General features: G+C 33.5%; 1 protein-coding gene across 1 annotated transcript; it reads left to right on the top strand.

Moving 5' to 3' along the window:
• The first annotated feature begins 34,412 nt into the window (after nt 1-34,412).
• On the top strand, nt 34,413-71,889 carry LOC129222149 (homeobox protein SIX2-like). The gene is made up of 2 exons (XM_054856605.1): nt 34,413-35,338; nt 71,315-71,889. Exons 1-2 carry the CDS (start codon nt 34,413-34,415, stop codon nt 71,658-71,660), a joined length of 1,272 nt encoding a protein of 423 aa, XP_054712580.1. The 3' UTR covers nt 71,661-71,889.
• The last annotated feature ends 200 nt before the right edge of the window (nt 71,890-72,089 follow it).

Genomic DNA, 72,089 nt, shown 5'->3' with positions numbered 1-72,089 from the left:
TAAACTACAAGGGGCGCTGCAGCCACTGTCTAATAGCGAATGAAAAAGGTAAAACAAAACAAAAGCCGTAACTTATAACTTGCTTTGACGCTTTGTGAATGACAGTAATTTTTTATCATGTTTGTGGGAAGCTTTCTTTTCTATCTTCTGAAATTACATTGCACCAAAAACTGTCTGAAGCCTGTAATTTACCCCCAAAAAAACACGTGGAATGGACTGTTTTACCTTTTTCAGTAGTATTGTTAATCACCGCAAGGTAGCGTATTCAAGCTCTGGAGTTTGCGAATTGACGCTATCTACTGGAGTTTAGGGTTAATCCACCGGTGTTAGGGTTAGAATTTCAACTATCAAAATACCACCAAACAGGCAATTGCTATATAGCTCATCTTACGAAGTTTTTCAATTGCGGGCATCATCTTTCCAAAATTCTTAATATACTAGAAAGTCGCCCATCATGGTATGACGGGTGAAAATTGTTTCTGCATTTGAACGAAGCAATTGCCTGTTTGGTGGTATTTTGATAGTTGAAATTCTAACCCTAACACCGGTGGATTAACCCTAAACTCCAGTAGATAGCGTCAATTCGCAAACTCCAGAGCTTGAATACGCTACCTTGCGGTGATTAACAATACTACTGAAAAAGGTAAAACAGTCCATTCCACGTGTTTTTTTGGGGGTAAATTACAGGCTTCAGACAGTTTTTGGTGCAATGTAATTCATTTTAAAATTATTTTCTGGAAGATTCTGTTTCGGGAAGATCTTTGGGAATATTTGTGCGGGGTTGAATGAATTCTGAGAGTAATGTTGATTTACTGACCATTTTTTTAAACAAAAAACATCCTTAATTATGAGTTTAAACAATTTGTACCAGCAGGATAATGCCTAATTACATATTTCTCAAACCTCAAAATGATTTCTTTGTGCTTATTTCATGAAATCACTGTACTGGCCGGACAAAAGGCTCGATCTAAGTGTAATGAAAACTTTGTGAGGCATTCTGGCACCCGAAGTATATGAAAACATTGTATTCAATTACTGGGGGCTTTCAGGGAGAAACCCTAGTCGTCCTTGTAATTTTGTCCAGCTTTAACAATGACATTTTTTATTAACCACAGTAATACATTTATATTTTGTTTTTTCAAATATTTTGCGTTCCCCAATGATTTCTAGTATAAAAAGACATTTTGTGTATGGATTTCACTGAATTATTTAAGATTTATTATTTACTGTGCAATTTTGTATGGCCTTATAATTCTGACCACCCCTGTCCCTGTAGCTAACATGAAGTGAGTCTTTTCGCTCGTTTCGTGAACAAACGGAAGCGAGGTTAAATAAATCTTTTCTGGTTTTATACTAATAATAGAGTAGACCGGTGAACGTTTGCACGGATTTTTTTCAATGAATTTTCAAATTTTTATATTTTAACCTAGGAAATTTTAAACATTGTGGTTGTATGAAGAAGTTAATGGAGTCAAAATTCGTATATTCAGTTGATGCGCAGCTTGTGTTAAACGTAAAAAAAATATTTCCAAGTCAGTTGCGTAAACTTGCCCCGAACACGGGGCAAGTTTATTATATTACTATGCATATTAAAAATCCTAGCAAGGAGTAAGTGAAACAAATTTAAATGTTTTATTTATCTTAAAAATCTTTAGTAATTAGAAAATTACAAACAATTAATTAAAGAACATTTTATAGGCATGAAGACAACACTATATGATTGTAAGCTATAAGATACGAATTAATTACTTAATTAGAAATGAATGGTGATTTTCAAAACTAAATAACATGAAAATACTAAGGTTTGAAACAGTACAGAGCGAAAAAAGTGTCCGGGGCCCGTTTAGATGAAAGACAGAGTAATAAGACACAGTAAGAACGTGCGTAAATGTGCACCGATGAAAATACGTATACGTACCCCGTCGACAAGTTTGGATTTTTTTGCAAAAAAATTTAATGCAATAAACCTAGAACTTTTCCTATTTTGTGAATACTTTGAATCCGGTTTTTGAATTTAATGTTATTCCTCTATTAACTGTTGTTAGTTTCTAGGTATTGTGTGATTTTTACATTAGTTGAGGTATAATACATTAATCTTTTGATCAAGTTAAAATTTTGTTTTCACCGCTCAAATTTTTAGATCTGATGTGACTTTCACTAAGATATATTAAAACACAGAGGATTTTACATATTTTCCGCGTATATATATATATATATATATATATACAGTATACTCCCGATTATCCGTGCTTATCACCAGGCGGCGTAGCACGGATAATCGAAAAACACGGATAATCCGAAAAATCATTTAAGGAATATGCAGGGTAAATATTTAAGGGGAAATTAGAAAAAACTAAGTATATACTCACACAAACCAGGAACTTTTCTTCGAAATGTATTTGCTTAAAAAAAAATCGGTGATACATTTTTGTTTTCTTTGTTTGTTTAAATTGTTGCGTATGTCCGTACAAATTTTTCTTACTGCGATTATTTCTCCGTAATCGTAACTTCTTTCACTCATGTAATCCAATAAATGTTCCTCAGATTGTAGAGCAGCAGAATGTGAAATTGTATTTACTCTTCATGTTCTTCATCTTCGTTTTCGGTATCATCACTTGCGTTTGATTCAGTAACAAGTTCAATTATATTTTCGTCAGTTAGACATTGAAATATTCAATGTCTAACTGACGAAATGTCATCCTGATTCACATTCGTCGCATTTAACCACTCTTCGACATTTTCAGCGTCAACTGATTCGAAACCTTCGATTTATTTAACTTCCTCAATGATGTTATCGATATTATCGATAGAAAAGTGTGATTCCGAAATAATGCACGGATAATCCGGGAGTATACTGTATATATATATATATATATATATATATATATATATATATATATATATATATATATATATATATACAGTCGAGCCCCGATTTAATGAACCTCTGTTTAACGAATTTCGTGATTTAGCGAATTTTAGTTTTCCCCGACTAAAATAAAAGCAAAAATCCGTATTTAACGAATAATAAACCCCAATCTAATGAATTATTTGAACATCAGAAAAAAAAATTTTTTTTGTTAATTTAAGTTAGGAAACGTGGGATTATTTTCCAAATAACCTATCCATATTGTCTGAAGCAGGCATTTTTTTTTTTTTTTTTGTTTTTTGGAACCTGCAATTTCTGAAGGGCGAAGAGGCAACCAATGAATAGCGATTCTGATACAGAAAGCAATAATGAAACTCCCATTAAAACTTGCTTTTCCAAATGGCTTACATGGCCTAAAAATTAAAAACTTATCTCATGCTTAATGCAGCAGTCTGTAAATGGCACAGTATTTTCTTCTCTCCATAAAGTCGAAAGAGAACAATTTCGAGTCAACTATCAAGGAAATTGTCAGTCATCTATTACTCAGTATTAAAATTTGAAATTGAAATAGTGTGTAATAATTCGTGGAATGCTGAACAAAAAGTGTAAACTTTCTTCTTTTGGATATTTGTGCGCAGTTGCTTATTTGGGCTTTTAGATAAAGTCCGTGCATTTTTTTTTCACACCCCGATATTACGAATAACCGAGATTTAATGTATATAAGTTTCGGTCCCGTTGAATCTGCTAAATCGGGTTCCGACTGGCAATATTTTTTTCTATTTAAAAAATTTACTTTAACTTCAAAGTGTGGTTTCTCCTGGTAAGTTATTTTATGCCAAAAAAAGCAATAAATGTTCAGTCACAGCACCCTTCGTTTTAAAGCCAAACATGCGAGCAAAAAGATTCCCCATAACGCACGCGCTCTCTGTTGTCTCGTTGCTCCTGGACGATTTTTTCCCCTCCATTGCATTTTCCATTGTAGGGAGAGTCTTTTAAAGTTTGGATTGTGGGAGCCCCCGACCGTAAAAGCCTTCGCACCTCTTTGTACATCCGTACAATAGGTACAAGATCTATTCAAGAGTTCATAACATCGCACTGAAAAAGTACAATGGGGCAAAAAAGACTCAAAATTGCTTTCTTTTTTATGGACTTGTAACCGGAATATTATTGATGTTCTGTTTACGAGCCCTCTCTGGCCCTTGTCGTTGTGATAACATTATTTTGCTGTTTGTGGATTTCTTATCTTTCCGTTTCTTAACTAGTGATCACTATTATATTCTCATGTATTGTTTTTTTCGAAATAAAACGAGCTTTGCCTAGCTTTTAAAACAATTTTTAACATTATCAATTATTAACCTTTAATTGGTGAGGTGATTGTTTTGTAACGTAAGTGGTACGTGGGGGTGTACGCATATACATGGTGCTCATAATTAAACGATCCCAACTTTAAAGTTATCTAGAGACGAAAATATTCTCTAGAAATTTACGAAATTTTATGTACAACATAGAGAAGAAATGGGAATTTGTTCGAGCGAATTATAATGAGCAGAATATAGTTCAAAATTTCACCGCCAGATGGCGTTTTCAATGAAATTTATTACTTTACGATCATCACACCTGGATCCATGTGACTTTTAGCTTTGGAGGCATTTGAAACATCTCGCAAATCGCGATAATCCTAGAATTTTACCTGGTCGCAAATACAGCATATCACGACGTGTTTGTAGCATTTCCCACAGCATACTGCGCACTGCGGAACTGTAGAACATGATATCTCTCGATTCTAGAAGGTCGACGAAAATGATAGCTGTCATGTTGAACATGTTCTAATGAAAGAGTTGTTTCCAAACCATCAATATATGTAGAGCAAATGTGTAGCCCATAAAAAAAAGTGCCTTCTGGTGGCTAAAATTTGAACTCTTTAAAAATTCGCTTGAACAAATTCCCATGTTTTCATTATTTTTTTCACTAAATTTCGTTAATTTCAGAACAAAAGTTTCGCTTCCAGACAACCAGGGCTCATTTTCGTCCTACTTTTCTTACTGTTTCCTTCTTAAGTAGGAAATGTCCTACTTTTCCGCAAAAGTTCCTACTTTTCCAAATTTCAGCAAAAAAAAAAATCTTACTTTTCCTCATTTTTAGCTTGATTTTCCTTCAGAAGACTTCGAAATTGCATTCAGAAAATGAAAATTTGTTTATTAGAAATAGTTTATATTTATTATTGAATTTTTTTCACGAAGTTATCCATGCTTGCAATTTTTCTCAATTCTACTACTTGTATTAAGAAGCAACTTTAGTTTTTAAAAAGTATATAATAAAAGAATCCATCAATATAATTACAAACTTTTGATAATTATATGTACTTGGTTATATAAGGTTTTCTTTTATTTTTTTACTGTTAGGTAATGTAGTTATTCTATTTGAATTTCAATTTGAACTATAGTTTAAAAACTGAATCCTCCTCCCCTCCTTTTTTGTTTCTGTTACATTTTCTTAAAATTTAAGAGTTTTGTAAAATAGATATAAATTTCAGTATGGCAGAATGAAGTTCCAGTTTAATTAGAGAAATAAAACTTTTTTTTTAAATAAAAAAATTTTAATTAGAAATTTCATGTTATTTCTAACCTAAAATATTTTGCTGCATACAAAGCACATTTAGTTCACACGTTTTTCCTTCTTTAAATAACTAGGGTTTTAGATGTAGTAGCACTTAAAGCACAATAATGCCTCTTATCATGTAACTCCTGTGCCTGAAACCAAAAAAACTTCTATTTCCTCAATCAACATTGATTTTGAAGCTGGCCCTAAGATAATAATTCTGCAATGTTTAATATTGTTTGAACTCTATTTTGGTTGTCCTAAAAATGCTCTAAATTTTTATCTAAATTGTATCACAATTTCTTTAAATGCTCTTGCCGCTGACAATAGCATGGCTCAAAGGCGCCCCGAGCTTTAATTTTTGGGAGGGCAGAAATTCTCAATTTGGTAAATGATAAAATACGGGTATCAACACATAAATATAACTAATAAAAAAAGACATTTGGGTATCAAAGAATTGCAGTTATTTCCCAAATTTGCCGAATTGTCAAACAAAATTTGCCGAATAAAGAAATTTTTGGAAAGCCACAGCCACTTCCCACTGGGGCACAAATTTCAATAAATTATCAAGTGTTTGAACCGTTTTGTTGGAAAAAAAAGTTAAAAAAAAAAAATGGTTAAGCTGCTATGGTGTCAGAATGCGCATATTTATTACAACTTGAATTATCTAATGCCCACTGAGCAGTTGTTTTATTAACTATTTTTTCTCCCCTACTTGATGGTTTGTTCCTTCAGCCATGTGAAAAAGATAGAACAAAACAATCGAAAGGATATCGTTTAAAAAAATGATAAAGGTAAAAACAGTTCTCTGAATAAGCGAATCCCCCCCTCCCGATGTAAAATTAACACATTCTTCAACTAAAATGACTAAACGCTCTTTAAAAACGAAAAACAATTCTTTGCAATTTGAAATATTTCGCCAAATAAACAAAAAATACAATAAATTACGTTGACAGTAGCTTTTAAATGTAAACAAGTGATTACGCAACTCTATTGTTTATATCCAAAGTCGCCGCAAGCCACCACGTTACTGTTATCCGGCCGATCAGTGAACGAAGCTAACTCCGACCGATTAGCGGTCCGATCTTTTAAACGAAAACTTTTAAAACTTCATGTATTGCATCATTTGTTCTTTCCACCAAAGATAAAGATCTTCCACTGCACTGATCTTTTGTGTACAGAGCTATCCTGTTGTAACTTATCTCGACGAAAAAAAAAATTGTTTCGTCTTTAAATTCCATCCTCTTTTCCTTTAATAATGTACTGATTAGTTTGATAATCCTTAAAGTAATCTTGACATTGGGGCCAAAACTCAGATGGATTTGAGCCGAGAAATAAATGTTGCTAGGTACGGTACTTTCTGATCATTTGGTTAGGAAAAGCCGGCGCATCAGCTTAAGTTTAGCCACTCTGGATCGGATTTTTCATTGTTGCGGAACTAGGGTTACCAGAGAAAAGTTTCGGGTTTTGCTAAATTAACCAAAGATAATATTTATTTAATAAATAATTCACGTGCCGCTAATAATTGTTCCCAGTGAAACGCAACAAACGCGATGACTTGCCAGAAAAGACAACCATTCAAACACGCGCTCCGATCCAAAATGGCTAATCTTAAGCTGATGCGTCGACTCGTATATATAGGGAGGGGCCTTAGGAAAATCTAAAGCACTGATCCGGTCACATGGTTCAACTACGACGACAGAACACACGTTTTGTGTGAACCTTACAGATATATCACGTTACTTAAAATCGTTGCTTTCAAGAAATGAAGGCTTCACTATCTCTACGTTTTGTCTATTCTCAATTGACACATCACAATAGTAAATTTCATTACAAAAAGCAGAACTGGCTTTCTTATTGTCGTTTGGCAACGGGTTAAATATTTATTTCAGTTCTCGCTCAACAATAAGTTAAAGTAAATATTAAACATTTGAGAGGTATAAAAATCCAATGTTTAAATTAATTAATTAACGAAAACGTTTCCGATTCGATGCATCGCGCTTCGAAACCATATTCGCCACAACTTAATTACACACAAAAAATTTGATCAAAATCGGTCCAGCCGTTCGCACAGACGATTTTTATATATTAAGATGAAAGCATCTGTTCTCCGTAATAAATCTCTTCCTTACCTCTGGGAATGAAGAAATGTTGGAGCTCTTTATTAGTCATACTTTCTTTTATTTGTTAACAGCAGAAAGTTTTTATTTCCAAAAATTAAAACTTTTGAGCAAAAATTTTCTTAGCCTCCTCTAAAGTTGGCATTTTACAAATCCCTGAGCATTGCTGCAAGTGATGTTTAAAATGCGTACAAAAATGGCGCCTCTCAATTAAGAAGGGCTAATGAAGTCACGATGAACCGTGAGACACCCCGGGTAAAAACCAACAAAATTGACCTCCCATGATTTTCCAGTCTTTAGTATCTATAATGACCGGAAGAAACTATAGATCACGTCAAAAAGAAGCCCTTCAAGGAGTGTCCAGCGCTGGCTACCGTGAGAAAAACAGAAACCCTTTCCCTTTCCTTCCCTCAAGACCCCCAAGTGCGCAGATAATGTGACAAAAGGACATTCGATCCAGCTTCAAGCCGCAGAAGAAAGGGAAGATGGCCCCTCCCCCAACATCGTTTTGTATCGGGATCACTGGTGATCTGTCTATTTCCGGAAGAGTCATTTACGTATTCGCTAGCAATTTATTGCTAGCACAATCTTTTTGGAGATTGTGCTAGCAATAAATCTGTCAAAGTAATGAGACTGCTACTTGCTATTTTTGTGAAAAAACGAAAAACCAAAAACTTTTTTTTTTCGAACGGACTATTGAATGTGTTTAGAAAAAGCCCAAGAGCAGCTGTGGCCATTATTATCTAAGAAAATAAAGTGTTTTTAAGGAAAAAAATAGCATTAATATGGAAGCTGTGCACTTTGTTAAATCATACCATTGTTGCTTTTCGTCTACTAGAGGTGTCCCAAAAGTTTGGAAACACTTGTAAACAATTGAAATTTTACATGCCAAGCAATAACAAAAGCAGCAAAATTTTTCTAAAATGATAAAAATTCCATTTTTAGCAAGTGTTTACGAACTTTTGGGAGAAACTAATGCTTCTTTACAAGCTATTATAACTTCAAAATATATACATACGTATACAAATATTTTATTTTTCATTTTAATATTGTCATTATGTATTTATAATTATTATTAATATTTTTTTTGACAATTGTTGAAAAATATTAAAAGAAATAGTTGATGAAAAACATAAACCCGGTGTACATATGCACAGAATTTCAACTGAACAAATTTTATTTTGTTAGTTACTGGTGTTTGAAAACATGACCATTCATTAGGTATCAGTAAAATGCGTAGTATGAATATACTAAAAGAAATAAATAGACGAAAAACATAAACCCGGCATGCATCGTCGCCTCAGAGCAACAGTAAAATATCTAATCCCAGAAATAACACTAAAATATCCTACTGTTGCTCTGAGGCATATGTATAAAATATACATAGAATTACAAATAAACAAATTATATTTTGTTAGTTACACAGACATTTGAAAACATTGTCACTCATTAAGTATTAGTAAAATGTGTAGAGTGAAAATAAAACTCTTTTTTAAACCAATTTTTAATTTATTTATCAATTTTTTAATGTTGTTTTCAAAAAACTTTCCATAGATTTTTTTTTAAAAAATGTAAAATGATATGAACACGAAGACTTATGGCACAAAATCGATGTCAGTGTGTGGGAAATTAATCTCGTTTATTTCTGTTTTAATCAAACTTTTTGCTCTGCTTGAGAATTACAAGTTTAGTTTCATAATAATAAGTGTAACTAAACTTGACATTGTTCAATCAAATTAAATTTATGTTCAATGTATTAAGACTTGCTGTAAAAACCCATTACCTCTGTTCTTCTGGAACGTGGTGCTTCAAAGATTGATCCAAGAAAAAGAAAAAAAGAGAGAGATATATAGAGTTTTTTTTTTTTTTTGAGGGAAACGTAATAAAATACCCTTTCCTCTCCCCTTTAAATGTTTATACAAAATCTGATTGTTCGAAAAGTATTCTACTCAGAAGTGAAAATTTTTAGGACAGCTCCAGTGAAAAATGTATGGATGTTAACGGAAGGGAGCTGTATCACGCTGCAGTTCAGAAAAAGAACAATAATTCAATACTTTATTTTGAAACTTAAGGGGCTGTCAAGAAAGGATGTCACGCTTTTAGGGGAAGGGGTGTCGTGAAATTGTGGTTGTTTGTGACAAGGGGAAGGGAGGGGATAACAAGATGTGCGACATCACGCATTTTTATAAGATTGTGTTAATGAAAAATAGTGTGACATGTGACAAAGGGAGGGCGGAGACAAGGATCAAAAATGCTGAACAAAAAACGTGACACCATTTATGAACAACCCCTAAGTGTTTTTATCAGAGGATTAGCATAGTTTTCGTATTTGAATCAAATATTATTTGGATTGATCTTAAAAGTCTAAAATGTAGTATTTCGATTGTTTTTTCAGGGGTGCCCACCTAGGAGAGAGGGGGGAGAGTGTCAGCGCAGATTGCGCCTTTGAAATTTTAAGGGAAGATGTGTTTTGAGGGGTATTTTTATCCTTTTTGAGAGTGAGGTCTCGCTCTTGGGGAGGTTTTTATGGTATTTATGGGGTGCGCCCTTGCTCTTGAGGGGAAGCGGACCCCAGGTTACTATGTATTTGAAGCAAGAACGGGAAAGCTCCAATACATTACAAACAAATACGTATTGGTAACACTATGTTTTATTAATATGTCATTGAAATTGGTTTCGTAAAGAAAAATTCCAACATATTATTAAATATACAGAACAAAATCTTCAAAAATAAATTTTTAGAACTTTAGTGGTTTTTTTTTTTTTTTTTTTTTTTGTGTGATTCCTGAAAGTTTTTAAAAAGTGGAGTTGCCCCCTTTTGGAGCCGCAGTATTTTCAGGGGCTGAGTAAAACACGAACAGTTTTCAGTCAAATTTTAAGGCTAAAATTTGACAATTAAAAAGTAAAACTTAAAACTTAGATTCCTTACCTTTCTTCGATATGTTTTTATACTTACGTATATTATAGCTCTGATTGTGGAAAAAAAAATGATTTTTTGGTTGATAAAAAATTAAATTGAAAAAATAAATAAATACAATAGCAAAGAAATTTACTTAAAAACTACATTGTTCAAATTAATATATGAGTTAAAAATCTCATCGCAGTAAAAATTACTCTCCAACAATCCTCAAGTCATTATGTTTGCTTCTTATTTTACGAAAAAATTAGCCATTGAATAAATGCTGCATAATAATCAAAACGATAAAAAACATATTAAACTATTTATCAATATCGCTTTCTCGACATCCAAATAAGAAACAAAATGCTATTATTAGAAAACATTGCATCAAACACACGTGCATTTTAATCACATGTTAACATCCGTTCCTTTCCCATAAAATGATCTAAATTGGTGAAAAGCATGACGTTTTCGTCACATGCGAACACTTAAGCTATTCCTTTTTGTTCTAAAACGGAATACATCCCTCCAATTATATTTCCTACTCCCAATTCGAGTAAAAATTCCTCCCTTTTAAGGTAAGCGCAAAATAAAACACAGGAGCTTCCTCAGCTTAAGCTTCTTATTATTATTGCGAAAACTCCGAATTAACTTCATAAAGACGATTTCCCATGTCAAAGCATCATCTTCCATTCTGGGGGGCAGAACAAAGCGGATAAAACGTGACAAACGACCCCCCACGCTATTGGGTGAATTATTGAATTTCCTCGCCAATAGGAGCTCTTTATGTTGGCGGAAGATGCTGAGGATTTGGGGTTTCTCTTGTTGGCTTCTTTATCTCCGTTTCCATCTGATACGAAAACTCTGACTTTTAAAGCCCGTTCCTAAAACTCGGTGAACGCGTGACTTTTTTTTTTTTCTTTTTCAAACTGCAATGGCTGCTACAACTTCTGTCCTTTGTGTTTCAAGGAAAAATAAAATCACATTTTAATAAAAATAGTGATATCAGCAATCAACTATTTATTTATTATCAAATATTCAATCGACTATTTATCAATAATTTATTTTTTGTTATACATCTGCAGTACAATCAATATTTGCTTTCTGATATCCTACAATGTGTGATTAATTTTCTTTTCCATTCTTTGTTTCTTTTTTTTTCTTTTATTAATATTTCAAATTTTAACAGCTTTTAGCAATTCTTTCCTTGTTTGTGTTTCAGGACAAAAAAAAATCCTATTCGAATAACAATAATGAGATCAACTAAAACTTTACGTAATTAAAAAAAGTTTCAATTTCGTTCCAGAGAACTGTTCTGCAGTAGAATTATTATTTGCTTTCTAATGTCCTACAGCATGTGAATTTATTTATTTTTATTTCCCCCTTTTTCTTTTCCTTTTTTTTAAATATAAATTTAACTAACACAGCTTTTACAACCTCTTTTGTTTTAGTACAAAGGGTAAAAACCCGTTTTTATAACAACATAGCAGTAATCCAGTAATTGGTATCAACGAGGTCCGACGAGAGGCCATGACAGCCTAGTCGGAAACTAAGGGCCCGAGTTTTGAGGGGGCCCGGCGCAACCGACGCGAAGAAAGAAAAAGAGAAAAAGAAATAAAGAGAGAAAAAGAAAGAAAATAGAAAATAAGAAAAGGGGGGGGGGACAAAAAAAAGGCTGAGAGTAAATAATAAAATTTTCTTTTCGCCTAGGTAATCGCAAATAAACAAATGTTCTGTTCTCACTAATGATTGGGAGGGTGAAAATGTGTGGTGAAATGAACGTCGATAGTTCCGTGTATGCAATCTTTTGTATATACATGTATAATGGATTCGTCCCCACCCCCTCCCCACAAAAGAACGATTATAAGACATCATGAGAGCGTGTACCGTGTTGAAGTTAATTGTGAATAGTATTACTTACGTCAGGGGCATGTTTGACACTAATGAAATTTTTGCCCATAAAATAAACTGCAATACTTTTAAAAATGATTTTTCACAAACTGAGCAACAACTGAATATACCAATTTTGACTCCTTTAACAGCTTCATAAACTCGCCATGTCTAAAATTTTCTAAGTTAAAACATAAAAATTAGAAAATTCATTGGAAAAAATACGCGTAAACGTGCCCCGGTCTACCCTGTGCAGTTTTTATATTATTCCCCTTTGTTGCTCCTCTCTTTTTTTTCTTTTTCTTCTTTTTTTCTTTTTCTTTTATTTTTTTTACAGGGGGCCCGCGGTTACGAAACTGGCTAGGGGATCGCCTTGGCTCTCTGCGGCCCTTTATCAACAACTAAAACTTAAGTAATTAATAAAATTTCATTTTCGATTTATTTTCCGTTAAATATGTACGAGTAATTGCAGCACGATTATTATCAGCTGTCCAATCTACCAGTGGAAGAGCACTTACCCCAATTCCACAATCAGAAATTTTTAATATGATTAAACACTTTATGCGTAATTATTAAGTAAAAAACTGAGAGAAATTATATGATTCTGCTTCAAGTTTTCTGGGAGGGGGGGGGGGGTGAATGAAAAAAAAAGAAAAGAAGAGAAAAAAGTGCAACTGTGAAATAAATGAACATCTCCCAACGAGTTATCAAATGCAACATTTTTTGTCTTTTCCTCTTCGGAATTGCATTGAAGAAACTTACTGAGTTGCCAACTTATCAAAGAAAGAACGTGTAAAATATAATTTTTAAAATTAAATTACGAACTGTTTATTCACTGGTCAGTATTCGCAACTCCAACGAACTATAGGGGGCACTGCAGTCACTGTCTAATGACGGACGAAAAAACTAAAACAAACGCACGTGGTAACGAAGAAAATGCTAAAAGTGTTGTGATTTTTGTTCGTATGTATGATTTTTTCGCTTTATTCTTTTTAAATTAATTTTCAAAGTCTTGTTGATATTCTGACAAACGTAGAAAGAAATAAGAATTCAAGAAGCATTACTAAACGTCAAACATTAATGCAAACTACGTAGTTCATAGTTCTAAGCAGCCGTTTTCACGATGTTGAATTCGATATTTATCAATTCTTGATAAAACTAAATAATAATTGTGGCCTGACAAGAATAACAATTAATGCTAGAAAATTTAATATGACATTACAAATTATTACCAAAAGAAGATGATACTTCTTTGCTTTGCTTGGCTAGCGCTTATTGTTTTGCATTTGTAGCTGAGTTATTTCTCTCGAATTCCCGAATCGGTTAATTAAAAATTTTTCTGTTTCGATGTTTCTAATTTCTGAGTTTCGATTTAATTATGTCATGTTATGCAAATCATCTACAAAATTCTTACAGATATATGGTGGTAGTTTTCTTTTCAGTTGATTGACCATTATTTCGTTTTACTTATCGAATTCTGTAATCTTACTACCATTTTATTCTACTCATGATAAAAATTAAAAATGGTTTAACTAAAAACGCGAAATCTCGCCAAGGCTTCTTTGCTTGCACGATGCTAAAACTATAACCCTAAACAAATTTGGCGAAACCTTTCAGCTGAGAATAAAAGGAATAAAGTAAATTCTTTCTCGGTTAAACATTTTTCATTTTGTTCTACGATAATATATTCAAGAAAATATTTTGCATACTGTCCATTCCAACTAAATGCTGCTGTAAAATATGGTTAGTTAAATTAATTTAAGATTAAAAAAAACTCATATTCTTACAAATTCATACAAAACAATAAAACTTTTTATTTTGTATAACGTTATCCAAGTTTGTTAATCCAGAGTTTTCGCTTTCACCATTGTTCAATCAACCATATTTTAGAAGGAAATAAGGAAAACTAACATTATTTTGAGAAGCTCGAGAATACTACTGAGGGACGAATTAATTTCTGTAGCTGAAAGCAAATTAAGACACATCGATTGCGTTAATAAATACTCAGAACAAACTGCCTGTGTTTACGTCAACAGACACACGTGGAACGCAACTTGGCAATGTTTTAGTTTCTTTTTCAGTTTTGTAAATCACCGCAAGGTAGCGTATTCGAGCGCTGGAGTTGCGAATAATCTATTATTTTTACAGATGTAAGCAATTTATATCATTAAAAGCTAGTAACAATAGTTAAAATGATTAATATTCACATGAATGAAGTGAAAAATGCGAAACTTTTAGCAATAAATATTAAACATTAAAATTATGTTAATTATTAATTTATTTTAGTTATTCTGACTCAGTTTTTGCAACACTTACTTGATTCTCAATATTCTACAATTCAAATATATATTTTTTCATGCATAAGATTTTATTCCAAAAAAAGCAGCACACTAGCAATAATAATATTAAAATTGAAATGAAAAAATGTTTTGACAAATCAATCCTGCATTTTTTTTTTTTTTTTTTTGCATTTGTTTAAAGTTTTTGTGTATTTCGTATTCATCATCACAAAATTTCCGTAATCATATTGCTTGTTCATACACATTTACAGCACTGAAAATTTTCAAAAAAATGTTTAAAGCTTTCATTTTACATTTTTAAAAACATCTGTTTAACTATAATATGTACATGCAGTACTATATTTTTTGAGGCTTACTTGAAGTTGTTTCTTGTACATTTTTAAATACGTCTATTTAACTATAATATGCACATGCAGTACTATATTGTTTGGGGCTTACTTAAAGTTGTTTCTTGTGCCGAAGCTATCGCTCAACTGAAAGCTGTGTTTTACAGTAACCTATTGAATTTGTAGTGCTTGATGATAGTATAACTTTATGCCTGAATTCTGGAGAGAAATTTTTCCTTTCTCAGACAAAATACATTATAGATGATGCAAATTTTCGAAAATAATTCATAAGCTTTAATTGCTACACTTTTTAAAAAATCTATTTAACGACAATCCATGCAGTATTATATATTTGTGGGCTAACTTAAAGTTGCTTCTTGTGCCGAAGCTATCGCTCGACTGGAAGTTGTATTTTACAGTAAACTAGTGAATTTCTAGTGCTTGATGAAAATATACAACTTTATAACCTCATTCTTGCGAGAAATTCAACCTCTTTGAGATAAAATGTATTATAGGTGATGTTAACTTTCAAAAATATTTTTTAAACTTCGGTATTTACATTTTTTAAAACATCTTTTTAAACCATAATGCATTAAGGATGTGTCTTCATGAAGAACAGATCAAAAAGAACGAATCCTTAAAATGAACGCATCCGTTCGTTCACTTAAAAAATGAACGACCGTTCTTTTGAACGGTGAGCAGTTTGAAACATTGTATTGATGCACTTGTGATAAAGTCACTTTTTTTTTTTTGAAACTACATTCATTCTTAAATTTTTAACTCTCAATCAATCTCATATTTCCTTTTTCTCAGTGCAGTACAATATACAGTAGTAGTAGAACTTCCAACTGTCACTCAATCAGGGATACTAATGGGAGCGGGCATTTTGTCCCTTAAACGGAGGTGTCCCTTCTTCGGAGGTATTTTAGTTGATGTATGCAATGTGTTAACTCAATATAAGTTTATAATGAATGTAAACTATTAATATTTAAGATTAAATACCGAAATTGCTTCATATCCCCGAGTTAATTACAACGAGTTTTCTCGTGACGTTCGTATGTACGTATGTTTGTGCGTATGTGTGTATGTATGTATGTGTGTATGTATCTCGCATAACTCTAAAACCGCATGTCCTAGAAAGTTGAACTTTAGTACGTAGATTCCTAGTGGGGTCTAGTTGTGCACCTTCCATTTTTGTTGCATTCGAATGTTCCTAAGGGGATCTTTTACACTTTTTTTGGGGGGGGGGGGGAATCACCGTAATTTCAATGCTAACACAAGTGGTGTTATAATTTGTCAAACACTTGACGATATATCACCAAGCTTTTGGCCGCCAAGTTTTGTTGCCAACTTGGCGAAAAAAATGGCATTTTTTTTTTTTAATTTTTAATTTTTAAATCTGGTTTTAATTCGGTCAATGTTGTTGATATTTAAAGAGTTAAACACTGAATCACATTAAAATTGCCAATAATGGGGGAATAAATCTGTGTAAAACGTTGTTTTGCTTCGATTCGCAAGAAACTAGGGGTGAAAATGGTATGTATGGGTCATTTTTTAAAAAGTGGAACTTTTCTGTCACATGCTTTTTATTGTAAAAACTTTAAGGAACAGTTTATTTAGCAATGCTTTTAATTTCATCAAAAATATATCTCTTTAAACCTGCCAACAATTTCTTAATAATAATTTTTATTTTAATATATTTTGGTTCACAGCATATGAATTCCCACCTCCGTGGCATGTCACACACCTGGTCTGACTGTTTATGTTGCTTAATAACTTGTTTAATTTAAAAAATATACTTATTTATTAACTATTCCTTTCACAAATGCCTCAAATACTAATTTTTTAAACATATTTAATTGTTTAATATTGAGTTTTAGTTCGTTTTAGTAAGATAAGGATTCATGTCACACAATAAATTCTCACCACCGTTACCTAAACACAAAACGCCTTTTCTCATTAACACGTGGCAGTAATGACATCACATTTTATTTTCCCTGATACAAGGGAACCCACTTGTTTACTTTCAGCGATAAGGAATTTGGGAGATTTTTGTCGAGAAACAAGAAGATGGATTTTGTTTGAAAAACTAAGTGTGGTTATTGTGAGCTCTCACCTCCGTGAACTCGAATTTCAGAGACATAAATTGATATAAAAAAAGAAGTGAATGAATATATTTTCATATGTTTGACATGTGTAGATTGTAGCAACGAAGAAAAAATATTTCAAAGAAAAATGTATCCATTAGGCCTATATTAGTGGAAAATTCCTCACTTCCGTGAATCTCATCTCCGTGACAGACCTTATCAATGTCATTATTTCTGAGGGGAAAATAAATGATGGAGGGGGAATACATCAATATTGTGCATTCAACCAAAATTATAAATTGCCACTATTTTCTCAAATTTACTAAATACTATTTTTTAACAAACTTTTGAACTAAAAGGATAACTTAAAATTAAGTCGTACTTTATAATTAAGAGAGCATAATATTAGATTCCCACTAATCATTAAAATAGCTGCGTGTAATCATTAAAATATCGTGTCTCGCAGATTTAATTAAGACAAAAAGTCTGTTAGTGCTATACTCTCTAGTAGTTTGAGACTTAAGCTTCTGGTTTTAGTAATAAAATGGTCAAAAATGTTCTCTGGCATTTTAGAGAGCAAGTTCAATCTTGATTCGAACGAAAATTTTCAAAATCAATTAAAAAAAATTCTCAACAGTTCAAAAGAGGTTTAAAAGATTTTAGCTAAGTACAGTATTGCATAGGTTGGGAAAATATCAAGTAGTGAACCAGATGTGATGACAACAGATGTGTGTTGTGTGAGTGCTAGTTTTTTTTTTTTTTTATGTTCCTCTTATCCAAAAATAAAACATTTTAGAAAATAAATCTATTTTTATATCACTTATTGTTACTTGTATTGTTTATTGATCACCTGTTATAAATATTTGTAAGTTACGTATTGATTTTTTAATTTGAGAATGTGGTCCATCGATGGAAACTCGATGGTCCACCCATAGCAACCGGTAGTCATGAATGGACCACATGCTAACATATTTTTTTTTAATTTTCATTCTTTATTGTGCGTTTTTATCATGAAAGTGAATATTATTGTTAAACGAGAAATATACTGAGAAATTGTTCCTATAATTCACGTAAAATTTGAGTTGGATTTCCTTTCTAAAAAAATTGAAAACTGTTTTGTGGTTCGTTGACGGCAACCTTCTCCTATATTTTTGGGTTTACTTAAAGTTGTTTCTTGTGCCAAAGCTATCGCTCGACTGAAAGCTGTGTTTTACAGTAAACTATTGAACTTCTAGTGCTTGATTGATTATAATTTTATAACCTCATTCTTGCGAGAAATTTTAATCTCTCTGAGATAAAATAAATTATGAATGATATAAACTTTCAAAAATATTTTTAAAACTTCAGTATTTGCATTTTTTTCAAAACATATTATTTAACTACAATCCATGCAGTATTATATATTTTTTGGGCTAACTTAAAAGTTGTTTTTTGAGCGGAAGCTGCCGATCGACTGAAATCTGTGTATTACAGTAAACTATTAAATTCCTAGTGCTTGATGATAATATAACTTTATGCCCTCATTCTGCGAGATTTTACCTCTTTGAGACAAAAAACATTATAGATGATGTAAACTTTCAAAAATATATTTTAAGCTTTAGTAATTATGTTTTAAAAAACAGCTATTTAACTATAATACGTGCAGTTAAATTTTTCTTTTAAGTTTACTTAAAGTTGTTTCTTGTGCCGAAGCTATCGCTCGACTGAGAGCTGTGTTTTACAGTAAACTTTTGAACTTCTAATGCTTGATTATAATTTCATAACCTCATTCTTGCGAAAAATTTTATCCTCTCTGAGATAAAATACATTATAGATGATGTAAACTTTCAAAAATATATTTTAAGCTTCAGTACTTATGTTTTAAAAAACAGCTAGGGGAAACCCGGCTAAAGTGGATACCCCGGGCAAAGCGAATTTTGCCTATAACTCCCAAATAATTAGTTGGCCGGCAGCCGCGTTGTCATAGCCACGATTGCCTGTTGCCGCTCCGTGTGCGGCAAACACGTCGGGACAAGTTCACCTAATACAACGCCAGTGAGCGAACAAAGTATGTTTTGGAGAAAAAAATATTAGTTTACAGAGGTTAGTGTTTCCTTTATAACTTTAATACTATTTGTGACATGTTCTTTGTTATGAGTAGGATTTGATGTACGATTATGTAGCTTTCAACTATCCGTAGATGACGAGTTTAGATGCTCTGGTTTTCTAGTAATTTTTAGTAACCTCAAAAATATACCTGAAGGGCAAAGCGGATTGGGCAATGTGAATACCATAATCACTTTGCACAGTCATGACACGTCACTTCATTCGAACCTGAAAGTCCTTCAATATTAAGATCTCAAGACAATACTACCATTGAAGACCATCCTTATACTCCCATGGGATCTGAAACAACAGAATAAGTCCAAGGCCATGATGTTCCCGCCGCTTCACTCAAACCTGAAAGTTCTACGAACTACTACAGTCCTTCCGTTTTACTACCTATTCCTCATCCTGTAAAATCAATAACAACATATAAATAAAAACTACAGAGATCTACACTCCAGGCAAGTACTCCAGTAAAGGACAATCAAAGACAAAAATTTGAAAAATCAAAAAAGACTTTCATGAAGTAACTAGATGATGTTTCTACTAAACCCTCTCAGAAGACTATTAAAAAGACCAAGTACCAAAAGACTAATCAAAAATCTGTACAACAAAACATGGGACTGCATAAGATAATGATAAGAAAAAGGAAGTAATGAAATTTGAAGATGTAAGGTGTATTTTCTGTGATGAAATGTTCATTGAAGAAGCTGATCAGCCAATAGAAAACAGGATACAATGTCATATTTGTACTGAATGATGTCATAAAGAGTGATCAGCATTCGAAAATGGTAATGATTTGTGATAACTGCAATGATTAATATTGTAGCAGAATTTTTTTTTTTTTTTTTAATATGATCCTAAATTTTGGATGTTGACTTTTTAAAAAAAATTCTTTGCTTGTTACAATAATTACTGCAATAATTAGTATTGTAGAAAAATGCTTTTTAATATTGAGCCTTTAATTTCCGATGCTTATTTTATTTTTGAGTTCAGTTTCTTTGTTTGTAATACAACAACAATTAGCACTGCAGCAAAAAATGTTTTTAAATGTGTTCCTTTTATTTTCTACGCTTATTTTATTTTTAAGTTTAATTTCTTTGTTTGCAATAACTACAATAATTAGCATTGTAGCAAAAAAATGTTTTTGGATATGTTCCTTTAATTTTAAATGGTTATTTTATTTTTAATGTTTAGTTTCATGACAAATAATGTTGTTGTTCGCTTTGCCCTAGTAACGAATCCACTTTACCCGGGGTGTTGGGCAAAGTGGATATTCATGCCATTGTTGAAAACTGGTCTTATATCTAATAGTGTAATTAATATTAAGGACAACTGTTATTGCATTACGCAAGTGCATTAAATGAAGACTGATTATAAATTTTTTTTTTCAACTCCTAAAGTTATAACTAAACGACAATAATCAAGAAAAGCTTAAGGTATTCACATTACCCGGGTTTCCCCTATTTAACTATAATACGTGCAGTTAAATTTTTCTTTTAGGTTTACTTAAAGTTGTTTCTTGTGTCGAAGCTATCGCTCGACTGAAAGCTGTGTTTTACAGTAAACGTGTAATCAACAATTTTCCGTAGGTAAGTTATGAACGACAATAAGCAGTATAGAAGCTTATAAAATATGTATAAATGCACAAGCCACTTCGGTCTTTAGCGTAACATTAAACGAAAATGAACTTCCTTATTCAAACAGTTTACCCAAATGAATTTTGGAAAACGTACTTCGCAAAACTTCACACCAAAACTAACTTGAATTGAGTATGATATGAATTGTGAATCAGAATAGCGTAGTTTTTGCTTAAAAGGTTTTATTTATTTATTTATTTATTTACTTATTTTATAGGGATTCATACATGAAAGAAAACTTCATGGTTTAATTTATTGTAAAAATATCGCTAGAAACAAATCAAACTTTCATTCTGTCTGAGGTTTCACTTTAGAGGAAACATTCGATTTGAGCAAGCAATTTTTTATTCAAAAGACCTCCAGCGAGGGCCCCTCATTCCTATTTCAGCCATTCTCATTCATGCCTCCATTTTCAGGTCAAAATTCATTCACAGGTCAAAAAAGTTACCATTTGCAGCTATGGGGAAATTTTAGGCACAGATAAATCTTGAACTAAAGTCGAATTTGCTTCAAAGAAACTTTGTTGAAAAGCACTTTTGGGGGGAAAAGTGAGTTGTTTCGATAAAGCTGTTCGACTACTACATACACAGGAAGATTTATGAACAAATTCCTACTTGAATATTGACATGTATGAGATCATCAGCAGATATCTCGGTAACTGCTTCATTATACTGTCAACTCACAGAGAACATTTATCATTGTTTCGACATCAAAATCTTCTTAAGCTGCGGCAATAACGCAAATGCCTGAATAATGTGACGAGCAGTTTTGGCGTTTATACAATTACTATTTTGTGCGTGAAATCTTCAGCTATGGAAAGACTTGTGATAGCCTTTGTCATAAAGAGTTGTCAAAGAAAAAACTTTAAAACAGAGCATATGGGGATGGGGAGAAATAAGATCGTTTCCCCCCAAATATTTGTATTAAAAGCAAACTTTCCAATAGGAAGAAAGCAGTTGTACATTGTACATTTGCTTGGATTATTGAACAGACAATAACATTTAAAAAAGACGAAGAAAAAACGTTAATTACACAAAATTGTAGATTACCGCAGACGTGTGTCGTATACAAGGAACCCCCTTTTCAATGTGTGAACCCCCCTTTTCAATAAGTGAGCTTATGGATAAAAAAGAATATTTGTACAGTTTTTTTCGTTTTTCAGTTTTCAAACACAAAGGTACCTTTTCAACTATAGAAAATAACATTGTTCTCTGAAAAAATAATTAAGATTAAAAAGTTTTCATTAAAAAAAAGAATCTGTCGGAATTCTTAATCTGTTAGGCAAAAGTAGTGTTGCATTCACGCAACATATTTGATGTTATTATTAAAAAGTTGATTTCTAACAGTTTTTTAACCTTTCGAAGAACATCCCAATAATGATCTGTCACATTAAAAATCCCCTAGAAGCATTGAATGTCTTATTTACATCACATAAATTAATAAATATTGTCCGATAGTTTATAAAGTTTTGTACAGTTTTTTGTTCTGGTTCTATTCAAAATTTTAAGTGTCATAATTATAGTTCCACTAAAACTACAAATATTCTAAATTTCCAGAAAAATTAAAATCATAATTATATCTATATTTTATTTTAGTGGATTGGCAGTGTCGGATCCAGGGAGGAGCAGGCCGAGGCGGCAACTTCTGGGGGCGGCAAATCGGCCCCATTTCTGTGTGTGTGTGTGTGTGTTTTGTTGAAACTAGATAAAAACTCTTAAAGGAAGATGGGTAAAGTGTGACTTTATGAAATTTAAAATATATTTACTCTCTACCTATTTCTCTTTGGAGAAAAAAACGGTATTGACTTTTGTTTTAATGCAAATGTATTGCACATAACGAAAGAAGAATAGCTTATATTTACTATTAATCTATTTTCAGTATTGCTGATTTGTATGCTTGAATTGGAAAGCCTTTTGAACAAGTATAGTGAAAAAGAAAGATTTTAGAAACATTCACAATTATATGCTTGTTACAATTCAGCCTTGAAATCAATTTGTTAAATTTATTAATAATTCATTCATTCATTGTTTCTTTTTTGAGAACAATTAAAAAGCGAAAGTATGAAGACTTTATAATTAGTATTATTTTTATTATTTTTGGTTACAATTAAAAACAGGAAGCAAAACGCAGGTATTATGACGGAGAAAGTAAACTGAGCAATAGTATTTAACAATAAAAATGAAAAAAAAAACATTTATAAGAAAAGATCACCGTTTCATTGTCTCCTTCTTTTTCTTAAAACACGACTCACTCGAGCCAAGGCTTCACTTGATACGCGTCTCATCAGGCTGTCATTTCAACAAAATTTGTAGTGTGAAATCAATTAATCAAACAAAAAACCCGGTCAGACTCTAGCGACATCTGTTGGATTTTATGTCATTTTTTAACTATAATTATCAGAAATACATGCAATACACCGCCAACCCAATAATTCCAGCCGAGGACTGCAGTTTCGCGCTTATTAAAACTCATACTCTGAAAATGGTGAATAACTGAGTTTAATACCTTTATTTTTCTTACAATAAGAACTAATAAAAAGCTCAAAAAATGCTTAGAGATACAATTATTTGAAACAAAATTATGTAGAAAACATCGATCAATATGCAAAACAATTTATATCATTAAGAAGTACGTTGTATGTTAAAGAACAGGAATTTAAATCATTTAAAAGCTCATTGAAACAATAATGAAGGAAAATGATGCCTATAAAAATTTCGAAAAATGAAAAGATGGCAGCTTTTCTTTCATATAAAGAGTTTTATAAACCTACTTTCCAGCATTAAAAAAAATAATAAAAAAAAAATTCTCTCTCTTTTTTTTTTTTTTTTTTTTGGAACAAAACTTTTGCTTGTTTAAAAAATAAATAAATAAAAATAATAATAAGAATTAAAACACAAAAAAAAAACAAACCTGTTAAAAATGTAAACGGTATTCAAATGCTTACAAACTATGAGGAAATTTAATGGGGAAAAATTTCGCCATATAAAGAAATTAAGTCACTAAAAAACATGAAAACTTCTACAAATTTTAAAATTATTTGCTAAAAAAAAGATTGAAAAAAAGCCATTCAGTAAAACAAAAAGTGACATTAAAATGAAAAATAAAATTTGTTGGAAAATTAAATTCAGCTATTTAATTTAATAGAGCTTTTTTAAGAGCTAAGTAATCCGCCAAATCTAAATTAAACAGTATTAGGAAGCACCCATGTTACTGTAACGTGTAATATAGCCAAAGATCAGTTAAAGTGTAAAATAATTCGCCAAATAAATGTATTAATCAATTTAAAAACAATAAAAGTTCCATCAAAATATTAGAAGAACAAACATTAACGGCAGCAATTTTAGCAATAGAAAAAGTTTTCGCCAATTTCGCATGTTCGGCGTCGAGATAATTCCCCCACGATTTTAATGTGAATACTAAATGGCAAGACAAATTATGCTGCCAAATTGTTGTCAAATTTTGTGAACGCCAAAAGATCACATATATGTGCGTCACGATCCATTTCAAATCTTGGCGATTTTTTTTCATTTTATTTGTTATCCCCGTGTTTGGTTTTTTGGTTTCAATAAAATAAAGCTTTTATTCTTGTCAATCATGGTTTGTTTAACAGATTTTTTAAACATTTTACTGAAACTTTTAATGTCGATTCGTGACTCGATTCATTTACTGAGAGGATTATTTTAACTTTTAATAAATATATATGTAATAAAACAAAAACTTTGAATGCTTTTCGATGATCTAATTCATTTATCTGTCGACACAATGTTATTTTGTCTTTTTCGTGGATTTTGAATCAAAACAAAATAAAAGAAATGGACTCAGCACACCTCAAGACGTTCGAATCCGTCAAAATTCGAAATTCGAAAATTTGCACGAATCCAATACTTTCTTCTATACATATATTAGATATAGAAGAAAGTAATAAGCAATCATGATTGCTCGAAAATTCGCCAAATAAAACTAGTTGGTCTATGCGTTAATCTGGTCCTGGGTAATCCCTAAAAATGCAAATAGTATTATTTACTTTTATTTAATAAGACATAATGTGCTTCAGAGATGAATTCGTGCATTTTTCCAGAAGTGAACGCCAATGAGAAATAGTTGAATCCTGAATTGGGACCAGTTTTACTGGAAAAGGGAATTTATTATCCCTGAAAAAGAGATCTGGTTCGCCGTTTTGGCATCAATTTACCCTGTAGTACACATCGGTTAACCGTATCAAAAAAAAATTTTACGTTAAAGATTGAAAAAGCATCACTTTTTACATCAGAAATGATACGCTAACTAATGTAAACAAAGGATTTTCTGGTTATACTACAGCGCTCTCTTACGGGCAAGTCGGCGCCTTTGATCTTTTGAGTAATGACTGAGCCTGATAAGAAGGATATCAAGTGAAGCCTTGCTCGAGCAAAAACGTTTTCTTCATAGTAAGGTGATAATTTATTGCGTGCGAGAATATAGAAAGGCTTATATGTCATTACATAGACTGGTAATGCTTGACCACGGAGAGATGGTGGATGACCTTGAAACTGAAACATCATTTGTATCATTTGTAATAGGTAGAATCAACCAGACAGCGCCCATAGTTGAAAGAGGCGCGTTCTCGCGGAACCTATCTATTACAAAATAATAACAAACAACCGATTACGAATGATATATCCGCTTCGGTCTTCCTCCATCTCTTCCTGGTCAAGCTTTAACAGTGTTTAGTGTGAGAACGAACGAAAAATATTAAAAGGCAAATACAACTTTAGTATTCAGTAAGTTACCGAATATACCTGCTTGCCTTCATTATTCGAGTTGAACCGAACCATTGTATCGGTCACTCGTGTGGTCAGTGCTAATTCTGCATTAACTACCAGTTTGTTTGGCACTCTATATAGGCTTCCTTAAGAGGTTTTCCACCTCCAGCTCAGTCACTGATATGCCGGGCTGATGAGTGCTAATAAGCACGAATCTGCAGTCCTCGGCTGGAATTGACTGAGCTGGCGGTGTATTTCATGTATTTCTGCCTTATCCCTGGATATAGGGCGGTAACTTACTGAATATACCTGCCTTGCCTTCAATATTAGAGTTGAAGCAAACCATTGTTTCGGTCATTCATCTGGTCAGTGCTAATTCTGCATTAGCTACCAGTTTGTTTGGCACTCTAGGCTTCCGTCAGAGGTTTTCCACCTCCAGCTCAGTCACTCTTATGCCGGGTTGATGAGTGCTAATAAGCACGAAACTGCAGTCCTCAGCTGGAATTGACAGAGGAGTTGGCGGTGTATTTCATGTACAACTTTAGTAGTTTCCAGAAAAGGGAAGAAAGAAAAAAAAAAAGCAAGCTATTTTTGATGCCCCTGAAATTTGGGGGACCCAGTTCTACGAACCTGCAGGACCGCGCATTAATCAGACCCTTACATTGCGAAAACACACCAGAGCATTTAATTTATCAGAAACGAACTCAAGTTTGTGTTTAAATTGTGCGTCATCAGATAAACGACGTTTATTTTCGAAGCAACAACTAACAGACTGAATCAGAATAAAATTACCAACATAATTACATCAACTTTTCCCCAACAGCAGTTTGAATCATTTTTCACTTACACAACTTACACAACACCTGAGCAATAACATCAGAAAAACGACGTTATTTCTGAAAATATTACTAACAGATTAAATCAGAATAAAATCACCAACATAAAGGGGTCGTTTCTGAAAATTTTCAAGTATTTTTTTTTCTGAAAGAGCATGCTTAAAAACATAGGATTTGACCATTTAAAAAATAATTTGACAAAGTTTAATATTTTTTAACAATTATTTTAATCGGTGCGCAGATTCAATTTCATTTTTTATGCTTCTGCACGTGACATTACAAATGATGAGATGCCATTCACTGATGCCATTAGCACAGAGCGTAATATTTAAATCGCTTCTTGGTTATCATATCGTGGAAACGCGGTAGACAGCAAGTGTAAGCATTCAGCGCGCCAGTGGAACATTGCGCCAAAGTTCATCACTTGTGACGTCGTAAAGACCACGCCTTGTTTGAAATAGAGCTGCTATATAGATTGGCCGATGCATCAGCTTAAGTCTAGCCATTTTGGATCAGATTTTTCATTGTTGCGCTGCTAGGATTACTACAGCAAAGTTTCGGATTTCGACAAATTAGCCGAAAATAATATTTTATTTAATAAACAGTTCACGTGTGCCGCTAATAGTTGCTCACAGTGAATAATCACCAAACACGATAACTTGCCAGAAAAGACAACCACTCAAACACGCGCTCCGATCCAAAATGGCTAATCTTAAGCTGATGCGTCGGCTCGTATATATAGGGGCCTTAGTTTGAAAAATCGGACGCTTAAAAAAATAATAATAATTACAAATTAAACGTTTTGGAAATAAAAAAATTTCCTTGCTCATTTCTTTTTTTTGCTTCTATCAACTTTAGAAACAAAAAGTAGTACTTTTTCCTGATGGAAACCAATTTCGACAACTCTTCCCCATTTGAAGGCTTTTTCACTTACACCTTTAAAGTGGACACCAAAATTAAGAAAAAAGAAATAAACATAACTATCGAAAATTGATAACTCATCTGTATTTGGGATGCAATCAACAGGTCAGATTTGAATTTTCTTTTTCCGCTTCCTAGCTCAAAATAATTCTGAAACACCTGTCGCCAAAACATGTCTATGATTTTCACTCACTTTTGCTGATGAGTAAAATTTCCAGTAAAACGGATTCACCGCAGACATCAGAGGAAATACGAGTGTCAGCGAAAGCTTTATCGATCAAATTACCGATTTAAAATAAGTGAGAAAACTTAACGAGCACGAGCTTTGCAATTGAAACAGTAAAAGAATGTGCGAAGTTTTTAAATTAACCTATGCCTTGTCAACCAAATTTAAAAAAATAAGGAACTCGAAATAAATTTCCTATTTTTCCTCCTAATTTTGATTTTTTTAAAATAAAATTTCAGTCTGAGCTAAATTAACCTACTTTTTTATGACGATGATCACTAAAAGTTTGCATTTTCAAAAACGTAAATATTTTTATAAAACTGTAACTAAAAGTGGGTATCCGGCTGGAATTATGTTCCTGTTGGGGGGGGGGGGGAGGGGAGGCTCTCTTAATAACTCAGAAACATGTGCATTTAAAAAACAAGTAAAGAATCAATCGAAACCGATGAAAGTTTTTTTTCCATTTTTAAATTGAACTAACAGTTTAAAAGAGGGACTTATTTATTGAAATAAATATTAAATCAACGAAAATGAAGAAAGTAACAATAGTTTCAAAACCAGACTCAGTTCAAAAACAAGAACATTAAAAAAATTAAGGATTTTGTTCTTTTTCACAAGAATTAAATAAGAGGATCTATGGAGTAAAAAATAGATTAAGTCTCATCAACACCAAGCTGATTACGGTTCATAAGAGCAAAATAGTCATCAACATACAGAACATAAAACTTCAATTACATAATTTAAGGAACAGAATAACTGCTCTGCCTTTCTTTATGCTCTCGTTTCTAGAACTAAGTCACCGAGTCCGGTTTTGAAACTGTTAATCGCAGGTCTTTTGCTGTTGCCTCACCTCTTTGTAGAGTATCGTCTCATCCTCCTAATCAAAAACATTCTGATTTTATTACCTTTATCCATCGTGCTATTAATATGTGTTCTTCATCGGAACTTCTTAATGTGGGAACTTAACTTAGAGCTTGGTGATTGATATTCATAGAGACTATGCGCATACTTTGATTGATTTCATTTATAAAAAGCTTTCTAAAAAATTCCATACTAATGTTCTAAAACGTAAACAGAACATTCATAACTAAGAATTTGGTTGTTTTTCCATTCTTTCCTTCTATGAGTTATCAGGTTGCTTAGAATCTTGAGCGTTTCCATTTCCAGCTGGCGTTCTCGTCTAATAAACTTTCGCTCTCTTCTCTTAAAGATTCCGTTTATCCTATAAACTGTTATGGAATTAATAAAATGAGTTTCTTTGGGGATTCCCCCCCCCTTCCCCCATTTGCGTACGCCACTGTTTTTTCAGAAAAAAAAAAAAGAAACGTTGATGATTAAAAAAGCTATAGGGGAGGCTGGGGATGCATGATCCCCACTTAAGTTTTCATTTTTTTTTTCTGCTGCAAATTATCAGTTTAAAAGAAAAAAGTAAGTGAACAAAGGTAATATTTTCCTCTGCCTGACAATAATTTTTTCAGTTGAAATGAAACAGATAGTTTTGGTAAAATAATTTTTTTCAATAGTTTTATAAAGGGATTATGTATCCCCACATCAAGGGATACATGGTCCCTTCATGGGGATACTTGATCCCACTGAGAAAATGCATAGAATTTTCATTAGATCAGCAATTTCTTTATGGATTTTAGTTTTCGACATAATGTTTCTAAAAAATAACATTATTTCTAATTTTCTTTATCAGATTATAATAATGTGAACACAAAATAACATTGTTTTAAATTCCACTAAGACATTTGTAAAAAAAAATGTACATAACTTTAATGAACTTATGGTGCTTTTGATCAGCTACTTATTCTCCAATACAGTTGTGAATAACATATTTTATAAATAAAACTAACATTTTTTTTTAAAGTAGCGTATGACGTTAAAATTGCAATAAATGAAAAAAATCATATGACAAGCACAAAAATCAACTTATTTGCTTCTTGTCTAAAATTGAGAGTTTTGTGAATTGAATTAATTTTTAAAAAGAGGGAAGAAAAATGTAAGTATCAGTGTACTTAGAAAAAAGAATAGAAAGCCTAGCATATGTTTTCAAAGCCGGAAAGTCAAATGTAAACAATTTGTTTGCTGTAGTTCTGAAAGTTCCGCTCAACCCGACTGGATGTGTGCAGCTTAACACATTTTGACAATTTTTCAGGAAAAATCGATTGGTTAAGCATATTACCTTTTCGCTTTAGAAAACTTATTTTAAACTCTAGAAATCCAAATTTGCATTCAATCCGCTAACGGGTCTACATAATGGCCAACTCACTTTTTTGTTGTAAAAATCTAACAATAGCAAAATCATTTTTTTCATTCAAACAAGGATTTGACATCTATTTCAACTTGGTCAAGCTCATTTGGCTGATTTGAACATAATTCATCAGTAGAGTTAGTTTATGTTTATATGTTTGAGGTGTTATGTGGGATACATGTGCGAACTGATACATTAATTGTTTAGCATATTTACTGCAGTGATTGTTTAAATCTGTCACTTATCTTAATATATATATTTCTTCTGTGCGGACGTTTGTAACTATCAGGCTTTTAAATGGCTGGACCGATTTTGATCAAATTTTTTGTGTGTAATTAAGTTGTGTCAAGCATGGTTTATATATATAGAAGTGCGATGGATCGAATCGGAAACGTTTTTGTTAATTAATTAATTAGTTTAAACATTGGATGGTTATATCTCCCAAATGGTTAATTTTTATTTTAACCTATTGTTGAGCGAGAACTGAAATAAATATTTAACCTATTGCCAAAGGACAATAAGAAAGCCAGCTCTGCCTTTTGTAATGAAATTTCTTACTGTGATATGTCAATTGAGAATAGATAAAACGTAGAGAGAGAGAGAGAGTGAAGTCTTCATTTCTTGAAAGCAACGATTTTAGGTCCCGTGATATATTTTAAAATAAAGTTCTGGAAGGTTCACGCAAAACGTGTGTTCTGTCGTCGTAGTTGGGGACCGGATCGGTGCTTTAGGTTTTCCTAACCAAATGATCAGAAAGTACCGTACTTAGCAGCATTTGTTTCTCGGCTCAAATCCATCTGAGTTTTGCACCAATGTCAAGAATACTTTAAGGATTATCAAACTAATCAGTACATTATTAAAGGAAAAGATGATGGAATTTAAAGACGAAACAAATTTTATTTTCGTCCAGATAAATTACAACAGGGTAGTTCTGTACACAAAAAGATCAATACAGTGGAAGATCATTATCTTTGGTGAAAAGAACAAATTAGCCAATATCGGACCACAGTTTGGGAAACTCTCCTCAAAACGAAGGGATCAAGTATCCCTAATATGCGATTTTTACAAGCATACTTATTCTATTATTAACAATCAGTGGCAATTTACTAAAAATATGTCTCAATTATTAAAGACTGTCTATACTTTAACATTACATTTCGTTACTTTTTTAAAGTTGTATATAACGGATAATGTAAACTTCAGAATGCTTTCCAAAAAAAAAAAAAAGTTTCCCTTGACATATTCAGACAATCATTTCTTGAGCTAAAACAAAATGGCTGAACAAAACAAAATGTTGCCAGCTTTTATGCACAACTTTAATATAATTGTCAGGTTTTAAATCTCTTCTTAATGATTTTCAAAATATTTTGGCTGTGGGATCATATATCCCTTGGGATGAAATATCCCCAGTCGCCCCTACTTTTATGAGCGTTAATGCTACTTTACTTTTAAAATATCACTGTACGTACTTGGAATTTCGAAAACAAAAGAAGAAATGATAAACGCTAGATTGGAAATTAATATTAGCAGTTGATTTTTTTAAAAATCTGTTCTTTCAGAAACTATTCGCGCAAGGTACTTTGTTTAGTCACCTGGGATTTGTCGGACCCTGCCTATACAGATGTTCAGATGTTTATGTATCCGTATTTTTTTAATTTGGCGCATACAGTGGCTTCCAAAAGTGTTCGTACACTTTGAAATTTTTGAGTAAAACCAAAATAACGGGAAACTGAATTCGAATATGAAGTTCAATATTTTTTCACATCATTCCTATGTCATTCTAAATAAAACCCTGTAATTTTTTCTAAACATTGACGGATTTTCTTTTTGAAATGAGTCAAAAAACGAAGAGACAGAGAAATAATACGCCACAAAAGTCATCGTACACTTGAATATTTTCGAATAAATTCATATTTAAAATCATCATATGTCGTTTTTTTATTATTATTTTTGCATTGTGTTGACCCTTAAAAGTCATTTGGCTTTAATTTTTTTTTTTGTTTATTTATTCCTTAATATTGTGCTTATTACTTTAAAATGGCTGGTATTCGTAAAAAAATCACTAACACCATTCGAAATTTAAATTTTTTCCTCACAGTAGCGGTAAATTGGTTTGAAATGTCTCTAAATTAGTTAATTTATTCCATTCTATAGTAAAGTGTTTGATAAAATGCTTTAAAGAAAAGAATCGGACGGAAAACAAGGTAAGAAAAGGTCAACCGGCAAAGTTAACAATGCGTAATCGGAGATTAAAAGTAAAAATTTTTATGAAAAATACACATACGGCTTTGAAACGAAAATAGAGCTAGAAACAGTAAGACTCGAAGTGTGGTTGAACACATTCTCAGAATTAACGCATAAAAAGAAAGAAAAAAGAATGAAATGTATTCCCAGACGTTTAAAAGGTGTTATTGATACTGCATGATATTCTACTAAATAATAACTTAATAAAAAGTTAGATTATTCAATAATATATAGACATTTTTTAAAGTGTACGAAGACTTTTGTGAGATAAAATTTCCGGAACTTTTTGGTTTTTTATTTAAAAAAATTAAGCTTTAATATTTTTTAAGAAAATGTTATGTAGTTTTGTTGAAAATTGATCATAGATCATATAATTAAAAACCTATTCAGAAATATTAATTGTAACCAATGGATAGGGTTCTATTTCATTGAAAGTCGTAGGTGTACGAACACTTTTGGGAGCCACTGCATGTTGGCGTCAGAACATCATTTCTCTTTTTTGAAAATTGCATCCGAAGAACGCTGTAATTCAGCCCACTAAACTATTCTCGAATGCTTTTACACTGATTTGAATTAGTTAATTTTTTTTTTTTTTTTTTTGTTTTCTGCGGGACAATGTACTTCAATCAAGAATAATTCTGATGTGTAATGAAGGATTTAAAATTATCTTTGAAGTGAAACATCTCATATGATTACATTGAAATTCTGTCTCAATTCCGCAAGCTTTTTGTGTGTGTTCAAGTCAAGTCATCAGTTTAAAGCGTAATACCCATTTCTACAGTTCAGACTATTAGTTTAACTTTTATTAATAAAATTAACTTTATAATCATAGATATTTTTTATTGTTTTTGGCAATAATTAGAAGCGGATTTTTAGTATTGTTTAGTTTTTTCTTTGTTTATAATCTATTTTCTTCATTAATATGCACAATTTTGTAATGAATATGCCTGGGTCAGGTGCCAAAAAACCAAGAGAGTGGGGGGAGAGAAAACGTGCGACTGAAGTGACAGTTCAGAATGTAAAAAAAGAAAAGTTTCACTTGTATCGTGTGTCTTATGACGCACACTTTTTTTTTTTTTCAAAGGCGAATTAGAAAACGTGGTAAAAAATATAAGAGCTTAAGCAAAATGTAAGCGTACTGTCTTGCGGTTACCTTTAAATATCCTCAAAAATAGGAAATATTTTTTTCACAACAAAAAACATCCGTAGGACTTAAAAGATATCACTTCAAGAATTACTCTATTCATGGCCTCATGGGTTAACTAAAACGTTGTTTTAAGAACAAAGCTAGGGTTCTAAGAACAAAAATAAATAAACAATATATATACTTTTGCAAATTCATCCGTTATTATTTATTTATAAGTACTATTTACTCTTTGTGCACTGAAGTTTTTCTTTAAAGTACTTATTATAAAAAGTAAGCTTCAAATGTCGTCTAATAGAAATAGCAGTCTCTTTGAGGATAACTCTGTTTCTTCGAAAGATTAAGTTTGAGTCTAAAAACAATCATTTTTCTCAAAGTTAGTAAAAACGAAAAGAGAAACACCGCCGTTTTACTTTTTCAAAAAAGCCACCTCCTTGGCTCAATGCTCTGCTCGCCAAACATCGATTGGCGAGAACAACCGGGACGGCAACCTAAGCGAACGATCGCCATTCGTACGTCCATCATTCGAAAAGCTATAATGCCGCGTCCCACCCGAGTGTTTGGCGTAACCAGATCTCAAACCAGATACCAGCTACATCATTAAAGTGTGACTTGGTAGCTCGCCCGATTCTCACTCATCATCTCTTACTTCCTCGCAAAATTTATTCTCAAACGTTGTTGTTTGGATAATTGGATGAGTTTGTTGTTAAGTTGTGCTGTTAAGTTTCTTGAGTTAAGCTTCTTTCTTAAATTTCCTTCATCGTTTTGTTTTTGGCAGACTTTTTCTCTGTGTGCAATTTACATAGATATTTTTTCCTCTCCGGTGAGCTGAATTTAATTAATACTTTCACCTTGAATTTTTTTCTGAGCACTAAAAAGGTATTTGTTGCCGTGCAATAATGTAATTCAGAATCCCAAATGATGTATTTAAATGATAAACTTTTTTTCACGTAGGGTTTTCTCAATGGGAGACTTGTCAGATGACATTCAACGGCTTGTGTCTTCAAAGTTCAATTTGTGTTAATGAATTTCGAAAGTAAAAAGGAAACTAATCAAACACAGAAAAGAGAAAAGCAGATTTTCTAAGCATTGAAGAGAAAAAATAAAACTACATTGAATGTTTCAAATGACCAACAAGGGTTGTTTTTGAAAGAATGTAGCAATTCGAATAATGAAACTTCTTGTTCCGAAATCTATTTGCCTTTCAACGTTTTATTGTTGATGTTAATCAATGGCAGGACTGCATTCGGAGAATACCTCTTGTTGCGGTGGTGCAACCGCAGGTCGGCAGCAAAGCCAACCCATGCGCTTCCAGGCTGAAGCCCTCGACGCAACAGCTGGAGGGATCTCTGCGGCGAACATTGCGGCGGTCTCCCGCAACCACGGCAGCGGCAACCGCCGACCGAGCGCCGTCATCCATTCTGGGTCGATACCGAACCGGTCCGGCAGCAACAGCGCACCGGTCGCCGCACCGGCCACCAATAGCTGCGGCATCGATTACAGCACGGGCAACGGAAACAACACCGAATCCAGCAACAGATCGTCGAGCGCCGAGTACTGCCCCTCGAAGGATACTCAAAATGCCAAACTCAACGAACTACTGTCCGGCCAGAACTTGACATTTTCGCCGGATCAGGTGGCTTGCATGTGCGAGGCACTACAGCAGGCGGGGAAGATAGACAGACTGGCAAGGTTCTTGTGGTCTTTGCCTCCCAGTGAACTCCTCAGAGGCAATGAATCCGTGCTCAGAGGTCAAGCCCTCGTCGCATTCCATCGTGGAAATTACAAAGACTTGTACGCTATTCTTGAAGGACATAACTTCGACCCGCAGTACCACAATGAATTGCAACAGATGTGGTACAAAGCCCACTACAGGGAAGCAGAGAAGATTAGAGGAAGACCTCTGGGTGCTGTGGATAAGTACAGATTGCGTAGGAAGTTCCCCCTGCCAAAGACAATTTGGGACGGGGAGGAGACCGTCTACTGTTTTAAAGAGAAATCAAGAATTGCGCTGAAGGAGTGCTACAAGCAAAACAGATACCCCACACCTGATGAAAAGAGGGGACTGGCAAAGAAAACTGGCTTGACGTTGACGCAAGTCAGCAATTGGTTTAAGAACAGAAGACAAAGAGACAGGACACCGCACCATTATCGGAGGTAAGAAATGTTTCGCTTTTTCCATCCTTTTCATATTTTTGGAATTCATTGAAATTGAAAAGTCATGCATCTGGAATAATCATCAGTATTTAAATCAGAACACGTGGAATAGTGTAGTTCTTGTAAATTTCGTTAAGTTGTAATTTTTAATTTATTAATTTTTAGGTGAATGTTTATTTAGCTGAAACTATTCCATTTCAAACATGGATAAGCATTAAAAGCAAAAATAAATAAATAAAATGAAATTAGTATTTGTTAATAATGTAGTTTTCGAGATTTTTTTAAAACTTCAAATATATGTGAGAAAATTAATTGTTTAGCGAAATGTAATTAGATCGGTCAAGTTTTTTTTTTTTTTTTTTTTGGTCACCATAAAAAGTCAAGATTAATCAATAGCGTCAGATCTAGTTATGTGTGGAAATATATGTTTCTCGAAATTGAATTTTTCTCATTATATCAGGGGAGAAAATCATAATGAGACGTGGGCGACTAAAGTGAAATAATATCATCGGGACAGTGGTAAGGCATATAATTGCACAAAATTGAATTTAAGTCTTTCGAAGTTACTCCTTCAATTCTTGCGAATGAAACTTCGGAGTCATTCCATTTCAAATCAGGCAGGCAGGTGTGAAAAGTGTCATATGACCATCACCGATTTTTTTGAAAAAAATACAGTAGTTACAACTAAGGGACATATGAAATATCCCAAAAGGATTTTGCAAGAAAAATTTTTTTTCTTCAGTTACAGCCTATTAAAATTCTGCACAAAATCCGCCATTTTGGAAAAAAACGGCAAAACACTCCATTTCAAATGGACATTATTTCAAAAGTATTTAACCTATTTGAATAATTCTTTTTTCTAAAAATAAATAAGGACCCATATATCCTATAGACATCGTTTTTGAAAGTTTAGTTAGATTTTTTGATAAAGAAAAAAAATCATTTTTGTCGCGAAAAAACTGCATTTTTACCGATTTTATGATTTTTTTTCTCCATGAAAAAAAAGTTTTTTTTTTTACTAAACGGAGATGGCAGTCTAAAGCCCTTATGTGATAGTTTCATAACATATTTTATTATAATCCTTGGATGCACACAGCTTCGGAAATAAAATTTAAATTTTGAAAATTTTCAAAAATTAGCGATTTTTGAAGTGATTTTACTCAAAAAACCCATTTTTTAAAAATCTAAAAATTGGCTCACTTGAACCCCATATAATGCTTAACAAGTGGGTCGACACCGCATCCCGTATTTTTTCCCATAAAATGCTTTATGATTTTTTGAAAGTGACCTTATCGCCCATGGCATGCATGTAAAATAAAAATGTCAAATAATTTCAGTAACTAAAATTCTGGTTATATTAATGCCTAATAACTGCAATAAAGGTGCCCTTTATCAGGAACAACTAAAATCTTACTAACTTTTAATAATATATCAGTAACAAACCGCTGTTGATGACCTAGTCAATTCGTCTTTTTGTATGACTCTGTGCAGCCTTTAGATAGAAGAACCTTTGGTGATTATATTAATGACTAATAGCTACGATAATGATGTACTTTATCAGTAACAGTAAAAATCTATATATATATATATATATATAATATATATATATATATATATATATATATATATATATATATATATATATATATATATATATATATATATATATTATTTATAAATATTGCTTTATTTTGTCTCCAAAGCTATGCATTCACCGTTACTTTCATATGCAGCAACGAATCATATTTTTTCTCTTTCAATTCTCTTTCTCTTCAACTCAATTACGCGACAGGGGAAACCATCAAAGGGAAGAACAATACAATGCATTTAAAACGATTAATTTTAATTTCGTGCTTTGGTTTGACATTGGCGAATGTTGTCACATAATTTTTGGATTCTACCTAGTATGATTACTTTTATACGTAAGAATATGTATACTAAATTCATACCGCAAAACTCACTTGTAGTTTAAGAATTTAAAAAGCCCACTGTTTTATGAGAGAAATAATTAATTGAACATAGTTGTAAGTTGAGGTAACCAAACAGATCACCAAAGGTAGCTATTATAGCCCTTGATTCAATTTCTAACAAAAGAAGGTCAGGATTCCTATAGTCTTCAGAACTTATTTTAATGCTTAAGTGGCCTGAATTCGGTCAAAAATACAAAAATTTGAATGAAACAAATAAGGAAGTATGGGATCTCAGCTCCCATAACAATTAGGCGCTGATCAGCAGAAAAATATATTCATATAACGAAGTACAAAAAGACGAATTGACCGGGTCATCAGAAGCGGTTTGATACTGCTACATTATTAAAAGTCAGTAAAATTTTATTTGTTGCTGATAAAGTGCACCATTATTGTAGCTATTAGGCATTAATTTCATCAGATTTTCAGTGACTGAAATTATTAGAAATTTTTATTTTACATGCATACCATGGGCGATAAGGTCACTTTCAAAAAATCATAAAACATTTTATGGGAAAAAATACGGGATGCGGTGTCTACCCACTTGTTAAACATTATATGGGGTTCAAATGAGCCAATTTTTAGATTTTTAAAAAATGGGTTTTTTGAGTAAAATCACTTCAAAAATCGCTAATTTTTGAAAAATTTTAAAATTTCAAATTTTTTTTTCCGAGGCTGTATGCATCCAAGGATTATAATAAAATATGTTATGAAACTATCACATAAGGGCTTTAGACTGCCATCTCCGTTTAGTAAAAAAAAAAAAATTTTCATGAAGAAAAAAAATCATAAAATCGGTAAAAATGCAGTTTTTTCGCGACAAAAATGATTTTTTTTTCTTTATAAAAAAACCTAACAACACTTTTAAAAACGATGTCTGGAGGATATATGGGTCCTTATTTATTTTTAGAAAAAAGAATTATTCAAATAGGTTAAATACTTTTGAAATAATGTCCATTTGAAATGGAGTGTTTTGCCGGTTTTTTTCCAAAATGGCGGATTTTGTGCAGAATTTTAATAGGCGATAACTGAAGAAAAAAATTTTTTCTTGCAAAATCCTTTTGGGATATTTCATATGTCCCTTAGTTGTAACTACTGTAATTTTTTCAAAAAAATTGGTGATGGTCATGTGACAGACCCTGCCTGATCTGAAATGGAATGACTCTTCGCTACATGTAACTTCATTTCCAAGCACTGAAAAAAGGGTTCCTTGTAATTCTAAAACGAAGTGGATGTAATTTTTACAACAGATTTCTGTTAATCTAGCAGATGGAACAAAAGCTGTCATTTTCAATTTACGGACGGCCATCTTTTATGTTTATAATTTGTTGTACACGTTGTGTTTTGTAATCATATTTTGGCAAGCCAAATTTATTGAAAGTACATTTTTCCCGTAGAATTTTTTCCCAATATAAATAAATAAGTCTTTACAAAAATTTAGTTAACTAGGAAATAAAATCACAGAAAATAAGTAAAAAGTGGAATTTAAAAGTAAAATGTATCAAGAAATTCTTTAAAAATTACAAACGATTGCACTTTTATGTATAACAATAATTTTGAGATTTGTAACATTAGTGTATCTGAAATAAGTAAATATCTTTGTGCTGAAATGCAAATGATAATTAACGTATGAAATATACAAAAATATACAAATTTGCAAGAAAAAAAAAAGAAAAAAAAATCGCAGACACGTGTTTCGGGGTTGTGAGGAACCACTTTTTCAGTGCAAAAGAAGAGAGCTGATGGAGTGAAAGAAATCCGGCAAAAATTAGATTATGAGTTTTGAATAAAACATTGTGCTTATTATCAAAACTATAAATGTGAATTTGAATGTTGATGAAGAAATCAGGGGTGTCTATGAGGGGGGGGGGTCTTGTCTCAAACTGCGCCATTTAAGTCATTAGGGGTTTATTTTAAGCGAGCTGTTTCTGTTTCTCCTCGGTTGGAGGCTCTCATTTTGGGCAGGGGATACTCTTCGTAGCATGTCAGGCGTTGCGTCGTAGGGGATGGGACACCTGAAGAAATACTAGTAAACAGTTAATCAACCAAATGTATTGAAAATACCTTTTTCATATCTGATATTTTCCCCCGATAAATAATTAAGTCTTGCTACATTTCACAACAGGAAAATCACAGAAAGCAAGTAAGAAAAGGGTAATTTAAAAATAAAATCTATCAAGAAATTCTTTAAAAACTGAATTCTATTGTTCTCTTTCACGAGTTTCTCAACGCGGTTTAACCACCTTTGTTGGATATCTTGTCACCTCAAAGTTTCTTTTGCATTGAAAAAGAGGGTTCCTTGTTACCCCGAAACATGTGTCTAAATTTTTTTTGCCAACTTGTGCATTTTATACTTGGTTTAATTATTAGCTATGCTTCTCTCTAAATTAGCTAAATACACATTACTTCAACTATACGTTTTTAACTGCTAAACCAATTATCTCAAAACAAATTAAATCCTTTGTGTAAAAATGAAATTGTTAGGAGGCTATTATGAAAATGATGCCAAGTTCATTCTCTGAAACTGTTAGGTGTAATATTTCAGCAATTTCGTAATATTAAACTTATTACAGGATATTTTTAAAATTCAGCACATGCATTTTTTTAAGTAAGAGTATAAAGGTACGGAAAACGAAATAAAGAACCGACATTCCACAAATTCCTCCTCAGGGACGCAAAATTTCAAAACTGAACGGGTGACAAACAAAATGAAATGCAAAGAATGTATGTGGAATAGTACTTTACAGAGGAATATATTATCTACTTGCAATCGTGGATTCCGTAAAAAAATATAAAAATAATTATAATAAATAAAAAAAGTTTCTCATTTCAGTTAGTGGATATCAAAAAAAAAAAAAAAAAAAAAAAAAAAATCAAGAACAAAATCATTTACGTCTCCTTGCTGCGCGGAAGATGAAGTGCTTTAAATTTCTAGAATTCTTAAATTGAATGTGATTGTCCAAACAGTCACTCAATCACCTTCGTCAATGTTAAGTCTACTGAGACATTTATTTTGATTCGCAGGTTCATAAATTTTTCTTCTATTTTCCAACCCACAAATTAAAATATTTTCAGAATACCTACAATTTTCTATAATTTTTATATTCTAGTACCAAACAGACATAAGAAGGCTCCTCAAACGATTCCATTTTTATTCAAATTATTATAGGGATCTCAATCTTTCATCTTATTTTTTCATCTTAACTTTTGACACCAGCATTTTGAAAATTGGTTTTGTAATGATTGAAAAGCAAAATCATTTTTTCCCCTCTGGGAATAAACAATTGAAATTTCTATATTCTACTTAAGATTCATATGTTATGATGATGCTCACTGAAAGTAATAACTGCTATCTGCAGTGGCGCAGCCAAAAAAAGTTTCCAGAAGGGATTTTCACAATAGAAAATTGTTGCTTTCATTCGCATTCATTTATAATGAGAAAATATTCAATATAATAAATCAGAGAGTTTCTATGGATTAGTAATTATTCATTTATAACACTCGCTTAAAAAATAAATAATGATTCGTATTAATATCACTTTGAATTTAAAACTAAAAATCTAAATACAAATACAAATACAAATGTGACGACCAGCAACAGGCTCTGGGCCCAGCTAGGCTGGTCCTAGTCAATTAATTAGTCCCCAATGAAGATCAATGGCCCTCTTAAAGCTATCCACTCCCTTGCTCATTACCGCCTCTTCCGGTAAGCTATTCCAAGTGCCCACGACCCTGCTAAAGTAGTAGTTTTTCCTGATTTCCAAGTTAGCCTGAGATTTAAATAGCTTAAAACAATGACCCCTTGTCCTGCTTTCCCCACAAAAATTTAATCCATTTACATCTTTCATTTTGATAAATTTAAATAACTGAATCATGTCCCCTCTGACTCTCCTTTGCTCCAGGCTATACATGTTAAGCCTATTAAGTCTGGTATCATAATCTAAATCTGAGAGTCCCCTTACTAATTTAGTTACCCTTCTTTGAACCCTTTCCAATACGAAAATATCTTTCTTCAGATAAGGCGACCAAAATTGAACAGCATACTCCAAATGAGGTCTTACTAAACTCCTATATAAAGGCAGAAGAACTTTCTTAGATTTGTTTGAAATAGATCTCTTGATGAACCCAAGCATTTTGTTGGCTTTGTTACTAGCAATACTGCACTGTTGACTAAACTTGAAGTCCTGATTTATAAAGACACCCAGATCCATAACATTTTCTGCCTGATTTATGACTGAACCCTGTAAATGATATCTCATACGCTTATTTCCATGACCTAAGTGTAGCACTTGACATTTCCCTACATTAACTGCCATACCCCATTTATCTGCCCACTTAATAATATGATCTAAATCCTCTTGCAGCTGTTTTACTTGTTCTTCATTTTCGACAATCCCCATAACTTTTACACCGTCAGCAAAACAATTCATGCTTCCAGAAATATTTTCATTGATGTCATTCATAAATATAATAAACAAAAGAGGCCCTAAAACTGATCCCTGAGGAACCCCACTTAAAACATCACTCCAATTAGAATGATTTCCTCTCACAACTACTCTTTGCTTCCTACCAGTAAGCCAATTTCTAACCCAAAGTAAAGTTTTTCCTCCTATTCCAATGTCAGCTAACTTGCTGAGAAGAGCAACATGCGGTACCTTGTCAAAAGCTTTTTGAAAGTCAATATAAACAACATCCACACATTTTTTGTTATCTAAAGCTGAGGTAACCTTGTCGTAGAAATGCAATAAATTAGTAGTACAGGATTTACCTTTCCTGAAACCATACTGCAAACTAGTCAACAGACTATTAGTCTCTAAGAACTTCATGATCTTAATTTTGATCAAAGTTTCGAAAATCTTACAAATCACCGAAGTCAAACTTACAGGTCTATAATTCCCAGCAATACCTTTAGACCCCTTCTTGAAGAGTGGCGTTATGTTAGCCAGTTTCCAGTCCTCTGGCACCGTCCCCGAGTTATAAGAAGCATTGAAAATATTCAAAATAACATCCACTAATTCCTCTGCACATTCAACTAAAATTTTTGGATAAATATTATCTGGTCCCGGAGCTTTAGTTGCTTTAATCTTTTTCAAATGAAATAAAACCTCCTCCCTGGAAAATACAAAATCCTCAAGCTGTATAATAGCTTGTGTCTTGTTAGTGTCAACTGTTGAGATACAGTTATCGTTAAACACACTGGAGAAAAAGTTATTCAGAACATTTGCAATATCCCTATCGTTTTGGATTAAATTTCCATACTCATCAACCAAAGGCCCAATTTGATTGTTTCGAGCTTTCCCAGAATTAGCGTAAGCAAAAAACCTCTTAGGGTTCCCATCAATGTTATCTGCCAGCCTTTGCTCCAATTCCCTTTTCTGAATCCGTACCAAATACTTAAAATTTCGCCTTGCCTTACCATACTGGAGCCTCTCCGCACTCTGACCAGTTTCTTTAAACTTACGAAAAGTGGCTTGCTTATAATTAAGAGCTTCTTTAGTCTCCCTGGAGAACCACATGGGCCAAATTTTGGTATTAACACCTTTTCTCCTAAATAGAACATAGTCCCCAACGGTTTTAGCAAGTTTATCTTTAAATTCCGTCCACTGCTGATCTACGTCGCTATTTTCCAACCCTGACGAAAAAACCTCTTTCAAGCTCTGCCTAAGTGCAACAAAATCAGTGTTTCTGAAATTGGGCACAAACCTAAAATTATCATCTTTGCACACTTCAAATTTAACCCGGAATCTAATGCTGTTATGATCACTATCTCCAATATGCTCCCCTACACTCAATCCCTGAACAAAACTACCTATGTCACAAAAAACTAGATCCAAAATTGCCTCCTCTCGAGTTCCCTGAGTTACAACTTGATCTAAGAAACAGTCACCAATTACTTTTAAAAATTCCTCTTCTTTGCCATTACCAGGATAAAAATTATTCCAATCAATACCCGGAAAATTGAAATCCCCCATTATGATAACGGATCCCTTACTGGACATGTCACTAATAATACGGTACATCTGTTCATCTTGTCCCTGGTTTGAATTAGGTGGCCTATAAATGTTTCCAAAGCGTAGCTTTTTGCCCTTACTGCTCATCAACTCCAGCCAAACCATATCAATATCAGTAGGCTTATCATTTATGACCAATTCATTGCAAATAAAATTGTCTCTAACATAAAATAAGACCCCACCACCTCTTTTACCTACTCTATCCTGTCTGAACAAATTATACCCAGCAATATGTAATAACTCTGCATCAGATTCGGTAGCCCATGTCTCTGTAATTCCAATAACATCCAACTTCTCATCCATAACTATGCTTTTCAATTCATCCATCTTGTTCCTAATACTGCGAGCATTGGTATAGAAAACTTTAAGCATGCCTAAGTTGCTTTTATTTAACACCCTGAAATTTCCTAAATTACAATTGTTAACATTACTACTCTTGTTCGTCACTTTATTTCCATTTCTAGCAATACCCAAAAAAATTTCATTCTCTCGATACCTGATGCTTGAACCATGCCCCCCATTCCAACTTAGTTTTTTGACTCCGAATCCCTTAAAATTAATCCACTAACCATTTTGACCCCTGTAGAGCTCAGATGCAGGCCATCCCTAGCAATCCAATCCCGTTTACAATGACTCCATACATCAATGAACCTGATACTGCGCTTTTCGCAAATTGACTTCAGTAGCAAGTTCATACACCTCGCACGTTGATTTAGCCAGCTCCTATGCACTCCATACCTGGGAAGCAAACCAACCACTTGGACATTCGTCGAAAAGCTGGTTGCTTTATCCAACAGGGATTCCCATTCCCTAGAAAACTCCTCATTTTTACTGTGGCCTACATCATTTGTTCCCACCCACAAAGTAACCATGTCCTCCTTATTCAATACTCCCTTCTTTTCAGCAACCATATTAACGTCTTTTACCCGAGCCCCTGGTAAACAACACCTAGCCACCTTACGCTTTACTCTCCCAACTGTGTTACCCACCTCCCTTACCATAGAGTCCCCCAAAATTACACCCTTAGTTTCCCAATCTAACTCCTCATTTGAAACTTCCCCCTGAATCTCTGGAACATTTATACCCTCTACAACTGGCCTACACCCTAATGCTAACTGGGCTTCCAAAAGTAGCATCTTAAGTCTTAAGTCTGAGAGTTCAGCACATTTAGTGCAAATATAATCCTCCTCAAAAACAGACTCATTTTCCCCCTTATACAGGCAGAACATATGACATAAATCACAAGAGATCCACCTGTCCCCCTTCCCACTCTTTACCTCTTTCATAATGCATATAACACCCATTTCTACTCAGTAATTATGTTCCAAAAGGCAAAACAGAAAGATAAAAATGCAAAAAAAACACAGAATAAATACTAAAAACAGCAGTAAATAAAGAGTTGCTACACCCAATAAAGCACACAAGATCAAAAACCAGGAGATCACCACATGTTAGGCTTAGCTCCAAAAAATGCAAAAACACTTCAAGAATACAATAACAGCTAAAATGAGCCCCCAAAACACAATAAAACTAAATTACATGATAAAGTGCAGTAAAAAAACCTAAAACTAGACAGTAATAATGAAAAATTATAGTAAGAAAACACTTATCAAATTAGCAGCAATAACACTCCCTGCATCACAGGCGCCCTCTAGTGGCCAAACCAAAATGTGGAGAAAAGTCATGATATATTTCTCATTCGTTCTACTTGAATCTTATATTCATTTTTTGTGAGGTTTTTCGAGAGATCATTTAAAATATCCACTTCCAATACATCAATGTCTTTTTGAACGGCAAATGCTAGCTAATGATTGTTTCGATCTTTCGATGAGAACTGCGAAGGAGTCCATAGGCGTCGGAGCCGGGGGAGCTGGGGGAGCTTGAGCTCCCCCTGGAATATTTCAGACCGGCTCAGCTCCCCCGGAAAAAATCTCGCATAGGAGCTTTCTGTAGTACATTGTTTACCTCCAACCTGATTTCAAAAATGTGATCTGCCTTTTCTAAGAATTTCCACCTAATAAGCAACAAAAGCAGGGGACAGAGGGAGTGGTCAGTGCACTTGAGTCCACCTTCACCCTTTTTCTCACTGTTTACACACTTCTTGATTCCCGGAAGAAAAATAAAAGAATTTTAGACAAGCTATCCTACCGGCAGCGAAAAGTGGTCTTTGTCCCGCGGCCTGCAAAAATCAGTACCAGTACCGATAGAGGTTTGCTCCCCACCTTGAGCTCGTGTTTCGGGAGCGGCATCGCAGTTTAGTTCACATTTTTATTAGTTTTGCCTCGCATACCGTTTTTTTGTCAAGTTATCACAAAAAAGATAGTGAGTCAGTTTGACATTTAAATATGAATAATATGGAAGGTGCTACAGACATAACTATAAAAAAAGGTTACTAAGGTAAGCAAATTGTTCAAATCAAATGATTTCAACTTTCCAGAAACTTATCTTATTTTAAGATATCTGACTTCTTAAGGCACAATATACAGAATTTCCAGCGGAGTCCTGTGAAACTGGTTGATTAAAATAAACTTGCAAAATATAACGTGAAAGTTAAACTAAAAGACCAAGTGATCGTGTTCTTTATTCATTGCAATTACCTACAAAAAAAAAAAAAAAAACTCCTGGGAGGGGGGGGGGAACCCCATTTACAAACAAATTAATTAATTTATTTTTTTTACTCCGTCGTTTATTTCTCTCTTTTATCATTTTTCACTCCTTCATAAAAAGTTAAGCCCCGAACAAAGAAAGATCTTTAAAGACTTCCCAAAAGTCTATGTAGTTACAAAACAAGAAACAGTCTTAAATTAATTCTCGAGGGATCATGAACGTACATATATTTCGGGTTTAAATTCTATGTTTCGATCAAAAGGTACCATCAGATCGCAAAAATGTCATTGCTCGATGATCTATCGAAACCGAAAGTAATCTGTTGCCAGATAGAGACCCTGTAGCGCCCGAAATATTATTCAAACAATTTTTTTTTTTTTGATGGGAAATATTATCAAAAGAAACAACATAAATCGGTGGCGTACTCAGAAATTACTTTTGTAGGCGCAAATCATTGCTGTGATAAAAAACGCAATTTTTAGAACTCACTGCAAAAAATTAAAAAAATAAAATAAAATGTGCTCGTTACTTTGTTTCATTTTGAACAGTCAGGGATATATTTTTTTCATGAAGTTATAAAGCTGCAAACATAAATATCATTCAAAGAATACTAAAGGTACAGGAACATTACAGGAACAAAAATTCACATAAATCAAAATCGGTGAAATCTTCACTATTATAATGTTCCTAAAATCTTTCAATGATTATAACAAGTTACTACGTAAAAATCAGTTTCAAAAAAAGCGAGTTCATTGAAATGAAAAATTTTGAACATAATACTTTACGAAGTTAGAGATATTCAAATCTTTTGCTTTCCTAATTTACGATTTTTTGTCACATACAGATATATTTTCATGCCAAAATTGTAACTTTTTATTTATTATTTTTCATTTATTGAAAAAACTCCTACAATATTTTATAGTTTCTCTCAAAGACTTTTACTAAAATTTATCTGAACAATAAAATATATAACGAACACTTCATTTTAACACATTTCCAACGTTCTGTTTCTCCACCCTCCTGTTTCATCTTTTTCCCTTTTTCTAGTTCTCAGAAAATACGAGAGTCTTCTAAATGCTACGCTGCCAAAGTCCTCCCTTTCCTTCAAAATTATTACAGAGCGCCTAAAATTTTGTTTTCAGGACTCGGTTTCCTGAAAATTTCCGAAAGAGAGTCCCTGAATACCTTGTTCTCCAACAACATGGGAAATTAAATAATATTCCCCTTTCTGGGAATTCAATTTCAAAAATTGCTCGGTGCATAACCAAGGCCTGATTACCTCACATTCCAATTAGACCTCGGCCTAATTGGCCTGGCCTAAGGGGCCCTATCTTTCTAAGGGGCCCCAAATTACTGAAAGAATTATGCATAACATTACAACTATACGAAAAAACTCCATGTATTTTTAAAAGTAATAATAAAAAAAAAGCATTTTATTTAGAAAAGAACTTCCTTAAAGGAGAATTTTTGTTAATTTTGCCACTAGCGAATTTACCATGCCACAATTTCGAGTGCCCCGAAGGGGATTCGTGAATGCACATAATAAATAATTTACATAGTTCTGGGCCCCGAAAATGCATTCCGACAGGGCTAATAGAGTCTTCAGGGAGCCCTGAAATTATTGTAGGCCTAGGGCCTCACATTTTGTTATTCGGGACCTGCCCCTAACGCTGACAAATATCATCCGCAGTCGCATTTTTTAGAGATTATAATTTCGAAAAAAATAAGGAGAAGGAACCTCTGAACCTTTTTTGATAACATCATTGAAGAACGCAACAACCTAGGACAACTTTGAAAAATTACCAGAGTACAGCCCTAGTACAGCCTTTTCCCCTGACATCATTGAAGATTGTCTACAATAGCGATTTTGGATCTTCAAATTCGAAATATTGAGAGGGAAATGTAAATCGATTTGAAAATTCGATCGAGGACAATCCCTCGAGTCATATTACTAGTTTCACTAAAGTCAACAAATATGGTATATAATCCGTTTTTAAGACATTAATTTCGAAAATTTTTCAAGGAAGTTTATTCGAACCTTTTCTCCCCTTAACATTCCAAAAATCGCTTAAAACCTCGTTTTTAGAACAACAATTTTGAAATTTTCCCTTATACGCGCTGAAGTACTGACCGATCCCCTTTCAAACCAGAGTTTTATCACCTCATTATCTCCATATACAATGTATTTATTAAATATGATTGAAAATTTTGCTGGGAAAGAGAGAGAGGGAGAGAGATGGAGAGAGAAAAGCTTTGAGAAGCTAATTTCTTATGGGGAAAAAATTTAAGTGCCCCCCCCCCCCTAATTATTTTCTGGTTATGGCATAATGTGTCTCAGCTCCCCCTACTTCCACCAAGTTCCTACGCCTCTGGAAAATAAGCTCGTGAAGCTAAAAAGGGAGTAAAAAAAAAAACTCAGACCAAGTTCCGTAGGCCCAAGTATATTACTGTGGGCCCGTATTCATGCTAAGCAATGCAGTTGCATCAAATTCAAAGAACAGTGCTCTAAGATGCCTTGCTTTGAAAGTGTAATTTTGTGACCCTCCAATAGAAGAATGGATCCAGAGCTGTAAAAGCCAAGAGTGGTGGCATAAGGAATGTTCCAATCATGAAAACGGTATTTATATTTGTGTCGTTAGCTGCACAACTTAACACTTGAACATTACGCTACAATGCATTACGCTTAATTTGATACTTAGTAAGATGTAAAAACACAGTTATCATTTGTAAAACTAAGTAACATATTCAAAACATAAAATATGTTTAACCTTTTTCAACGTTGTCATCTTGCCCCTAGGTCAAAGTCATATTGCTCCAGTACTGATGCAAGATGATGATTTGTTAAGGAAATGAAAAAATAAAAATATCCTTCGTTATTTGTATTTGAAAAATTAAATGGTAATATATTTCTTACTACAAAGGACTACTCTAACAGCTCATGTAAAATTAATTTACTATCCTTAAAAATAAATTAATAAACCACGAAAATTGTTAGCATAGTCATCTTGCCTCGGTCTCCCCTATGTCTAATATTGTTCATACCACACTTCATGGTCAACAAAACCCCACAAACATGGGGGAGGGGGAGGGGGACTGATGCCCAGTGCAGGACCTTCCCTAGCGCAATGGAGGGGGATGTGGGGCGAAGTGAAAGAGTTACGATAACTTAATTTTTTTCAAAATGAATAGCTAAGAATTTGAGATAAATAAATACCTTTGTGCTGAACAGTAAAGTAAGACAAAACAACGTTAGAAGAAGCACAAATTTGTAAATTACAGCAGACACGTGTTTCGGCGTTACAGGGAACGCTTTTTTCAATGCAAAAAATAATGAGCTTAGGGATGAAAAGACATCCGACAAAAGCCAAGAGCAGATAAGCATGCAGCTTAAAAGATAAAAACAGCGGATTAGCCAAACACCAGTGACAAAGTTATAAACCGATCAGGAACCAATAGGAATGCAAGCAAAGGCCAAGAGCTTTCTCTTAGGTACGAACCCAGAAAGAAAGAATTCAATTGCACAAAGATTAAGCCGAAGCTTAAACAAAGAAAAGAAATTGTCAGTAACCGTGAAACCGCAAGAAAGGAAAAGCTGAATGGAAAACCATGAAATAAAATAAACAGAAACAAAAAATATTCGAAAAAAGGAAAAATAAAGATAAATAGAAGAAAATTGGGGGGGGGAGTGTCAATCAAGACAAAAAGGTAAAAATAAACAAAGGAAGATCGATAAAAATGAATGGGGAAAAAAAGGGGGGAATTTGGAAAGGACAGTATTAAAGATATGGGAGCCAAATGTTAGAAAAATATGGAACTGCACTAAGATCGTTAACTAAGTTAGAACTGTTCCTCAAAATATGAAAGGATTCCCAAAAGTCAAGATCTGATGAATTGGGGCATTTTTGGATAATCTGATAAGAGTTAAAATCAAAAGAGTGATTCGAATCCCAACAGTGTTGAGCAATACTAGACTTATTTAATTGTTGTTTTTTCACGTAATTTTGATGCTCTTTCAAGCGAATTTTTAAAGCACGCCGAGTCTGTCCAATATAGGCAAGTTTACAACTACAATTAATTCTATAAATTCCACAACAATTAAGAGGGTGAATAGGATCTTTAAGAGAAGAGAATGAAAGTTTATTAATAGGAGAGAACACCACCTGGAATTGGAAACGTTTTAGAATCTTAGCAACCTGATAGCTTACACATGGAAAGAATGGCAAAACAACCAAATTCTTTCTGATGAAGGTTCGGTTAAGAACATTAGTTTGGGATTTATTTGAAAGTTTTTTATAAATGGAATCAATCAAAGTTGGCTGATAGTCTTTATCAATTGCCACAGTTTTAAGATAATTAAGTTCATAGGCGTCGGAACCGGGGGAGCTGGGGGAGCTTGAGCTCCCCCTGGAATATTTCAAACCGGCTCAGCTCCCCCGGAAAATTCTAGCACAGCAGCTTATTGCCGTACATTGATTTCCTCAAACCTGATTTCAAAAATGTGATCTGCCTTTTCTAGGAATTTCGGAATTTCCACCCAATAAGCAACAAAAGCAGGGGGCAGACGGACAGTGCACTTGAATTCACCTTCACCCTTTTTTACTGTTAAAACATCTCTTGATTCCAGAAATGCGGAAAAGTGGGCTCTACCCCGCGGCCTGCGAAAATCAGTACCAGTACCAATATGGATTTGCTCCCCACCTTGACCTCGTGTTTCGACTTTCGAGAGCGGCATTGGAGTTCAGTTCATATTCTTATTAGTTTTGCATGCGGTTTTTTTTTGTCCAATGCGGTGGCGAATCCAGAATTTTGTTCTGGGGGCGTCTGAGGTAGTTAAAATTCTTGCTGAGGTCTCCTTGTCATTACCAAAGTTTATCGATGTTAACGAAAGTGTTCTGTATCATTAACTGCTATCTAGGGATGTTAATGACTAATGAATCTTTCTGAGTTACATTTGAAATTATCTAAAATTTGGTATTCAGTGTCAAAATTCTAAATTTTAAATGTATATTCAAAATTTTTTCATTCGTTTAGACATATTTGTTATGCAATTTGAAGGCAAAATTTTCAATTCTTGTTAAGGAGGCAAAAATAATTACGCTGACAAGGTGATGTAAATGAAATAGAAGAAAGAAAAGCTGAAAGATGTTAAACAAATAGTGAAAAACAGCGAGAAAGAAGACAAAATTTTAAGAATTGATATTAAACACGAAAATTAAAGAGAGAGAAAGAAAGAAAAACAAGTAGCTATTATATATACACTTTTTTCTCCTTTCCTTCTTTCAGTGAGTAAATGTATAAATATTTGGAACAGGTAGGGAAAAAGTTCAGAAATTTGAAGGGAAATTTCGGAAAACTAACACTTCTGTTACTATCGCAAATTGGTATCAACCTTAAGAAGAGCGAAAACAAATAAATTGATAAAGATAGAATGGATGTAGGAAATTATATATATTTTTTTAACATTAAGATGCATAGACAGAGGGTGAAAGAATTTATTTCTGGTATGGGGGTGGCTGCAGCCAACCTCATAGCCGCCCCCCTTCCCCCCCCCTGGATTCGGCATTAGTCCAATGATCACAGAAAGAGATAATAATGAGCCAGTTTGGCATTTAAATACGAATAACATGGAAGGTGCTCCAGACATGAAGGTGTTACTAAGGTTGTTTGTACTTGTTCAAATAATGTTGAACTTGTTCAAATAATTTCAACTTTCCAAAAACTTACAGTGGCTCCCAAAAGTATTCGTACACTTACGATTTTCAATGAAATACACCATTATCGATTCGTTAAAATTAATATTTTGGAACGGGTATTTAATTATAAGATCTATGATTTATTTTTTAATAAAACTACATGAAAATTGTTAATAACATAATAAAACTTGATTTTTAAGAAATCAATAATCAAAAAGTGCGAGAAACTTGATCTCACAAAAGTTTTCGTACACTTTGAAAAAATGTCAAAAAAACTAGTAAATAATCTAACTTTTTACTAAGTTATTTAGTAGAATATCATGCAGTATCAGCAACAGCTTTTAAACGTCTGGGAATAGATTTCATTTTTTTTTTCTTTTTCTTTCTTTTTTTTTTTTTTCGAACAATTTCTGAGTAAGCGTTCAGCCGCACTTCGAGTCTTACTGTTTCTAATTCGTTTTCCGTTTCAATAGTGTATTTTCGTAATATATCCACCAGATATCTCCAAATATGTTCTATTAAGTTTAAATCTGGCGATTGAGAAGATATTTCTAAGCCTAATGACAATATTTGAGGCGCCAAACGCAAACGTGTGCTTCTTATCGTTATCTTGATTTAAAAAAACGAAGTTGTTTCCGATTGCCAAAGTTTGGGCTAATAATTTAAAATTTGTTTAAAAATATTTCACTGAACAGCATGATTCATCGAAAAATTTCAAACTTCCAAGTCCTGCACCCTCACACAAGAACACCTTCACCGTCCTGATTAACTGATCCCAACTAAGTTCTTTAGATTTAATTTCTCATTTTTTTTTCTATTTACAATTATGCAACAATTTAACCCAAAATGTGGAATTAATTTTTATTTTTAAGTAAGACGTTGTTCCAAAATGTTTTGGACATTTATCATTGATTTTACGGCGGAAAACGTAAGCTTTCTGTTTTTCGCACGAACAAGAAAATTTCTGCAGGAAGAGGTCCCATTTGATCCAGGTAATCAGAGAACTTGGCGAATAATTTTAGGGGAAAATGAAACGAAAATGTTTCATTCAATTCTGCAGAAAATTTTTTCATCACTCAAGGGTGTATTTTTCGTCATTTTTTTAACTGTAAATCCCCGATCACGCTCTCTTAACTTTGCATTTGACATTTTCTAACCTTGTTTTCGATCCGATTCTTGTCTTTAAAGCATTTTATCAAGCACTTCACTATAGAATGGTATAAATTAACTAATTTAGAGACATTTCAAACGAATTTACGGCCTGCTGAGAGAGAAAAAACATCAAATTTCAAATTGTGTTTTTGGTTTATACGCATAGCTGCCATTTTAAAATAATAAGCAGAATTTTAGGGCATAAATGAACAAAAAATTACACCCAAACAACTTTACAGTGTGTCATCACAATGCAAAAATAATAAAAAAAACTTATGATAATTTTAATCATGAATTTATTCGAAAATATTTCAGTGTGTGATGACTTTTGTGGCGTATTTTTTTCTCTGACCCTTCGTCTTTTGACAAATTTCAAAAATAAAATCTGGCAATATTTTGAAAAAAGCTACTGGGTTTTATTCAGAATGGCATAGGAATGGTGTGAAAAAAAAAAGGACTTCATATTCGAATTCAGTTTCGCGTTATTTTGATTTTACTACAAAATTTCAAGGTGTACGAACACTTTTGGGAGACACTGTATCTCATTTTAAGTTATCTGACCCCTCAGATTATACTTTACGAAGTTACAGTTATTCTTGTTTTTTGAGCAATCACGATTGCTTATTGCTTTCATTTGACTGTTTTGATGTGCTATCATTTTATTTTCCCGCCAGCACCACCGTCGACCAGCCTCACGATGCTGCTCCTCTAGCAAACCCATCTCCAGGTAGCGTCAATATCCTACACTTACACGCATACATACACGCACGTACAAACAAACACATACACACACATACACACACCTACACAAACGCATACATACGGACATGTACACACACACACCTACACACAACTACCCACACACTCATGCCTACACACAGACACAAACACATATGCCTACACACACACACATTCCCCCCTACCACACTCATACACACAACTACGCACACACTCATGCCTGCACACAGACACAAACACATATACCTACACACACATACACATTCCCCCCTACCACAAACACTCATACACACAACTACCCACACACTCATGCCTGCACACAGACACAAACACATATTCCTACACACACATACACATTCCCTACCCCCCTACCACAAACACTCATACACACAACTACCCACACAGTCATACCTGCACACAGACACAAACACACACACCTACATACACACACACACACACACACTCATGATTGCGAAAAACATAATTTGAATTCCAGATGTCAAAATTCAAATTATTATTTTTTTTTTTTGCTTTCTCAAAATTACGATTTTTTCATCACTTACAGATATATTTTTATGCCAAAATTGTTACCTTTCATCTATTATTGCAAAAAAAAAAAAAAAAAACCCAACAATATTTTATAGTTTCTATCAAAGACTCAAAGACTTTAAACTAAAAATTTATCTGAATAATATAATATATAGTGAACAATTCATTTTAACACATATCCAACGTTCTGTTTTTCCGCCCTCCTGTTTCATCTATTCCCCTTTTTCTAGTTCTCAGAAAATAAAAAAGTCTTCTAAATACTACGCTGTCGAAGCCTCCCCTTTCCTCCAAAATTATTACAGAGCGCCTCAAATTTTGTTTTCAAGGCTCAATTCCCTGAAAATTTCCGGAAGAGAGTCCTTTGAATGCCTTGCCCTCCAACAACATGGGAGATTATGTAATATTCCGTTTTTGGGACTTCAATTTCAAAAAAATTGCTTTACCCCTAACGCCAACAAATATGATCCACAGTCGCGTTTTTCAGCAACTACAATTTTGAAAAAAATAAGAAACCTCTGAACCTTTTCTGATTACATCATTGAAAAACGCTCTCTATTAGGACTTCAATTTTGAAAAATTTCCAGAGTAGAGCCCTAGTACAGCCTTTTCCCCTGCCATATACTCAAAATACCCCAAAATACTCTATTAATCTAATTTCAAGTTCAAAGATTTGATTTTGAAGGGTTTTTTTTTCGTGCACACGAAATCAATTCTTCAATCATAAATTGCTTAAAAACAAATAAGAATCGTACAAACTGCTAAATATATTTCGCAATGAGCTTAGAAAATACTATTCAGTTCTGAATATTATTTTCTTTAATAACAAAAACAGTGTAAGTGAGCATGAAAATAAAAAAGTAACGACGCTACAGCAGAATGACAGAATGTAAACAAACAAAAAGTTACGGTTAAACGTGTTTAAATCAATGCTAGTGTAAACGCCCGTTTCGGCTCGCGGTTTAACTTTAACACCGTTTAAAAATAAACTAGTATATCTCGGCCAGTGTAAACGGGGTATTAGGACTTCCAATTTGAAATATTGGGACGGAGGTGTAAATCGTTCGAAAAATCGATCGTGGACAATCCTTCGAGTCATATTTTCACTAAAGGCAACAAATATAGTATATAATCGCATTTTAAGACATTAATTTCGAAAATTTTTCAAGGGGGGTATTCGAACCTTTTCTCCCCTTAACATTATCAAAGATCACCTATAAGTTCGATTTTAAAACAAGAATTTTGAAAATTTTCCGGGAGAGACCCCGAAACACCTCTATTTCTACGTGCTCAACTTCGAGTACTAACCGACTCCTTTTCAAAACCAGAAGTTTAATCACCTCATTCTCTCCATAAACAATTGTATATATACAATATTCAAAAAGAGATGGAAGCTTCGAAGCCAATATTTTATGGAGAAAAACGTTTAAAAGCCTCCCTCCACCCCCCAAAAAAAAATTATTTTCTGGTTGCGTCTCTGCTTCTGCCCCTTAGATTCCAGACTCTTCTTATACTGTGTCCCAGCTCCCCCTACTTCTACAAAGTTCCTACGCCTCTGAAGGAGTCTCTGAAAATCCCGTGGTAGATATCCTCTCTCTAGGTTTTCTCAAAAAGGATTTGTGCAGTGCTGGCAGCAAGTGCAGACCGACCATGATACATTGTTGTGTTTTCTAGAGACCATTTCAACTATCTTATAACCTTGAGGATGCTCATCATGAAATATTACTTGTATATTTAAGAATTGGAAAGTAATTTTTGACTGCTTCCCGATCATTAAAAACAGTAAGATATTTGTTGAAACTCATCCCGCTTAGAAAATTTTAAATAGTACTTTCCCTCTGATTTGTACGGGGGAAATAAATGTGTTCGAGTTCTGGGAGGCGTTTTAACCTTCAAACCCCTCCCGTGGCAGCACCACTGAATGTATGTTCCTTTAGGAGATTTGAAACGTGAAATCAAATTGAATGGAGGGGGCGGGAGAAACACGATAGAAAAAGAGTAATTTGGTCATTGAATGAAAGCCTGCCGTGATGGGAGGAGATGCTTGAAATTCAGAGAAAAACATATTTCCACACTATTCTTATTCACAAGTTAGAAGCGGAAATAAATCACTAATTTTCAGCTAGGGAATTGAATTTGAAATGTTTCTCTTCAAAAAAAAAAAAAATAAATAAAAATAAACTAATACATATGCTGAAGGTTTGAAAACCAAATCTATCGCATTAAAATGATTTTTTTTCTGTAAATTTATGGCTTGCGTTCAAACCACGTAATCCAACTGCCACCGAACGTTGAAGTTCTTTTGACTCAGAATAAAGTTAAGGACCAGAGAAAATTCAGGCCTGCTTGCGGGCCCTTCACAAAATTCTAACTGCTTGAAAGGGATCCACAACAAAGTTTTGACTAACGAAAACGGACCCTTTGCTGTCGGAACTCCTTGATTCTAATACAGTATGTTCTTTCAGGAGCTGTCAATGATTTTTCATAGGGTGCTACTTTTGTAATTTTTTTTTTTTTGTGAAAAATCAAATTTTTTTGTAAAATTTTAAAATTTGATTTTTTACAAAATAATTTTCATTTATACAAAAGTAGCACCCTATGAAAAATCGTTGACAGCTCCTGAAAGTACAGTCGAATCCCGACGTACGCGAGGGATGATTTCCAAGACTCCTCGCGTAAGTCGAAATTTCGCGTTGTGAAAAAATATAAGCATATATATATTTTTTTAAGCATACCAAATACGTTTAGACACTACTAAACACCCCTCACACCCCTCAAACTGCTCTAAAGCATTTCTTAACCATACACTACAGTTTCTTGCATAAATAACTGAACTTTAATTGTATTTAAAAAATAAAAAACTGCTTTTGAACATGGAATACTTTAAGATGCACAAAATGAATGATCAATGGGAATGAAAAACATAAAATAAAACAACACGTTACGCACAACATGAAGTAGAATTTGAATGGTGCACTATAATAGTGCTGTACAGTAGATACTGTAAAAATATTTAAGAGTTAAAAAATAAATATGGTGATGATTTATGCTCCATGATCAGATCGTTATTCTTATCTAATACATTTTTAAACACGGTTGCTTCGCCTTTTCTTTTATAACGTTTCAATTTGTGGCAAGATCTCCTCTTCATGATCTCTTTATTAATCCGAGCAGCTTCCATTTTCATAATAATTACTTTGCTAAACACTGCTCTGCAGGCTTTAATATTGAAACAAAGCTCGGAACTTTTACGGATATCTTTGTGTTTTGGTTTTTAATTGTACGTATATGGAAGATTCACTCATACTTATTGTCGCGTTACTGTTGACGTTTTGTAGTTTTTCAAGCATATCGAGGATCTTAGCCTTTTTTATACTTTTTTAACCAGAAACTTTCTTTTTCTTCCCATCTTCACAAACTTTAGATGAAGGTGACACTAAGGTGCCATTATATTTCATCAACTTTTATATTTAGAATGAAAAAAAATAAATAAATAAAAGATGCTGAGTGGTTATTTGATGCATTAGACTAGTTTGGTGTGGGAACTTTGGCTGTCAGTGATACTTAAAGGGATGTAATAACATTCACGAAATCAATATTAAGTAGCCAATAACAAAGCTGATACTTCCTTCCAAAAAAAAAAAAAAAAAAAATCGCGTTGCGGTCAAAAAATTTGCGTTAGCTCTAAAATTCGTTACTCGTGAAAAATTCGTGTTATAGCCATTTCGCGTAAGTCGAATCGCGTTGTAGCGGGAGTCGACTGTACATACTCTATTAGAATCAAGGAGTTCCGACAAACAAAATTCTATTGCTACCTTTTTTTTTTTTTGACTTCTTCACGCGACGAACTTCTAACACTGGTTGTGATTTGTTTTTGAGCAGAAAATAACTGTGAACGACTGTGAAAACGCGACAGTTATTGTTAGATTTATTCGCTGTCCTTTTCACAGTGAATCAAATACAATTATCGCAACCACTATCATTTTCATAATTTTCATTAGTCACTCTAGTAAAGTAAAAGACTAATCTGAAATGATTTGAATTTTTGTTGACTGAGCAGAACAGAGAAGTATGCATTATAAGCATGGACAAATAAAACCAAAGGAGCATCAACTACGGTCAAGTAAAAGCAATAAGCAATCGTGGTTGCTCAAAAAAGAAAAAAGAAAAAAAAAAGCTTTCCAAATCTGTTATAGAAGTATGCGAAATGACATGCACTTGATAGTTAGCGAGCGAACTGTTATCGTTTCCTATCTTATCCCTTTATATTGCCCCAAGGAGGGGGTTTCCTCGCTCATATCTGCTAACCTCTCTCCATTCATTTTCCACAGCCACTTCTCTGTCTCTCTTTTTCAGCCCGTTTTCACACCCTTTTCCCTTACTTTTAACTCGTCGAATACTTAGTACTTTCAAAGCTAAAACTGTAATCAGTTAACTGGAAAAGTACACGAGAATTTATGAATACACTATGCAATTTTTATTTCAAAAGTAGATTAACATTGAGCAATAACATCTGCTATATTAGAATATGGCGAGCAATCCTCTTCAGTTCCTCAAATTATCTTCACGGTTAAAAACAGCTTACTATATTCATAGCAACAGATAAGCTACTATTTTGAGTTTCAATTTTTGATCAAGTGATGAAACTTTTAATTAAATAAAGTGTGAAAATGATGAAAATTTGCATTTTTGCTTTTATTCTATTTTATTAAGGTTATTTATTAGATTGCAAATATACATGTACTGGGAGCTGAATTTATAAAATGGTTCAATTGCTTCTGTGGCAACTTGTATCATACAGCCTACTAAATCTATTTCGGAGATTATTTTTCTTTTTTTTTTAGTTTCCTCGTTTTTTTAGGATTACAAATCTCACTGAGTTTGAAGTTTTAAAACACCTTTTAGTCCTTGCAACATGCATATAAAAATCAGCTTTAATAAAAATCTTTGATTCCTGGCCTTTTCTCAATCCGGGTCCTATTGCTGTGGCACCCTAGTTCCTCTTGAAAAGGCTATGTACTTTGATACGACGAGAAAATTCAAGTTACTTCTTGCATAGCTTTTCTTCAAATTAAACAAGTAAATTACTTACACTATGCAGCGAGACGTTTCAGAAAATTTTTATTCATTTTCAGTATGTAATCATACGTTGATATTCAAGTATTGGCATAAGTTTAAGCGCTCATTAGTTCAAAATTGTACTATTTCTTGATTTCATGTTTAAACAAAGAATATGTTTGACCATTAAATCTTCTCTTAAAAAATAAAGTTTAGAAGAAGTTTATCTCAATTGCTATGAATTCTGGCTTTTTTTTTTCTTCATTTTAGAAGAGATATGAAACTTTATGATTCCTCTTTTACGATTCTCAATCCAGAAACATAAATTTTCTTTCTTCTCTTTTACTATAAGATGAATTTAGGCATTTCCCAGCTCAATTCAGAATATCCAACCAAGCCAAAGAAAGAAAAAATAAATAAATATAAATCTGAAAGAAGGAGAAAAAAAAGGGTTTATGTTCTCAGCTAAGTGATGCAGATAGTTGGTCATTCCGTTTCTGAGGTTTTCTCTCTGAAGAGCTCAGATAAGACTACCATTTAGTGTAGTTTCTGCTCCGAGAGCAGTCCTTGACTATAGCCTTATGACGAAGGGTTGCCATGGTAAATGACTGTTGTCGCCAATGCCGCAGTTCTACAAAAGCCACACTAAAATTCAGGTTTAATATTCATTGTGTTTGCTAAAAATATTTTAAATCTGTTTCTGATTGTTTAAATGCTTTGCAATCAAGGATTACCAGCAAGTAAGCGATTTTTTTCCTCTCCATTGCATTAACACAAGTTAAACAGTTCCATATTAGAAGAATTGAAATTTTGAAAATTGTCACTCTATCAACAGATGAACACAGACCGAAAACAGGGGTACTCACCTGGGGGAGGGGGGGGGGGGTCGAAAGGGAGGTCGTGGCGCAGTTTGCGCCATAGAGATTTTGAGAAGGAAGGGCTAAGGGGCATTTTTCTATTTGTTTGGGGGAAGGCTTCGTGTGCTTTTTTTTGGTGAGGGTGCCCTTGCTTTTGGTGGAGGGGGGTGCATCCTTGCCGAACTGACATTTTTTTTTGTCAAAGAAGAATTCAGCCTTTGTTTCCATTAATAGGCACTTTGTTTTACTTCATTTGTAAAAGCTACTGTAAAATGGTCCAACTATGGGCCATTTTTCGATGCTTTCAATGAAAATTCTGTGTACATTTTTGATTTTGAAATTTGAAGACTTTAGCAATGGTAGCTATACATCTCGTCTTTCAAATGAAATGTTTAAAAAAATCTAGATTGGAAAGAAGAAGAAAGGGGAATTAACCTAGAAAATACATTGAAACTTGATATGGCCTATTGTTGTCTGAAACTACAAATTGCATTCTGCTTGAAACTGTATTAAGAATTTTTTTAGTAAATCATTTACTTTTTTTTTCCAACTTTTTAAAGTTCAACTTTAAGATTTCAAATTTATTCATCACTTGTCGTCTTGAGTGGTTAATAAAGTTCATCATGGTAAATGTAAGTAACGTTCTTTATTGTCTGCCTAGGTTTTGACATAGAAACATATGAAAAGTAGAAAAATCTCACCAACTAAAGGCTATTTACCTATACTTAGGTCTCAGAAAGAACGTAGGTCTGACAAACTTTAAATGAGATCAACAAAAATTTTGGAAACTGAAATGTGAAATCACATTTCACATTCCAAATCTAATCAAAATAAATAATTTTCAAAAATAATCTCAATTTATATTTGGCCCGGATTTCAGTCAGCTCCTTCTACAAAAACTCCTATGAATACGGGCGAAAGGGCGACCCCCAAAGCTTTCTTCTTTCTTTTCTTGCCATTATTTACAATAAATAACACAAAATATGACGAAAACATCCCTACAGAGAATAAAATGAAGCTCCAAGCTACTAAAAACTATGAAAAATAAGTGGCCCATTGCTGTAACCCAACATTCCCATTTTCAACAAATGTTGAGAGCTTGTGAAAACTATGAAACATTTTAACTCAACAAGCGGCTGAATTCATCACTGACAGAATAGTAAATCAAATCTGAACTTACCAGAAATTGGAAAACAGTATAAGTGGTTTGCCCAAAGGAGGCTTTTTGCTCGTCCACGAGTGAGTCGAATCGCGCACTAAGAACAATTAAGTTATCTAAGGTATACAACAAAAATAGTAATCTCTGATAAAGTGTCTTTAGCAACCTATATGGTTATACTACCAGGTGAATTTTTTTTGGAGCTCGTAAGTTCGAAAAAGAAGCCACTAGAGAGCAAATTCATCACCATGGCAACAGTGGCCCATTGTTGTCCTCTTGGCACAAAGTTGTACTATTTTACGGTACTGTGTATATGAACCTGTGAAAGTAAAATCCTTCTTAGTTTAAGATGCTAATGACTCACTTCACTAAACGAAGATCTATACAGCGTTTTCGCTCCTCAGATCAGAATCTTTAACTTCTCTCACTGATGCTTTAGTCGTGCAACAAACTTTATACTCCGTCTTCTTGATGGTTGGAGTGCCACAAAAATTGAAATTTACCGCCGTAAGTATAAAAAATGCAAGGATAAAAAGGCCATTTGTGTTTTTATCCAGATGTGAAAACTTTTATTCGCGTTGATAAAAAAAATAGCGCATATTTTTGAGGGGGTTTTAGTGAATATTTGCATGCATATTTTGATAATTTTGCTCCTTACATCATTCGGGTTCTACTCATTTCTATGTTACTCCTCAATCAATGGTAGTTTTAATCCACCTATACCGAGTTCAATCGGGAGAAACTAATCTTTGTGAATTAAACAAAACATTTTAATTCAGCAATTTTAAAATACTTCCCATGCAATAAATTACAGTCGAATCCCGACTTACGAGAGGGATGTGTTCCAAGACCTTTCGCGCTAATCGAAATTTTGTGCTGTGGTGAAGGGTGTTTGTAACAACTTTTATAAATATACCCAATTATTTTAAAAACTTGTAAACACCACCTAAAACTGTTTAAAATCATTTCTCAACTATACATTACTGTTTCTTACATAAAAAGCTAAATTTTTATTTGTATTAAAAAAAAAAAAAAACATTTTATTCAACCCAAAATACTGCTACGATGTACAAAATCAATGATCAATAGGAAAGAAAAATACATAAAATAAACCAGTACGGTACGCAGTGCATACTTATGTAGTTAAGAAAAACAAATGACTATAGTTGTAATGTATATAGTAGATCCAGTAATGATATTTGTAACTTAATAAAGTGAAGATGATGATAAGTTATGCTGCTTGATCCATCCGTTATTTTTATATATTTTTTAATAAACAATACAGTTGCTTCACTATTTTTTAATAACGTTTCCGTCTATGGTAACACCCCTCTTCCTGGTTTCCTAAATTCACAATACGAGAGCAGGTTCCATTTTCATAATTTTAGCATTTTCCTTAGATACTACTCGGTGAGCTTTTGCGGATTTCCTTTTTCTTGACTTTTTGTACGTATGGAAGATTCACTCATACCTAATTGTAGTGCTACCTTCAACGCATTTTATAGTTGTTCATGCGCATAACCTTTAGCTTTGCTTTAATTGTCAGAAACTTTCTCTTTTTCTTTAATCTTCATAAACTTTAGATGAAACGGCTATCTTAGGTGTCATTATATTTCATCAACATTCGCATTTAGAATGAAGAAAATAAATGGAAAATGAGAAGTATTTGTATAAGCGATGTTCAAACTAGTACGATGTGGTCAACTTCCGCTCTCAGTGATGCTAAAGGGATGAAGGTCCATTCACAAAAAAAAAAAAAAAAAAAATTTAGTTGAAAATAACAAAGCCGATACTCACACACCTCAATCCCCTTCCGAAAATTTTCGTGCTGCGGGCGAGGAATTCGCGTTTGATCTAAAATTGTTTACTGGGGGAAAAATCGCGTTATAGCCATTTCGCATAAGTCGGATCGCGTTGTAGCGGGGGCGGGGGTCGACTGTATACGAATAATTTATGAACACCCTATGATTAAAAAATAGCCATTTTAACTCGTTTCTCATTTAGTGTCTTTCAAATGTTCATACATTTTGTAATCAAGATAATAAAAGAAAAATTACTTTTACTACTACACTCTGTAGAATACATAACTGATACATCGACGGGTATAAATTCAGTGTTGGTCAACGGGTATAATAATGGTCAACGGGTATAAATTCAGTGTAATAATGGTCAACGGGTATAAATTCAGTGCGAATTATAATAAAATGAGAAAAACTACATTTATTTTTAGCAAATGCATTGTTTTCTTTCAGTGTGGGGTAGGGGGGATAGAAGGAGGGGGCTAATGTCCTTCAATCCTGACCCCTTCTTAATGATGGGACTGGGCTTGGTGCAGAAATGGGTGCCTTTGTTATTTGTCTGCATGCCTTCCTCCCCTATTCCGATTTGAAAAAACAAAATTAGTATGAAAAAATTTCGCTAAGACGTTGAGGTGAAATACGTTTAATTTCCGGTTTATTTTAAACTGTTCAAAAAACATAAAATTAAGCTCGATGACTAAATTTGTAATCTTTACTATTCCTTATCTAATAAGTGATAGACTTGTTTTGCGCTAATTTTATCAGGGCAGGAAGAGTTTTAGACATAGCATGGGTGCATAAAACTTTTTGATTTCATTTTGATAAGGAAAGTTTTTGAGCAATTCAGAAATAAATAAATAAATAAAGAATAATACAGAAGAGAGAAAGAAAAAAAAAAGAAAAGAAAAACAACATCGCATTAGCGTCTGCGATTGAAATTCGAACTTTTTAATTTAAAATTTCAAAAACTATTTGAAAAAAATAAATAAATAAATAAATAACTTTGTGTCTGACAAATCAAAGTTTTGTAATCAAGGCCACGTCTGAAACATTTTTTTTCTTCTTCTTTTCAACTTTAGTGTAGTTTTAGTTTAGTGTAGTTTCTGTAGTGAAAAGAATTTGTATTACTAAAACAAACTTTGCAGAAATTTCGATGTAACTTTTCGGATTTTTTATTCATGCTAAAACCATGCAAAAAGAACACAAACAAGTAATATTTTAAAAGTCGCACTATACATGAATGAAGCAATCATTAAAAAATAAATATCTATACTGAAAGAAATATGTGCAATTAAAATATTTAATAAACGATACTATTAAAAATTGTTATTTTAAAAATATTTATCTTAAAACAGACAAATTGAAAATGAATTCATTCAAATATCTTTGGTATAAGAAATTCTTAGGCATGATTTAAAGAACAATCATTTACAATTATCGCACTTAAGCGGTTACAGTTAAACAATATTCCAAAAGAGAAATTTACAAATTGAATAAAAAGTACAGAAAATATGCAATCCAAAAGAATTGACAAAAAAAAAAAAAAAAGAAAAGAAAAGAAAATTAGTTTGAATTCTGAAATTTTGAATTCAAATTATGTTTTTCGCAATCACGAACTGAGACAGGAGTTATTGTTTCTAGAAACGGCTCCTGCCCCCCCCCCCCAAGTCTGCCTCTCCTCCTGGGCGGTTACTTGTGCATAGTTGTGTGTGTGCGTAGACCTGTGTGTATGCACGTAGGTGTGTGAAGTCGTGTGTGTGAACGTGCGTGTGTGTAGGACATGGACGCCTCCGACCAGGAGAAGCGGAAAGCTCAAAACCGGAGCAGCCGCGCCGCCAGCAGAGGACGGTGAGCGGTGGTGCTGCAAAGGCTTCTGGTCCAAGTTGAAAAAAGCACGGACACCAAAAACGGTCAAATGAGAACAATAAGCAATCGTGATTGCTCAAAAAGAGAGAGAGAGAGAGAGAGAGAGAGAGAGAAAGAAAGAAAGTAGGAAAGAAAGAATAATAAACACTGTTTGCAAAAAGCAGACTATAGGAATTATTACGGGAAATGTGATTGTGTAAAACAGTTTTCTAAAATAGTGGCAATCAATCATGTGACTCGTTATCTAACCAATGAGAAAACGAATAAAAAGCCACGGCAAAGTAAAACCAGCAAGCGACCTTCATTGCTTTAAAAAACAATAAAAAAGCAATAACGATAGAAGAAGGAAGAGGGGAATTAAATAAATAAATAAATAAATAAGGTAAAATAAAATCTTGGTCACAGAAACTTTAAAAAACAGAAAGGCTAAATCTGTTCTTAGTTTTTGGTCTATGAAAGAGAAGAAAAGGCACAAGATTGAAAAACCCTCAATAAACTTGGCATTGAATGTTTGAACAAATGACTGAGACATTAAATCGTTGGATTTAAATTTTGAAACTTTTTTTGTGCAAAAATATCAGGAACCAATTAAATATTTGATAATTAACTCTTTATTTTATTGTTAAATTTTCATTCTACTCTAATTTTGTTTCGTTTGGAAACGAGGAGATGAAGTTTTTCTATTCATCTTCATAATTGTTTTTCCTGAAAAAACATGATTTTGCACAAAAATTTTCGTTTTTTAGTGTAAAATCTGCTTGATTAACTCAAGTCTTGAATGAACGCAGACAATTTGAAGCCATGACGACGAAAATTAATCTCTTTAAATAAATATTAAAAACAAAGAGCTAGACCTATTTTCGTCGTCATGGTAATCTGAAAAAATAAATAAATAAATAAATAAAAATAAAAATAAATATAAAAAAAAAAACAACTTCACCTACGTAAAGTGAGAATAATTCGTGATTGCTCAATAGCAATCAGGGTAAAAGGAAAGGAAAAAGTAATTTCGTTATTATAAATAAATTTGTATATATATTTTCAATCTACTGTTAAGTGTCTTCAATGTTTACTGTATAAATGCCATCTTCAGTGAAATTTTCACGAAACTTGATAATAATATTCAACCCTAATATTTCTAAAGGACAGAGAAAATATTAGATAAAACTTATTCTTGCTTTTTTTATCTACTCAATTTCATAACTTTTCCGATAGTGTTTTCAAAATTTGCATAAGGTCTTGTATCAAATTTGAAATATGCATAACGTTATAAATATCACATCGCATAAAATAACGCATGTTTCTTATTTCCCGTTTCGTAGTTTTTTTAATACTTTCGCCAAAATAAGCGATGTAGTTGCTTAGTCAGCTCGTCTCACAGAAACACTTTTAAAAACTACGGCGATGACATTTTTCCCCCCCTCTAACCGAGCTTCAAACACTTACAAAATTTATTTATGACTTTTTCTCACTTTATGCATTTATTCTAAGGGAATTCTCGTCTGATAGTATTTAATGACGTGCTTTATATTGAAGTGCTTTTTATCCTTGTATGTATTAATACTGCGGTGCTAAGTACAAACGTCGTATCTGCACTTTTCATCAAAATTGAGTAACGGTCACCAGGTGGTTCTTTGTCATGTATTTCACATAAAGTCAACGTTTTATGACCATTTGTCAATGGGAAATATTTAAAAAAAAATTGCTGGAAAAGTTGCATCCGAATCAAGTACTGCAGATACAACATTTGTGCTTGGAAGCAGAATACACATTCACGATAAATAACGAAATGTGAAGTTATGATTAAAGAAATTTGATGGTAATACAAGGATTCCCCTCCCCAAGGCGATGCCCCCCCCGCCTGAAATTATACAGAGCACTCCCCAATATGAGATAAAAAAAACAATAAGAAATGCCCAAATACCCCTCCCCCCCACCCCACTCATCGACCTAAACATTTCAATGGCAGCCTGCGCCATGGACCTCCCTCTACGGCACCCCTTTGTAGTGTACTTCAGTACTGGAGGGTGAAAGGAGTAAAAATTACTCTTACACGTGTGGTAAAGTTTTCAAAAAAAAAAAAAAGGCGTGGGGAAGCTAACCCGGAGTCATTTAGGGGTTTGCAAATTTGAACGTTTCTTTCTAAAATATTATTCAACTAATGCTTTTTTTTGCGTGCATAATGTACTGAATTCTTGCGGATTCTCTAATCTCAGAGTATTTTGAAGTCTATAATAATGTATGTATCTGTTATGTGTTTGTAAATCAGGAGTGCCCTACCCCCTATGGGAAAGGGCGCACCCTCCCTCGATATCGTGGAGACCCCTCCCCCCAAAAGCAAGAGCCCCTTCCGCCAAAATAAGAAAAATACCCTCTTCTGTTTGTCTACATATAAAATGTTTGTATTCAAGCAAGGCTTTTGCAATGGTTTTCAACAATACTTTTTACAATGATTTTCAACAATGGTTTTTATTATGATGTTCAACACTAGTTTTTACAATGAATTTCAACACTGGTTTTTACAGTGAATTTCAACACTGGTTTTTACAATGATTTCAAAAAAAAAAAAAAAAGCCCTTTCGAGGTCGAGCCCTTTCAGAGGAGTTCAAACACTAACACCGTGACAGGAGATTTTTATATATTAGATATATGTATTGTTATTATTTTTATTTATTTAATTATTTTCTACTATCATTCTTGTGAAAGTTCAGAACGAAAAAGTTAAAGCTGGATAAAATATGATGTGATTATCCCTAAAAATAATGCTGAGAAGCAAACCAATTCGAAATGTAATGAACACAATAAGTACATAAACATAAACAAAAAAAAAAAAAAAGAGGGATGGGGCAGAGAGAGAAACTTTTTTTCTCGAAAGATTTTCTTCTTCTTTTTTTTATTTCTTTTCCTTATTGTATTTTATTTTATTTGTTTAATTATCAATTCAGTTTTGGACGGAAAATCTTATATAAATTCTAATTTAGTGGGAAGAGTTGCTTCGGACTAACTTTATTGAAAAGAACTTTTGGCCAACCATTTGCTATTTTTGAATTTATAAAACAGTTATCAATTCAAGAAGTATAACTTCGTACGTGTGAATATGAGTGAATACAAGCATGCTATTTTCTTTCATTTTTTAAAGACTATTTCTTAACTTACATTCTCTGTCATAATGTCCGCATTTTAGTTTTAGTTCCGGTTGGCAAAAACAATGAAAAATAATAGTAATTATAAAACTCACATAGTTCCGCTTTTTAATTGCTGCCAAAACAGAAAAATACTATGTAGTAACTAGAAAGTTAATGTTGTTAATAAATTTAACAAATTAATTTCAACGCTCAAAAAAGCAAAAATATTTGGATTTTGGGTATTTTTAACTTTTTAAATAATGCAGGTTTCCGAGCATTCTTAGATTCAAGTAAGTCTTCAGTTTAAAAGCGTTTTCAAAAGCTTTTTTTATATTTTTAATTTAAATCTTATTAGCTGTTTCAGAATTATCTGAAATGTGAAGATATTAAGATCAACTACTATTTTTGAGTGTTGTTATCAAGAAAGCATATACTTATTTTGTTTCATACTTTTTAGTGCGAACAAAGCTTGTAGAAAGTCTTTAGAATTATATAAATAATAATAAATAAAAAAAAACACTCTTTATATTTGATCAAAAGACTTTTTATTGCAACAACTGAAAAAAAAAATAGAATCTGAGTGACTCCACAGAAATAACGCACTTAAATACGTTGCTCTCACATACCTTCCAGCACCAGTCAGTGTTCAGTGAGCGCCCATAAATATCTACGACCACCCTCCCCCCATCGCTGCTATACTCATCACCCTGCACCCAGAAGTGAGAAATTCTTGTCAAGATTACTTGTATATATTTAATAATGTATATGTAAGCTGATAGACCAAAATGTTTTAAATGTCAACAATCGCCAGTGAATGCATGTCAACATTAGCATGCAAAGGCATCGGCGAAAAACCGAATATTTCCGGTGAATCATCAGTGAGTGTCGACATTCTCCAATTTCAGACTTTCATCACAAAAAAAAGTATAATACAAACTGTTTCTCTTCTAACCTGAAGGCTGCAATTTCTTTTTTTAACTTTGACAACTGGTTCAACCCTACTCATTACCCAAAAAAAAAAAAAAAAAAAAAAAACAACCTGTAAAACCAGGCTGTGAAACGCAGAATGTCCCGTCTCAGCGGAAGCGATCTATTGAAGATTGATTTATCCTCGAAGACCCATGACAACCTCGTCTGCAGCGAGAACGACGACCCCCCGCAGTGAGCACCCATGAAAATTAGCCGCACATGTGTTGCTAGTTTACAAGTTTGTTACTTTCTTGTTTTCCAGCATTTTCCCACGACCACCAGAAGGGGACAGACACAGACATGGGAATTGCTAAGCACTCAATTGAGCCTGAACGCAAGTTAGTTAGACCGGGGGGGGGGGGGGGTATTTTCTAGTTCATTACCATCACAAGCACGAGTCCATGAGAAAATGTGCTTACTACATACTGGTTTGCTTACCACATCAATAAAAACGAAAACTGTCCAAGAAGTTTTTTGGATGGCAGTAGTTACTAATACGTTAAAGAGTCGATTAAATACAAAACTAGAGTGAGTGAATAAAGTGAACATATCGTCGCCTCAGAGTAACAGTAGGATATCTTAAGTGTTATTCCTGGGATTATATGTCTTATTACTGTTGCCCTGAGGCGACAATGTTATTAAATGTCTCCGGTGTTTCATTAAAATACATTTAAATTAAAAGCAATATTTTATGTAGTATAATGTACTATACACTTTTATATGTACACTATAACTGCGTTGCTCGGGGTTGCACGGTTTACCTCGAAAATAAAAGTTATGTCAAGTCAAGTGACACATGCTCATCAATCAAGGTTAAATGAAAGAAGAAAAAAAAATAGTGCAAAATTTTCTTCTCAACGTGTTGAAAAGAACAGTTTTATAACTCAGAATTTAAATTTAGATCTATTTGGATTTTTTTTTTAATTCCAAAAATTTAATCATTGGGCGTAAACGTTCCGTTACAGTATGATAGAAAAGAAAAAGGCCGAGGTGGCCTGATCGGTAAGGCATCGGACTCGTAACCGAAGGGTCCCAGATTCGCTGTCAGCCGGTCGAAGATCCTTCCTGTTCGTTAATGGTGACTGGGGCGCGTTAAAAATGTCATGAGCACAAAGCACTCCAAGTGAATCAATACTCTCTGGGAGTCCCTGGATCAGGGATTGCTCGACTTCTGGTATGGATCAAAAAACAGAGCTGTCTTCAGGACCCCATACAACCGGTTAAACCACAAATGGTGGTAGATACGGAGGATTCTGAAGTGTGATGTGATATGATAATAGATAAGAAAACTATAACAAATCATCACTAAAATGTACTATTTTGCTTTATTTCTGGTTTTCTTCCAGAAGCAATGGCCTACGACGTTTCATCTTTTAATCACTTGTTATTGCTTAACATCCTGAAAAGGGATGATAGCGCTTACATTTATATGATCGAGGAAATTATAAGCGTCCGTTCTTGTCGATTTGAAGCTTTTTGAACAAGTTTTTGGGTTTTCCGAACATGAGCCCCGAGGAGTAAATAATAGCTCCTCGTAGACAAAGTATCTTTAAAGAAATATACATCAGCGAAGAAGTCGATAAATTTAATTACATTACTCCATTTCAGTGAGCCTAGTTAACTTTGCATCTGCTCTGGTGGGGGGAAAAAAGAAAAAAAAGAACGGTTTGAAAAATTTGTGTTGTGTAAGGGGTACCCACGTGATGGTTCATGCATCAGACTGCGCCATTCAGTCTTAATGTTTTGGGAAAGGAGAGGTATCAATCTTGTGAGGGTGCTCCGTTTTGAAGGGGATGCCCCATCATTCTTGGGGAGATGGACACCCTCCGGTTATGTCCAGTCGAAATTTTCAACAGCGCCCAATGAGTTTTCAAATGTCGGGTAGTCTGATTTTCGCAGAATGCGACCATCTATACACACCTTAGTGTTGTTACGAAGCCTGTTCGTTTATCCAGTTCCTTGATATAATGTGAAGCACCTACAGTTGGGGTAAACCCTACCTGGAAGCGCCATACTGCTGAGATTGGGATCTGTGTAGCCTTCACAATTCTGCCAGTTTAGTTTGCCCCAACCATAGAAGCCAAGAGGTGTAAGCGCCAAAATTAAAAATTTAGAGATAACTAGTACAAATGGCAGGAGAAACTGCATCTGTTTTGAGGCGAGAATGTGGTACTAATAGCAGTGGTACTGATAGCACTGGTAGATGCTGTCGTACAACATGATTTACAAAAACTTTTCAATGAATGCCTACCAATGATTTGCCCAGAACATCAAAAACTTCACTTGCATCTCTTTGATTCTCAATCTCAATACTACATACAACTTATTTGAACTTGAAAACTTTATGGTTATTGCCTTTAAGAAATATTTTAGTGGAAATAATCATATTATTTATAAATCTCATGTTTGATTTGATGTCCTTTTTCCAGTGACAGTTCTCTGAGCCATCATCAACGGACCACAACTCCTCATCTTTGTGTTGGCAACAGCCACATCGTCTCCCCTGGACCTCATGTCGTTGCTGCCCGTTCACCACCAGCTTCTTCAGCAGCTTCATTAAGCCATCACTTCGGCGATGAACTTCTCCATTTTGCAGCCAACCAAGCATCCAAACCAACCATGGACGAAGCTATGGCCGTCATGGCCATGGTCAAATCGGAACCTGGACTTTATCATCCCTCTGCACTTGTTTATCCCGGCAACTCATCTGCATATGATACAGCGGCTACTTTATCACATTTACATCACGCTGCAGCAGCGATAAATCATGCGTAGTTTTCTAATGCAGTGGAAACTCAGAAATCCGAACCCCGGAGATCCGAAATTTCGGATAATCTGAACAACTTGTGAAGTGGAGGCCTAAAATTACGTTTAAAAAAAATGAAAAATCAATAAGTACAATTAAAAAGCCAAACTAGATTTTTAACGTGTGCTACTTTTAGCAAACAGAAACTTGTAAAGTGTGGCGTTATTCAATTGTTCTATAACTTGTCATAGCACAGAAACGTTCAATGTTAGCCCGATTTTTCTTCCAATCACTGATCGACACCGAATTCTACCGCCAATCTTGTAGTTCTTATTCTTTTCTCTAGATATTTCAGCAACGATATTCCTGCTAACATAACATGATGACATCAACAACTTTTAGATCACTTTTGAGCTGATATCAAGAGTTTAAACAGGCTACCCGGTTAATCCGAACAG

This window comes from Uloborus diversus, chromosome 5 (assembly GCF_026930045.1).
Source record: "Uloborus diversus isolate 005 chromosome 5, Udiv.v.3.1, whole genome shotgun sequence".
Classification (NCBI taxonomy): Eukaryota; Metazoa; Arthropoda; class Arachnida; order Araneae; family Uloboridae; genus Uloborus; species Uloborus diversus.
This window is presented reverse-complemented; position numbering and strand designations above follow the sequence as displayed.

What these genes read in the sequence shown, in the direction of transcription:
- LOC129222149 (XM_054856605.1), top strand. Translation starts at nt 34,413, where the DNA reads ATGGCAGGACTGCATTCGGAGAATACCTCTTGTTGCGGTGGTGCAACC. An exon ending in ACACCGCACCATTATCGGAG is followed by an intron (nt 35,339 to 71,314) that starts GTAAGAAATGTT and finishes TCCTTTTTCCAG; the next exon opens with TGACAGTTCTCTGAGCCATC.